This window comes from Erithacus rubecula (genome assembly GCF_903797595.1).
Source record: "Erithacus rubecula genome assembly, chromosome: 1".
Lineage (NCBI taxonomy): Eukaryota > Metazoa > Chordata > Aves > Passeriformes > Muscicapidae > Erithacus > Erithacus rubecula.
The window spans coordinates 95624688-95685635 of NC_136658.1; the positions used below are offsets into that span (position 1 = coordinate 95624688).

The 60948-nt window shown below is 45.9% G+C and overlaps 2 protein-coding genes across 6 annotated transcripts; both read right to left on the reverse strand.

The window, feature by feature from the left end:
* Positions 1 to 34849: 34849 nt before the first annotated feature.
* ASB11 (ankyrin repeat and SOCS box containing 11) lies at positions 34850 to 47611 on the reverse strand. 4 transcript variants are annotated; one of them, XM_079307562.1, is made up of 8 exons: positions 46316 to 46426; positions 46102 to 46239; positions 44395 to 44474; positions 41408 to 41515; positions 39135 to 39285; positions 38795 to 38929; positions 37695 to 37886; positions 34850 to 34988 (listed from the first exon to the last, which is right to left on the reverse strand). In XM_079307562.1, exons 2-8 carry the CDS (start codon positions 46169 to 46171, stop codon positions 34864 to 34866), a joined length of 861 nt encoding a protein of 286 aa, XP_079163688.1. In that variant the 5' UTR covers positions 46172 to 46239; positions 46316 to 46426; the 3' UTR covers positions 34850 to 34863. The 4 variants fall into 4 exon arrangements, with proteins under 4 accessions (XP_079163688.1, XP_079163687.1, XP_079163686.1 ...); XM_079307561.1 differs by having other exon boundaries at positions 46102 to 46231; positions 46306 to 46426; XM_079307560.1 differs by lacking the exons at positions 46102 to 46239; positions 46316 to 46426 and adding an exon at positions 47401 to 47611.
* Positions 47612 to 52744: 5133 nt separating this feature from the next.
* PIGA (phosphatidylinositol glycan anchor biosynthesis class A) lies at positions 52745 to 60444 on the reverse strand. 2 transcript variants are annotated; one of them, XM_079311610.1, is made up of 6 exons: positions 60304 to 60444; positions 59424 to 60082; positions 58747 to 58879; positions 57542 to 57674; positions 56146 to 56352; positions 52745 to 54546 (listed from the first exon to the last, which is right to left on the reverse strand). In XM_079311610.1, the coding sequence occupies exons 1-6, from the start codon at positions 60342 to 60344 to the stop codon at positions 54244 to 54246; spliced, it is 1476 nt and encodes a 491-aa protein (XP_079167736.1). In that variant the 5' UTR covers positions 60345 to 60444; the 3' UTR covers positions 52745 to 54243. The 2 variants fall into 2 exon arrangements, with proteins under 2 accessions (XP_079167736.1, XP_079167735.1); XM_079311609.1 differs by lacking the exon at positions 60304 to 60444 and having other exon boundaries at positions 54102 to 54546; positions 59424 to 60289.
* Positions 60445 to 60948: the final 504 nt, after the last annotated feature.

The window sequence follows — 60948 nt, forward strand, 5'->3', positions numbered from 1 at the left end:
GCAGAATTTTGGGGGTTATTTGATTTTAAATTGTAGCTGTTGTGCTCTAGGTGTAGAAACACAGAGCACGTGCTTAATGCTCTCTCAGGGATGGCCAGATTTCCTTACAAAACTTACTTTTCCTACCTTTCTATTGGGTAACAATCCAGAGGGCAGCCTTTGTCCTTCCTTTTGTCACTCCCGGAGAAATAATCGCTGGAAGTGGCTGCGAATGTGAAGATGAGTTACAGCTGCTCTGTCTCTAACAAAGGCACCAACATTCCCTGCCAAGCTCCACTATGCTACAACAGTTAGCAATTAAAAAAAAGTGGTTTTAAAAGCAATTCCACACCTGCCTCCCCCACCAATAATCTCACAATTCCATCACATTTTCTACAGCAGAATGAGTTAAAGTTCCGAACTGGGAAGAGAGTGAAAGCAAGCAGTGCCTCCAGCCCTTGGGGAAAAATTCACTTTTCCATTTCACCGCCCAGTGAGGACACTAAAGGTGATTTTTGCAAAGCCAAGCTAAAGCGTGCTGGAAGAGAGGAAATTTGGTGAGTTTGTCGAGGAGGGAAGGCTGGAGAGAGAGAGACAGAGCATACGAGAAAAAGAGAGCTGCAAGGACTCTTGGTGCTGGAAGAAAGGCTGTGGAGAGGAACTGGAGTTCTGCTCCCTTACCGTGTCAGACCTGCTGTTTGCCCGCACAGAAGGCTGAGGAGTCCTCCAGAAAGATCTTCCTCCAATTCTGCTTCAGATCCAAATGATTTCTGGTCTCCTAAAGCCAAGGATAAAGGAGTGAAAGCAGCAGCCAGACCTGCAGCTGCCCTGTGCTCCTTAATCCTCCAGCCTCACCAGAGGATCCCCAGGAGCATCTCCTCAGCTCACCCCACCCTCCAATTTGTCCCCACACCCTCAGCACCCTGAACCCTCCTCCTCTCTCTGCATCTTCCCTCCTTAAAGACACAAACAGCTCCTCCCAACAGCCCGACTGACAATGGGAATAGGATTGAGCCCTAGAGAAAAAACCAGCCGGCTACAGCATGTCCCAAAGCTGAGCTTGTCACCCAGATCCCACGCGAGAGCAAATTGACAACCCCAGCCAGGGGAAGGATCTCAGAGACGGAAATAAAAAACTGCCATAAAATCCTTCCACAGTTTTGTCACTTGCTGTTCTTGTCCTTCTGAACTTTTAAATGTCTTTCCTGTGCTCTGCTTGAAAATTGAAGCGAAACGGAGCAGCATGAGGGGAGCAATCCCCGCTGGGTCCGGCTCCAGAGCGGGCGCGGAGCTCCCGGAGCTTCCCCGCGCACAAAGCTCCGCTCCGGGCCGAGCTCGCGGAGCGCTCGGAGTCAGCCGGAGTCACTCCGGATTGCACAGGCTCGCTGAGCAGCGTTTATCCAGAGCCCCCTCGGGGCTGCTGGGTGACGGGAGACAGATCCAGTGCGGCTCTGGATCCTCTGTTCTCTCTCAAGTTTCCTCACTCCTGGCGCTGCTGAGAAGTGCCAAGCTGCAGGTGGGAGCACACCTGACATCCCGCAGGGCTCTGGGCTGGAGCCGGGCAGGGCAGCTCCACCGAGAACGATTCCTTTTCCCACTGCAGGAATCTCCTTTTATTGTGGAGAAAAGAGGAAGAGAGAGACAGGAAGGGAGGAAGGAAGGATAGATTAATTCCTGCCTTCCCCTCTGTCAGGGCTGCAGAACTCCTCCAACTCCCCTCCTGCTGCTCCCACAGACAGGAACGCTGCCTGGGGACTCTCTGCTCTGGGACATTGGGCAAGGGAGGGGGAGACACTTGGTTGTCCCTGTGGGCAGAAGAAATGGGTGAACATCCCGTGCCAAACACTCAGGTGGGATTTGTCATCCTTCCGTGATTGTTACTGGGTTTTGGAAAGCAGAGAGGAGGAGGAGGAGAGGGCCTGAGAAAGGAACAATCCTTCTGTAGCCCTGCCAGGAGGTGCAGCCGGGTGGGGTCAGGCTCTGCTCAAAGGGAACAGGGACAGGACACGGGGAAACGGCCTCTGAGGGTGAAAACACATCAGCACCTCGGAGAGGCAGGGCATGAAATACAGAGACTCTGTTATTGTGCTTTACAAACTTTATTAGAAAATACACTAATTCTTCAGTAATTGGAACAGTGTTGTGACATTGTAATGTATTGTAATTAGAAAATATTATATATTCATTGTTTTATATCATCGATAGTAATGCAAATAATCAAGACATATTATTTGCTAATTTTATTTATTCCTTAAATTTTATTTTCATTTGTGTATTCTTAAATTCTTCTTCTTACGCTTCTTATGCTTCTTCTTTCTACTCTTCTATTTACTACTCTTCTTCTTTGCTTCTTCTATATATTTTTAAATACTTATTCCTATTCTTACTCCTATTCCTATTCTTCTTCTTCTTCTTCTTCTTCTTCTATATATACTTAAATCCTTAAACTTATTACTCTTCTTCTTAAACATATTTTTAAATTCTTATTCCTATTCCTATTACTCTTCTTCTAAGTATTTCTAAATTCTTATTACTATTCTTCTATGGATTCTTCAATAAGTCTCGTCCGTCTTCTTGGTCTTCTTAGTTTTAGTCTTTGTCTTCTCCCTGTTCTTGGTCATTTCCTTCGTCTTTGTCTTGTCTCCATTGTCTGAGATTTCTCCCCCATGCTCCGGGTGTGTGTCACTCCTCGGGCGGTGGCCGCAGGCAGGGCCAGCGGAGCAGCCCCCGCAGCGCCCGCAGCGCCCGCCTGAAGCGGGAGGGGCGTTTCCTGGGGGGGCTGTGCGGGGCAGGCACGGAGCTGCCTTCCCTTTCTGGGGGAGCTGCTGCTGCCCTTCCTGCAGCACTGCAGAGCTCCAGGGCACCCTGCAGCTGCTGCTGCTGCTGCTGCTGCTGCTGCTGCTGCTGCTGCTGCTGCTCCTGCTGCTGCTGCTGCTGCTGCTGCTGCTCCTGTTCCTGCTCCTGCAGCTGCTCCTGCAGCTGCTGCTGCTGCTGCTGCTGCTGCTCCTGCTGCTGCTCTTGTTCCTGTTGCTGCAGCTGCAGCTGCTGCTGCTCCTGCTTCTGCTGCTGCTGCTCCTGCTGCTGCTGCTGCTGCTGTTGCTCCTGCTCCTGTTCCTGCTTCTGCTGCTGCCCCAGCGCCTGCAGCTCCGGCACAGTCTGGCTCAGGGGCTCCCCGGGGCTGTTCTGGATCTTGGGGAGCTGAGCCTGGCTGCTGCCTGGAGTATTCAACAGGACAGTTGGAGGGCTCCGTGTCCCCAGTGGTTTCAGTTCAGGTGGCAAGCCTGAATCTGTGTCAATACCACCAAGCAGTGTCTTCCTTGTCTCCTCTTCCTCCTGCTCATGTTCTTCCCACAGGGAGAGATGTTCATTGACATTTGCTTCCTGTGGGAACATGTCTTGGATGTCACAGTCTTCCCCGAAGCACAGCTCTGTTTCATATTTGTCATCTTCTGGGGAAAACTGCTCAATCTCGTCGCAATTCTCTTGGGACAGCTCTTTGTCACAGTCATTCTCTCGTTGGTATGGCTCTTCTTCACGGTTTTCTTCCACTGGGGACAGCTCCTTATCAGTCATGTTGACCCCTGAAATGGCACTGATAGCCTCTTCCATTGGGGACAGCTCCTCATCACTTGTGCTGCCCCCTGAAGTGCCTTTGATGTCCTCTTCAACATCTGGCAGCTGCTCCTCAGTTGTGTTGTCCGCTGGAAAGAGCTCCCTGTCACCTTCCACAGGGGTCAGCTCCTGGTCGCTGGTGGTGTCCTCTGGACTGACTTGACCGGCCTCTTCCACCTGGGACAGCTCCTCTTCATTTGTGCTGTCCTCTGGACTGACTTCAATGGCCTCTTGCTCTTCGGACAGCTCTGGCTCACTGTCGCTGTCCCCTGGTGAGAGCTCAATGCCCTCTTCTATTGGGGACAGTGGCTCCTCAGTTGTGCTGTCCTCTGGAGAGAGCTCACAGTCGTCTTCCACAAGGGACAGTTCCTCATCACTCTCGCTGTCCTCTTGAAAGAGCTCAAAGCCTTCTTGGAATAGATCCTGGTCACTGCCAGTTTCCCACAGCTCGCTGTCATTACTCTCTTTCCCTGTGCCCCGGAGGCTGCGCCCCATGGCTGCAGCCCCCGCGGGGATGGGTGGCACAGGCAGCAGCTGCCAGCTCGGGGACACACGGGCTGTGCCCTCCTGGGCCACCCTGAGCGGGGGCAGGAGCACCCTGGGCACGGGGCTGTGTGGCTGCGGCCCCTTCTCCCCTGCCCTGCCCAGCTCTGTGCCCCGGCTCTCAGTGTCCCTGGGGCTCAGCAGGCGGGGCAGGGCTGGCGGCCGTGGCACAAGTGGCAGCGGTGGCAGCGTGTCCCCACAGAGGGACAGGGCCTGGCTGCGGCTGCCCTGCGGCGCTGTCTGCGGCCGCCGGGGCTGCACCTCTGGGACCATGATGGGATGATAATTTCTGGGTCCCACCTTTGTCTGCCCAGGGTGAACTGCTGGCAGCTTTATGGGCACCAGGGAGGAGGAGGATGAGGAGGATGTGTGCGATGGAGACGGCTCCCTTGGCAGGGCAAAGATCCTGGCCCTCTCCATCCGCTGGTCTCCCCTGCCTTCCTCTTCCATTGTTGTTTGCCTCCTCCGCAGGCTCAGCAGTGGGCCTTGGGTCGCCTGGGCTTTGGGCTTTTTGCGCTTCTTCTCCTTCTTCTCCTTCTCTCTCTCCTCTGCAAATTTTACCATCATCAAGCGCAGAGCGATCCAGGCATCTGCTTCCTCCTCAGAAACTGGCGCTGCCTGTGGCCGCCAGGGCTGCACCTCTGGGTCTGTGAGGGGATGAAGATTTTTGGGACCCACCTTTGGCTGCCCAGGGTACACTGGTGGCAGCTTGATGGGCACCAGCGAGGAGAAAGATAAGGATGAGGTGTGGGATGGAGACGGCTCCCTGGGCAGGGCAAAGATCCTGGCCCTCTTCATCCGCTGGCCACCCCTACCTTTCTCTCCTGTTGTTCTCAGCCTCCTCCACAGGTTCAGCATTGGGCCTTCGGTCACCTGGGAGTCGAGCTTCTTTTCCATCTCCTCTACAAATTTTGCTGTCTTCAAGCGCACAGCGATCCAGGCATCTGCTTCCTTCTTAGAGACTGGCGCTGTCTGTGGCCGCCAGGACGGCACCTCTGGGTCTGTGAGGGGATGAAGATATTTGGGTCCCACCTTTGGCTGCCCAGGGTGCACTGGTGGCAGCTTGATGGGCACCAGCGAGGAGAAGGGTGAGGAGGATGTGTGGGATGGAGATGGCTCCCTTGGCAGGGCAAAGATCCTGGCCCTCTCCATCCGCTGGCCTCCCCTACCTTCCTCTTCCATTGTTGTTGGCCTCCTCCGCAGGCTCAGCTGTGGGCCTTGGTTGGCCTGGCAGTTGAGCCTCTTCTCCATCTTCTCAATATTTGCAATTGCCCTGAATCGCTGATGGGTCCTGGGAGCTGCTTTCTCCTCGCAGAGTGGCGCTCCTGGGACTGAGCACTCCAGGCCTCTGCGCCCCTTAAATACCCCCAGGCCAGGGTGGGGCTCCCTGATGTCACAATGGTCTGTGGCCACCACCATGTCCCACATCACCAAGGGCCATGACACGAAGCGCCCGTGTCACCAAGGGCCACCCGCGGCACCCCAGGAGCAATGGAGCAGCAGGAACTGGCTGGGAGCAGCCCCGGACTCGTGGCCTCGTGGCCCCTGCTGTGCCCAGAGCCCTGAGAGGCTTTGGCCCCGCTGGCACACGGCAGCCCCAGCCCCAGGCTGCAGAGCCCTGGCTGTGCAGCTGCGCTGGCCAGGCACGAGCAATTGGCCCCGGGGCCGTGCCAGGGCCTTGTGGGCAGCGGCTCCGCGTGCGGCGGGAGGCCGGGGAGCAGGGCTGTCCCTCAGGGCTCTGCCCGGGCCCGGGGCTCGTCCCTGCCTTCAGCAGCGCCAGCCGGGGGCAGCGAGCGCAGCCCGGGCGCCTTTGCCGGGCACGGGGAGCCGAGCGGGGCAGGGGCAGCAGGCGAGGCCGGGGCCGTGCACGGGCACCCGGCCCAGCTGCACAAGGGGCGCGGCGAGAGCCTCCTGCGCTTCCCCGAGCCCAGGGGCGGCTGCTGCGCCCGGCCCGGGCCAATGGCCGAGCATGGCAGCCGCTCTCGCAGGTGTCCCCTGGGCTCTGCGGCGCCGCGGGGACAGAGCCCGGGGCCGGGGCTCGCTGCCTGCTGCCGGCAGGGCGCTGCCCAGGGCTCCCCGCCCGCCGGGGCCGGGCCCGGGCGCTGAGGGAGCGGCGCCGCCATCGCTGCCTCCCATCCCTGGCAGCGCAGGCCTCAGGCGAGGGGCGTTGGGCACAAACAGACGAGAGGCTCGGACGGACTCTCACACAGGGTCGGTGCTGGCAGGACAGGAGAGCAAGGAGGGGGACTTGGGTGAGGAGAGGAAATGGTGGCAGTTCCTGCATGGCCTAGAGCTTTTCCTGAGGAGAAAGCTTTCTTACAGTTTTGTCGCTTCTGTCCATCCAGTTTCCTAGGAATTTACCAAATAAAGATAGAAGTGTTCCAATTACTGAAGAATTAGTGTATTTTCTAACAAAGTCTGTAAAGCACAATAACAGAGTCTGTGTGTTCCATGCCCTGCCTGTCCGAGGTGCTGCTGTGTCCCCTCAGTGCCGCTGGTCCCTGTGGGCAGCGGCTGCTCAGCCCCAGCGGCAGCGGGAGAGTTCCCGGCGGGGCCGGCAGGGCAGGGCTGTCCCTGCTCTCTGCAGCAAACGAAAGGCGCCGCTGAGCCCGGCGGAGAGAGAGCTGTGCTGGAAGCGCTGTGCAGCAGGGCTGGGCAGGGGCACAGCGCAGCCACCCCAGCCCCGCTCGCTGCTGCCCGTGCCCTGGAGCCCGGCCGGGTGTGTTCTCAGCAGCCCTGCCTGCCCTGAGCACCCTGTGCAGGCCGGGAGGGGTTTCCCCGCTGCAGCCCCAGCTGAGGCAGCAGCAGCTCTGTGCTGTTCCTGACACATCCCTGTGGCAGCAGCTGCAGGGGCTGTGCAGCCAAAGAGCCAGAGCAGCGCACACAGCACTGCAGCAGCAGCGCAGCTCTGGGGCTGGGCTCAGCCTGCTGGGCAGCCCCACAGGGCAGCCGTGCCTGGAGCCCGGGGTTGGTGCCTGGAGCCTCGGGGCTGTTCCTGGGATGCTCCAGGGCACGGACTTTCTCTGGGATTATGTTTTCTCTCTACTGGGGAAGTTTTCACAGCACCCCTGAATCTCTAAGGCTGGAAAGGCCCTCCCAGCTCATGCTGTGCCTGATGCCCTCCTTGTCACCAGCCCAGAGCACTGGGGACAGGCCTTCCTTGGACACCTCCAATCTTCCCTGAGCAGCCCCAGTGTCTTGGTCTCAATGCAGGCTGTGCCCAGCAATGTGTGTTCTGTCCCCATGTGGGGCAGTGCTTCTGATCTCCTGGCACATATTCTCTGCTCATGGGCCATCTTTAAACCAGCTGGGCAATCATCTTTATCTTCCCACAGCCCATCCTCCCTCCAGGAGATATCTCCTGTTCATGGCCACTGAGTCCCAGGGCATGGCTGAGAAAATTCCATCATCCCACTGGGAGATGCTCCAGCCAGGGCAGGAGCCAAGCCTTTCCTACCCAGAGAAAAACTGACATTTGGACACCAAGGAACCTTCTTCCCACTGCATTCCAGAGGAAAACCAGAGCCTTGCACATCATCCCTGGAGCTTCAGAGGAAACTGCCCCTTCTCCAGGAGCACTGCTCCAGCTGAGCCACATCTGCCCCTGCAGGAGGATGCAGCACCATGGAATGGGACTGTGCCACCACCCTGACTGACTGACTGTGCCAGCTTGGATTCTGACTCTGGCAGGGTTGGGATTGTTCTGTGTAATGCTGCATTGCTATTTGAATTGTCCTAGGAAAGAACTGTTATTCCTAATTCCCATCTCTTTGCCTGAGAGCCCCTTAATTTCAAAATGATAATAATAATTTGGAGGGAGGAGTTTACGTTCTCCATTTCAAAGAGAATCTTCCTTTCTTGGCAGACACCTGTCTTTCAAACCAGGACACCCTGCCAAGGCCTGACCACCCTTTCCATGAGGAAATTCCTTGTGGTATCCAACCCAAGCCTCCCCTGTCCCAGCTCGTGGCCGTTTCCCCGTGTCCTGTCCCTGTTCCCTTTGAGCAGAGCCTGACCCCACCCGGCTGCACCTCCTGGCAGGGCTACAGAAGGATTGTTCCTTTCTCAGGCCCTCTCCTCCTCTCTGCTTTCCAAAACCCAGTAACAATCACGGAAGGATGACAAATCCCACCTGAGTGTTTGGGACGGGATGTTCACCCATTTCTTCTGCCCACAGGGACAACCAAGTGTCTCCCCCTCCCTTGCCCAATGTCCCAGAGCAGAGAGTCCCCAGGCAGCGTTCCTGTCTGTGGGAGCAGCAGGAGGGGAGTTGGAGGAGTTCTGCAGCCCTAAGAGAGGGGAAGGCAGGAAATTTCCTTCCTTCCTTCCTTTCCTTCTTTCTTTCCCACACCAAAGGAGATTCCTGCAATGGGATTTGTTCTTGTGGAGCTGCCCTGCAGGGCTCCAGCCCAGAGGAGAGGCCTGGGTGATGTCAGGTGTGCTCCCACCTGCAGCTTGGGTCAATCAGGGGGTGCTGGGCAGGGCAGTGAAGCAAAGAGAAACCATCCAGTCAAAGGTGATGTTTGGAAACAACTGTGACACAGAGACCAGAGGCAGCACTAACAGGTTCAAGGGATTCAGACAGGCCTATGCTCAAAATGCAGTGATTTAGTCTGTGGTATTGCTGGAAGTGTGTGACCTACACTGCCTCCCTACATCCTACAAATCCTTACTATCAATGGGTGCCTTTTCCTTGGAACGGACAACTGACTTTCCAGCGAGCAAGACACACAAACACACACAAACACATAATTTAAGAAGGAGTATATAATGCAATACAATCATTATAAAAGGATTGGCCAATAGCAGAACTTGAAATCACACGGCAGATTCTCTGCTGGTTCTTGCTTTTCCAGCTTGGCTGCTGCCCATCACAGAAGCAACAAACAGAGGCATATTCTGGTTACTTCATTCTCTTTGCCACATCCAAATATGCATATTCAATCTCCTGGTCAGCAGGGCACGTGTTTGTAAATTCATCTCTTGCATATGCGTTTTTCAAGTATCTCGAAATCCCTGTCATTTCAGGTGGGAAATGAAAATTTCGGTATTTTTTTGCAACAACCTTTCATTAAGAGAAAAAAAAAAAAAAAGGAAAACATCATTATAAATACAATCTTCAAAATCCCCCAACATCCCAAATCTACTTTTTATGCTCTTTTTTCATTTCCTGTGAGTCAGGTGGTGTTAATGATCAAGGGGAAAGAAGAGGGAAAGACATAAAAAGAAGACATAGGATGAAGAAAGCTGTGGAAATCCCTGCAAAGGATTTGTTTGGTGTCTATATCTGTATCTCTACTTATATCTTGCTAAAAATATGCAAAGCCATGTGGACCAGTAGAGCAATCTGGAAGAGGTACAGGTTAACCCAGCAAACTTAAGCCAGAATTAATAGAATAATCCTACAGGAAAAAAATGGCCCACACTTGGAAACTTTCACTGAAACAGGAAAAATCTAAATTAAAACCCTTAATTTTCAAATTGGCTGAGCCCTAATCCCTGCCTACAGGCAGCAAGGGTGATGTGACAGTGTGACATTCCTCCTCTGTCCTTCTCCAGACATTCACCTGACCCAGGGGATTCTGCTGGCCCTGGTTTGCTGTGCCTGAGCGTGGGACAGGCTCAGCTCTGGCTGCTGCCTGCAATAGGATCAGCCAGGAGATGGCTGGGCTAAGTTTCACTTGTGGAAAATGATTGGATCCCCTCTTCCTCTGACAGAGCTGGAGTCTAACAGGAAACTCCCTGAAGTGACCTTGAAAAGCAGTGAAATTCCAGTGTGGTCATTGCTCTTGCAGAGCCTTGCAGAGTAGAATCACAGAATAATTTAGGTTGGAAGGGACCTTAAATCCCACCCAGAGCCACCCCAGCCATGGCAGGGACACCTCCCACTGTCCCATTGCTCCAGCCCCAGTGTCCAGCCTGGAACTGAACATTCCAGGGATCCAGGGGCAGCCACAGCTGCTCTGGCAATTCCATCCCAGCCCCTCCCAGGGAACAATTCCTGATTCCCAATGTCCCATCAAACCCTTCTTAGGAGCCATTCCCTGTGTCCTGTCCCTCCCTGCCTTGTCCCCAGTCCCTCTCCAGCTCTCCTGGATCCCTCCAGGGGCTCTGAGCTCTCCCTGCAGCTCCTCCTGCCCAGGTGAGCACCCCCAGCTCTGGCAGCTTGGCTGCAGCAGCTCCCCCCTGCACCTTCACCACCTGTCTGTACCTGCAGAGCTGATCAATGCAGCAGCTGCAGTAGGACAGGAGGGCACAGGTGCAGGCAGAGCAGCCCCTTTACCTGCTGATGAACCTGCAGGCTTCCTGGGGGCTGCTGAAGGCTCTCCAGCACGCCGTGGGCATCCCGTGCCTCTCCAGGAAGGCTCTGCTGGAGCTGCTGTTGGATGCCAGCTGGGCTGCCCTGGCACAGGGCCCAAAGCAGCGAACCCCTGCTGCCCTCAGGCCATCCACAATCCCTGGGCACAGAACACAGACAGCTCCAGCACCAAGGGGGCTCCTTGGGGACACCGAGCCCCTTGGGGACACCGAGCCGCGTGACAACAGGACATTGCCATCATCCCTTTTTAACATTTCCCTTTGTCTCAGAGGGTTCATTCACCCTCAAAATGAGGATCTGAATATCCACTGACCCTTCCCAACCTGTTGTTTTAAGGCTCTTCAGCTCTGTAGGTTACCACTCTGTACTCTGTAGGTTAAGCACTCTCTGTTACCCCCCACTAAAAGCAGGACTCAAGGTATTGATTTTTTCTGTCAGCCTAATTATATTATTTGATATGGTTCTACTATGTTCATTTATTATAATGTTATACTATCATTCCTGGTTTTTTTTCAAGTCAGAAGAAAATAGCTTCTAACTAAGCAGAATTCAAGGTGCTTATTTTTTATGTCAACCTAATTATATTATTTGATATGATTCTACTATGTTCATTTATTATAATATAATTTTTATATTTTTCTGTCAAGTCAGAAGAAAATAACATCTAACTTACTTATTATCTTACTTACTTAAAAACTAACTTACCTGCTTCCAAAAGAGCTTCTGGGCCAACTAACACAAGGCCAATGTTATGATCTTTGCAGAACTGGGTAACAATAGTGTGATTGCTCACTAATACAGCTGAAAAGGAAAAAAATAATTAACTGATGAATGGAGAGCTTAAATAAGAGACAGGAGATGAGAATGTCTCTGTCTCTTTTCCATCCCCCTAAAAGTGTGATTAAAATAACAAAATCATCAGCTCCCAAAGGGCAAAGTGAGATATCAATGTAATAATAGCAGAGTCCAAAAGGAACTGGGAACAACTCCAATTTGCACTACTGTTTTTAATACACATCTGCTAACTGATTAAATCTATTTTATTTGCCATGTGTAATCAGGATGTATTTTTAAAAGCTGCTCATCACCACAATAGCAACTTTGAAAAATAAAACTGAAGGCTTGGAAAGAAGCTCCATTTCAACAGCTGAGTAAAGATTTACACAAAGCATTGGATGATGCAGCTAAATTTCACTGAGCAGCCTGGGCAGACACAGAGATATTTCTGCTGAGAGTTAAGAACTTTGAGCCCTCTGTTCCTGGGTTAAATTTCACCAGAATTGGTCACTGAATTCAAGCACAAAAGTGGAAGAGATGAGGAGTAGGAACAGAGTCTCTTATAAGCCTCACTAGCTTAAGCAGCAAGGCAAAAAAGAAATACAGCAGGGTGTTTAAGAGGCAGCTCTGACATTCAGAAACAAAACACAGAATAAAAGAGAAATCTGTGCCTTCAACCATTTGTGGCAGCAGCCAAAGAAGAGCAACTGCTGTTACTGGTTGTTGTAACCTCCCCACTTGCTTTGCCTCATTTCCCGCAGTGCTGATTGCTCGGGTTGAGATTTTATTCCCAAATTTTTACCTGAATTGGAGATTTTCCCACTGTCAGCTGTGCCTGCATTTCCTGGAGCCACAAACTCGTGTTTGACACGAGGGGACTGGGCCAATTTCCAGGCCAGGGCGTGTTCCCTGCCGCCGCTGCCGATCACCAGCACCCGCTCTGCCATGGCCCTGGGGAAAGCAGCACACTCACTGCTGCCTGACACCTGCTTTTCCCATTAAAAATGATTACAACCTTGAGAGCTTGTATTTCTTGTTTGCACTCAGGTGTTTATTAATACTTATTTATCTTACAATAAGTTCTACGGTACTGCAAGCTAACAAACTAAAAATGGAGATGGATCTCTCCCCCCCCACCAAGGATTTTTAAGGACCAACTGTCCAATTAGGAAATGCCACCCAAATTGTTTTCACTTTTAAAACCCCATAACCAACCACCCCTGAGCCACAATGTGGGATTTTTTCCTTCTTTTTCCCATTAAAAATGATTAAAAGATTGAGAGCTTGTATTTCTTATTTGGACTCAGGTGTTTATTAATTCTTATTTAGGTTACAGTGAGTTCTACGGAGCTGCAAGCTAGCAAACTAAAAATGGAGATGGATCTCTCCCCCCCCACCAAGGATTTTTAAGGACCAACTGTCCTATTAGGAAATGCCACCCAAATTATTTTCACTTTTAAAACACCGTAACCAACCAGCCCTGAGCCACAATGTGGGATTTGCTATCCAACTACAAAATATCACCCAAACCCATGAAGAAGAAAGATAAAAGTTCCACCCTAAAACCTCCACCTTGTTTTCTATATATTACTGTAGTAATGCATCTGAATATTCTAGGCCATAAGCTGTATCAAGTGCAACCAGACAAACTATATTTAACTGTTTTTCTACATATTTTGCTGTTTTTCTACATGCCCAGCTCTTTTTCTATGTATTTCTTAGTTTAGAAAGTTTATAACAAGTGCACTGGACAAGCCATTTTTAATTATTTTCCTGCAGCCTATCTAACATGTTAGAACTCTTCAAAAGTACTGAAAAATAAATTGTACTAAATCAGAAGAAAAAAATACTATAAAACGAAATATGGAAATTAGAAGACCCAAAATAAAGGTGGGCAGTGAAGTTCTGAACAACAACCAATCACGGCACCTAAAGAGATTGTAAAAGATGAGTAAACAACATAAAAACACCAATCAAAAAGTGCATAATCATGCAAACAGTAGTGTTAAAATGTATAATTAAAGCTAAAAGTAAACATCAAATCAGCTTCTACATAATCATATGAATTTGTCATCCAGAGGTCCTATGTCTCATATATTATTATATTCTAAAACCTTACATTCTAAATTTTCTAAACCATGTGATATCACACACTTCTATTCAAGCTGCACACCATGATCCCAGTTCTATCATTCCATTGTGGAAGCTTCTCCAAGCCTCTGTCAAATGCAGAGTTCTGCTGGGGGTCAGTGCCTGGCAGCACAGAAAATCTGAAATTCTCACTGACCAGGGCCCCAAGTGACCTCACAAAATAAGCAAGAACAGAGGAATTCCATCTCACTGCTCCAGGTCTTAGGTAATATTAACCCAGCTGGGCTATGGGACATGGTGGCAGTGCCAGCAGTGCCACTGGATGGGCACATCAGTCACATCTGGTTTAAATATGGACAACACATCTCCTGGGAATTGTCCCCACTTGTTCCAGCAGAGTCAAGATTTCATTTCTAGAGCACCCACAGATATGAAATAATCGTGCCTTGAGTTGGTCCTGTCAGGTCCTTTGCACAACTACACAGGACAGGACTAAAAGTGCCATACAAATGCTCTAAAATCTATTTTAATATATTTTATATGTATTTATCTCTAAACAAATATAAAGAAATATATATATAATAAGCAAATTATAATCAAATATATAAAAGAGAACTAAGCAATTAATAACTATATAACGAATAAATATATAATAAATAAATATGCAAAAATAAATTGTTCTGCTCCTGTTAATATTTAATAAATATATTTCATTCTGAATGCTGTGGTCAGTCTAGAAGCTTTTAAGAGTGCAATCATTCTTGGCAATAAATGGCAAAGGCAGATTTCAGCACAGCCTTTATCCTCTGACAACTGCTAGGACACATTCAATAAAAACAACTGCTCATCTCACTGGCACACTGACATTTCAAGTTATTCCTCAGCAATATTTCGTGGCAAATTGGCTTGGATTTATTTCAGAAATGTTATCATAGGTCACATCTGCAAACTTAATTTGTCCCAATGTGCAGGACAAATGTCAGAGAGAAAAATGCCCCCCGGGAATGTGACCTTTAAGGGAGGTGCTAATGGAGAAACCAGTCCTTACCCAGGAGAGAAATCATCAATTAAAGGTACCATGGAGACCAGCAAGTCCTGCTGCCTTCTCCTGAGGAATCACAGCCCCTGGGTTTAATTCATTGTGCAGCTTCCAAAGGCAAACGGGAGCTAAACGGTGACACTGAGGGAGAAAATCCCAGGCAAGATGTTCCCTGTGATACACCAAGAATGGTGCTTGGAGCTCCTGAGGCAGCATTGCACGGCCTTAACTCACTGCAAAATCCCACTGAACTCTGTATTTCATCGTTCTTGAATTGCCCAAGTTCAACGTCAGGCATTCTCACAGCCTGGCCCTGGGAACTGCAGAATTTTGGGGGTTATTTGATTTTAAATTGTAGCTGTTGTGCTCTAGGTGTAGAAACACAGAGCACGTGCTTAATGCTCTCTCAGGGATGGCCAGATTTCCTTACAAAACTTACTTTTCCTACCTTTCTATTGGGTAACAATCCAGAGGGCAGCCTTTGTCCTTCCTTTTGTCACCCCCGGAGAAATAATCGCTGGAAGTGGCTGCGAATGTGAAGATGAGTTACAGCTGCTCTGTCTCTAACAAAGGCACCAACATTCCCTGCCAAGCTCCACTATGCTACAACAGTTAGCAATTAAAAAAAAGTGGTTTTAAAAGCAATTCCACACCTGCCTCCCCCACCAATAATCTCACAATTCCATCACATTTTCTACAGCAGAATGAGTTAAAGTTCCGAACTGGGAAGAGAGTGAAAGCAAGCAGTGCCTCCAGCCCTTGGGGAAAAATTCACTTTTCCATTTCACCGCCCAGTGAGGACACTAAAGGTGTTTTTTTGCAAAGCCAAGCTAAAGCGTGCTGGAAGAGAGGAAATTTGGTGAGTTTGTCGAGGAGGGAAGGCTGGAGAGAGAGAGACAGAGCATACGAGAAAAAGAGAGCTGCAAGGACTCTTGGTGCTGGAAGAAAGGCTGTGGAGAGGAACTGGAGTTCTGCTCCCTTACCGTGTCAGACCTGCTGTTTGCCCGCACAGAAGGCTGAGGAGTCCTCCAGAAAGATCTTCCTCCAATTCTGCTTCAGATCCAAATGATTTCTGGTCTCCTAAAGCCAAGGATAAAGGAGTGAAAGCAGCAGCCAGACCTGCAGCTGCCCTGTGCTCCTTAATCCTCCAGCCTCACCAGAGGATCCCCAGGAGCATCTCCTCAGCTCATCCCACCCTCCAATTTGTCCCCACACCCTCAGCACCCTGAACCCTCCTCCTCTCTCTGCATCTTCCCTCCTTAAAGACACAAACAGCTCCTCCCAACAGCCCGACTGACAATGGGAATAGGATTGAGCCCTAGAGAAAAAACCAGCCGGCTACAGCATGTCCCAAAGCTGAGCTTGTCACCCAGATCCCACGCGAGAGCAAATTGACAACCCCAGCCAGGGGAAGGATCTCAGAGACGGAAATAAAAAACTGCCATAAAATCCTTCCACAGTTTTGTCACTTGCTGTTCTTGTCTTTCTGAACTTTATATGTATTTCCTGTGCTCTGCTTGAAAATTGAAGCGAAACGGAGCAGCATGAGGGGAGCAATCCCCGCTGGGTCCGGCTCCAGAGCGGGCGCGGAGCTCCCGGAGCTTCCCCGCGCACAAAGCTCCGCTCCGGGCCGAGCTCGCGGAGCGCTCGGAGTCAGCCGGAGTCACTCCGGATTGCACAGGCTCGCTGAGCAGCGTTTATCCAGAGCCCCCTCGGGGCTGCTGGGTGACGGGAGACAGATCCAGTGTGGCTCTGGATCCTCTGTTCTCTCTCAAGTTTCCTCACTCCTGGCGCTGCTGAGAAGTGCCAAGCTGCAGGTGGGAGCACACCTGACATCCCGCAGGGCTCTGGGCTGGAGCCGGGCAGGGCAGCTCCACCGAGAACGATTCCTTTTCCCACTGCAGGAATCTCCTTTTATTGTGGAGAAAAGAGGAAGAGAGAGACAGGAAGGGAGGAAGGAAGGATAGATTAATTCCTGCCTTCCCCTCTGTCAGGGCTGCAGAACTCCTCCAACTCCCCTCCTGCTGCTCCCACAGACAGGAACGCTGCCTGGGGACTCTCTGCTCTGGGACATTGGGCAAGGGAGGGGGAGACACTTGGTTGTCCCTGTGGGCAGAAGAAATGGGTGAACATCCCGTGCCAAACACTCAGGTGGGATTTGTCATCCTTCCGTGATTGTTACTGGGTTTTGGAAAGCAGAGAGGAGGAGGAGGAGAGGGCCTGAGAAAGGAACAATCCTTCTGTAGCCCTGCCAGGAGGTGCAGCCGGGTGGGGTCAGGCTCTGCTCAAAGGGAACAGGGACAGGACACGGGGAAACGGCCTCTGAGGGTGAAAACACATCAGCACCTCGGAGAGGCAGGGCATGAAATACAGAGACTCTGTTATTGTGCTTTACAAACTTTATTAGAAAATACACTAATTCTTCAGTAATTGGAACAGTGTTGTGACATTGTAATGTATTGTAATTAGAAAATATTATATATTCATTGTTTTATATCATCGATAGTAATGCAAATAATCAAGACATATTATTTGCTAATTTTATTTATTCCTTAAATTTTATTTTCATTTGTGTATTCTTAAATTCTTCTTCTTACGCTTCTTATGCTTCTTCTTTCTACTCTTCTATTTACTACTCTTCTTCTTTGCTTCTTCTATATATTTTTAAATACTTATTCCTATTCTTACTCCTATTCCTATTCTTCTTCTTCTTATTCTTCTATATATACTTAAATCCTTAAACTTATTACTCTTCTTCTTAAACATATTTTTAAATTCTTATTCCTATTCCTATTACTCTTCTTCTAAGTATTTCTAAATTCTTATTACTATTCTTCTATGGATTCTTCAATAAGTCTCGTCCGTCTTCTTGGTCTTCTTAGTTTTAGTCTTTGTCTTCTCCCTGTTCTTGGTCATTTCCTTCGTCTTTGTCTTGTCTCCATTGTCTGAGATTTCTCCCCCATGCTCCGGGTGTGTGTCACTCCTCGGGCGGTGGCCGCAGGCAGGGCCAGCGGAGCAGCCCCCGCAGCGCCCGCAGCGCCCGCCTGAAGCGGGAGGGGCGTTTCCTGGGGGGGGCTGTGCGGGGCAGGCACGGAGCTGCCTTCCCTTTCTGGGGGAGCTGCTGCTGCCCTTCCTGCAGCACTGCAGAGCTCCAGGGCACCCTGCAGCTGCTGCTGCTGCTGCTGCTGCTGCTGCTGCTGCTGCTGCTGCTGCTGCTGCTGCTGCTGCTGCTGCTGCTGCTGCTGTTGCTGCTGCTGCTCCTGTTCCTGCTGCTGCTGCTGCTGCTGTTGCTGCTGCTCCTGTTCCTGCTGCTGCTGCTGCTGCTGTTGCTGCTGCTCCTGCTGCTGCTGCTGCTGCTGCTGCTCCTGCTGCTGCTGCTGCCCCAGCGCCTGCAGCTCCGGCACAGCCTGGCTCAGGGGCTCCAGGGATGTCCCATCCTCACTGAGGACAGCAGGAGCTGCTGCCTTTGTGTCCTGCAGCGCCAGAGCCTGGGGAGGCCCCTCCTCCTCCTCAGCAGATCTGCTCGGGCTTGCAGCTGCCACCTCGGTGTCTGTGGGGCTCCATGGGGCACAAGAGGCGCTGGGCAGGGCAGGGGCTGCCTCTGCTGCCACCCCTGTGCCCAACAGCTCGTGCCGCTCGGCCTCCAGCTCCTCCTGGAGCCTTTTCAGCTTGGACAGCTTCTGAAGTATCCAAGCTTCAGTCTCTTCCTCCTCCTCCTCAGCATCGTAATCATTGAGGGAATTGCCTTCCAGCCATTCCAGCACCTTCTGGTGCGCTGACATTTCCTCCAGGTCTGGACGTTCAGTTGATGAGATTGAATCTCTGTCCATGTCACTGAGCAGGGCCCTCCTTGTCACCTCCTCCTGCTCACATTCTTCCCACAGGGAGAGCTGTTTGTAGTCATTTTCTTCCCTTGGGCACATGTCTTGGATGTCACAGTCTTCCCTGAAGCACAGCTCAGCTTCATATTTGACACCTTCCTGGGAAATTTTCTCATCCTCGTTGTAATCCCCTTGGGACAGCTCTTTGTCACAGTCATTCACCTGTTGGGATGGCTCTTCTTCATGTTTTTCTTCACATGGGGAAAGCTCCTTGTCATTCTTGTTGTCCCCTGGGATGAGCTCGATGGCAAATTTGGACAGCTCCTGGTCACTTGTGCTGTCCTCTGGACAAACCTCGATGGCCTCTTCCACAGAGGACAGCTCCTCATCAGCTGGGCTGTCCTTTGGAACAACCACGATGGTCTGTTCTAGTTTGAACAGCTCCTGGTCACTTGTGCTGTCCACTGAAATTACCTCAAGGTTCTCTTCCACAGAGGACAGCTCCTCATCAGCTGGGCTGTCCTTTGGAGGGGCCACGATAGTCTCTTCTATTTGGAACAGCTCCTGGTCACTTGTGCCGTCCACCGAAATTGCCTCAAGGTTCTCTTCCACAGAGGACAGCTCCTCATCAGTTGGGCTGTCCTTTGGAAGGGCCACGATGGTCTGTTCTACTTGGAACAGCTCCTGGTCACTTGTGCTGTCCACCGAAATTGCCTCAATGTTCTCTTCCACAGAGGACAGCTCCTCATCAGCTGGGCTGTCCTTTGGAGGGGCCACGATAGTCTCTTCTATTTGGAACAGCTCCTGGTCACTTGTGCCATCCACCGAAATTGCCTCAATGTTCTCTTCCACTGAGGACAGCTCCTCTTCCCATGTGCCGTCCCCTGAAACCACCACGATATCTTCTTCCCCTGGGGACAGCTCCTTGTCACTCCTGCTGTCCTCTGGAATGATCTCAATGTTCTCTTCCACTGAGGACAGCTCCTCATCAGTTGTGCTGTCGACTGGAGAGAAGTCACTGTCATATTCCACAGGGGTCAGCTCCTGGTCACTTGTGGTGTCCTCTGGACCGACTTCAATGGCCTCTTCCACAGGCGACAGCTCCTCTTCATTTGTGCTGTCCCCTGAAGTGACCTCTCTGGCCACTTCCTCTTGAGACAGCTCTGGCTCAATGTCCTCTTTCACTGGGGACAGCTGCTGGTCACTTTTCCTGTCCTCTGGACTGACCTCAATGGCCTCTTCCACTTGGGACAGCTCTTCGTCACTTGTGCTGCCTCCTGAAGTGACATTGATGTCTTCTTCAACATCGGACAGCTCCTTCTCACTTGTGCTGTCCTCTGGAGAGAGCTTGCTGTAGTCTTCCACAGGGGACAGCTCCTGCTCGCTTGTGGTGTCGTCTGGACTGACTTCAAGGGCCTCTTCCACCTGGGACAGCTCCTCTTCATTTGTGCTGTCCCCTGAAGTGACCTCTCTGGCCACTTCCTCTTTGGACAGCTCTGGCTCACTGTCACTGTCCCCTGGTGAGAGCTCAATGCCCTCTTCTATTGGGGACAGCGGCTCCTCAGTTGTGCTGTCCTCTGGAGAGAGCTTGCAGTCGTCTTCCACAAGGGACAGCTCCTCATCACTCTCGCTGTCCTCTTGAAGGAGCTCAAAGCCTTCTTGGAATAGATCCTGGTCACTGCCAGTTTCCCACAGCTCGCTGTCATTACTCTCTTTCCCTGTGCCCCGGAGGCTGCGCCCCATGGCTGCAGCCCCCGTGGGGATGGGTGGCACAGGCAGCAGCTGCCAGCTCGGGGACACACGGGCTGTGCCCTCCTGGGCCACCCTGAGCGGGGGCAGGAGCACCCTGGGCACGGGGCTGTGTGGCTGCGGCCCCTTCTCCCCTGCCCTGCCCAGCTCTGTGCCCCGGCTCTCAGTGTCCCTGGGGCTCAGCAGGCGGGGCAGGGCTGGCGGCCGTGGCACAAGTGGCAGCGGTGGCAGCGTGTCCCCACAGAGGGACAGGGCCTGGCTGCGGCTGCCCTGCGGCGCTGTCTGCGGCCGCCGGGGCTGCACCTCTGGGACCATGATGGGATGAAAATTTCTGGGTCCCACCTTTGTCTGCCCAGGGTGAACTGGTGGCAGTTTTATGGGCACCAGCGAGGAGGAGGATGAGGAGGATGTGTGGGATGGAGACGGCTCCCTTGGCAGGGCAAAGATCCTGGCCCTCTCCATCCGCTGGTCTCCCCTGCCTTCCTCTTCCGTTGTTGTTTGCCTCCTCCGCAGGCTCAGCAGTGGGCCTTGGGTCGCCTGGGCTTTTGGCTTTTTGCGCTTCTTCTCCTTCTTCTCCTTCTCTCTCTCCTCTGCAAATTTTACCATCATCAAGCGCAGAGCGATCCAGGCATCTGCTTCCTCCTCAGAAACTGGCGCTGCCTGTGGCCGCCAGGGCTGCACCTCTGGGTCTGTGAGGGGATGAAGATTTTTGGGACCCACCTTTGGCTGCCCAGGGTACACTGGTGGCAGCTTGATGGGCACCAGCGAGGAGAAAGATAAGGATGAGGTGTGGGATGGAGACGGCTCCCTGGGCAGGGCAAAGATCCTGGCCCTCTTCATCCGCTGGCCACCCCTACCTTCCTCTCCTGTTGTTCTCAGCCTCCTCCACAGGTTCAGCATTGGGCCTTCGGTCACCTGGGAGTCGAGCTTCTTCTCCATCTCCTCTACAAATTTTGCCGTCTTCAAGCGCACAGCAATCCAGGCATCTGCTTCCTTCTTAGAGACTGGCGCTGTCTGTGGCCGCCAGGACGGCACCTCTGGGTCTGTGAGGGGATGAAGATATTTGGGTCCCACCTTTGGCTGCCCAGGGTGCACTGGTGGCAGCTTGATGGGCACCAGCGAGGAGAAGGGTGAGGAGGATGTGTGGGATGGACATGGCTCCCTTGGCAGGGCAAAGATCCTGGCCCTCTCCATCCGCTGGCCTCCCCTACCTTCCTCTTCCATTGTTGTTGGCCTCCTCCGCAGGCTCAGCAGTGGGCCTTGGTTGGCCTGGCAGTTGAGCCTCTTCTCCATCTTCTCAATATTTGCAATTGCCCTGAATCGCTGATGGGTCCTGGGAGCTGCTTTCTCCTCGCAGAGTGGCGCTCCTGGGACTGAGCACTCCAGGCCTCTGCGCCCCTTAAATACCCCCAGGCCAGGGTGGGGCTCCCTGATGTCACAATGGTCTGTGGCCACCACCATGTCCCACATCACCAAGGGCCATGACACGAAGCGCCCGTGTCACCAAGGGCCACCCGCGGCACCCCAGGAGCAATGGAGCAGCAGGAACTGGCTGGGAGCAGCCCCGGACTCGTGGCCTCGTGGCCCCTGCTGTGCCCAGAGCCCTGAGAGGCTTTGGCCCCGCTGGCACACGGCAGCCCCAGCCCCAGGCTGCAGAGCCCTGGCTGTGCAGCTGCGCTGGCCAGGGCACGAGCAATTGGCCCCGGGGCCGTGCCAGGGCCTTGTGGGCAGCGGCTCCGCGTGCGGCGGGAGGCCGGGGAGCAGGGCTGTCCCTCAGGGCTCTGCCCGGGCCCGGGGCTCGTCCCTGCCTTCAGCAGCGCCAGCCGGGGGCAGCGAGCGCAGCCCGGGCGCCTTTGCCGGGCACGGGGAGCCGAGCGGGGCAGGGGCAGCAGGCGAGGCCGGGGCCGTGCACGGGCACCCGGCCCAGCTGCACAAGGGGCGCGGCGAGAGCCTCCTGCGCTTCCCCGAGCCCAGGGGCGGCTGCTGCGCCCGGCCCGGGCCAATGGCCGAGCATGGCAGCCGCTCTCGCAGGTGTCCAGCAGGTGACCAGCAAGACTGAGTGCCTCGGGAAACTTGCAGATGACTGAATCTGAATGGTGCAGTTGACACTCCTTAAGGACAGGATACAATCACTGGGGACCTGGACAAGCTTGAGGAGTGAGCCTGCAGGAACTTCATGAGATTCAGTAAGTGCAAGGTGCTGCACCTGGGTCAGGGTGATCCCAGACGTGAGCACAGACTGGAAGAAGTCACAGAGAGCAGCCCTGCAGAGAAGGGCTTGGGGGTTCCTGTGGATGAAAAGCTGGATATGAAGCCAAAAGTGTGTGCTTACAGCCCATAATACGCTGGGCTGCATCAAAAGCAGTGTAGCCAGCAAGTTGAGGGAAGGGAATTCTTCCTCTCTACTTTGCCCTCATGAGACCCCACCAGGAGTGCTGCATCCAGCTCTGGGGCCCTCAGCACCAGAAAACCATGGACTTGTTAGAGCAGGTCCAAAGGAGGGCCACAAAGATGGTCAGAGGGCTGGAGCTCCTGTCCTGTGAAGGCAGAGAGAGCTGGAGTTGATCAGCCTGGAGAAGAGGAGGCTCTGGGAGGGCTTCCAGTACCTTAAAGTGCTTATAAAAAGGAGAGAGAGGGACACTTTATATGGGCAAATAGTGACAGGACAAGGGTTTTAAATTGAAAGAGGACAGGTTTAGATTAGATGTTAGGAAGAAATTCTTTGCTCAGAGGCTGCTGAGGCACTGGAAATGTTTCTCTGGGAGGCTGTGAATGCCCCATCCCTGGAAGTGTTCATGGCCAGAGCAAAACAACTCTACTTAGAACCCTAAGGTTCCCCAAACAAACTTACAATATACAAAAGCTCTTAGCACCTAACCCAGATGCTAAACAGAATACCCTTTTATTTGGTCACTCATGTGCCTTCATTCCCAGGATTCTTGGCTCTGGACCTTTCCAGGACTGCTGGCAAGGCTTCAGTCCAGGGGTTTTCCAGATGTCTGGCTTGTCAGAAACTGACACCTCGAGGAGCTGGAACAGAGGCTAGACAGAGTTCAGAGCAATAAAGTGGATATTTATTGAGGGGTCTCCAATGGCCACACTCTGGCAGTACCAGTGCCACAGTTGTGGCCCAGCCCAGATGGCTCCAAGATGGAAGCAAAAGAGGGCTTGGTCATGAGATCTCCCACTTTTATAGGTTTTAGTCCATTTGCATACAGATGGCAACTGTCCAATTAATAGCCTCAAATCATGAAGTTTTATCCTCCTTGCTTGCTGCTTGCCCACCCTCCTCTTTTCATGTTGTTTATGCTTAAGGCCTGAAGTTTTAAGAGATTGTCCTTGAGTCTACAGCTGGAACAGGACTGTTTTATCTTCACCTTGTGAAAAGATCCTAGAAACTCTTCATGTAAAACTAGAAGCTGCACACCAAAGCAAAACAGGAAAACTTGAAATTTAAGGCATCAATTTCCCCCTTTTAGAGGCTTGTCAAGGCCTCTACCTTGTTGAGTCTATAGTAAATATTTACTGGTAATAAGTATTTAATGACAGATAAGTGTCTAACAATAATGAATATCTAACACTCGATAAATATCTAATAGTAAATGCATACTTCATGATAAACAAACCTAATAACAAACATCTGACAAGAATATCTTACACAATCAAGTATCATATGAAAAAGAATAATTGGACACAGAAGAGGAATAATTTAAAATATATTATCATTTGCATCAGTCTGTGTTGTTACAATTGTTCAGGAGCAGAAGATCTCTTAATTCTGGAGTAGTGAATCCAGGGTAACTCTGCCAGCAACTTTGACCACAGTGAAGGTTGTCAGCAGGACTTTAAATGGTCCTTTCCACTTGGCTTGCAGAGGATCATTGTCCCACCATGTTGCATAGACCCAGTCTCCAGGCTGGAATGGATGTGCGGGTGTGCCCAGGCCTATGGATCTGGATAGCATAATGTAACTGTGGAGCTTCTGCAAAGTGGAACTTAAAGTCATTAAATAACTCTGCAGATCCTGCTTCCCCCTTGTGTGAATTTCACCTGGAATATGTGGGATTTGATGTGGTCTGTCATTCAGTATTTCATAGGGGCTGATGTTATCCCTCTGGGTTGCATGCCAATTCTCAGTAAAGCTATAGGTAAGGCCTGAACCTGTGTCATGGATGTTTCCTTGTAGCTGTTTTTAGAGTTGGGTGCTTTCCAACTCTGGGTTCTGCAGCCCTGAGTCCAGATACTTCTAAACCCCGGATACAGAACCCTCAGCTACCCACTAGCAAAGTGTAAAGGCTTGAGACTGTGCAGCAAAAGTTCCAAAGATAACTTTATTGTCCTTGAAGGGAGATGCTAACAACAGTCTAATTATATCAGATAACAAAAGACTTTATATAGGTTTTTAAAGGATTGAGTTTCTAACCAATAAAATCTTCAACTTACAAACTAACCAATTATCTTAAAACTCTAAGTAAGAAAAGAACTAGTTAACTTGTGACTTTAAGAGCCAATAGAAATCCTAAGAGATAATGGGGTTTTTGATAAGGGAGGGGGGGTTTCGTTAGAAGGAATTTCTTTGTTTCATAGGATGGCATCCCAGGGGTATGCTTTAGGGAGTGTAACATCTTCTACATTTCCTGACAAATTTTACTAATTTGTGTTTTGAGAATCCCATTCATACATTCAACTTTACCACTCTCCTGGGGTCTTTAAGGTCTGTGCAGATCCCAAGTAATTCCCAAAATCACTGTAGCAACAAAGAGCGGTCCCCTATCTGATGGCATCCCCAAGGGAACCCCAAACCTCAGAGTTGTGTGATTAAGCAAAACTTTCACCCCTTCCTTGGCTGTGTTGTGGGACAGGGATAAGCCTCTGGCCATCCAGTGAAGGTGCCAACTAATACCAGTATGTACCAGTATCCCTCTTGGCATGGTAACTCTGCAAAATCTATTTGCCAGTAATCGCCAGGAAGATTCCCCCACTTTTGTTAACTCCTAACTCTTTCTCATGTCAGAGCTGTTTTTACAGCAGATTTCACATTTACTCGCTACTGATTATATAATATCAGTCATTCCCTTTCAGTACTATTCCAGTTGGGGACTCAAGGACAATCTCTTCAAACTCCAGGCCCTAAGCTAAACAATGTGAAAAGAGGAGGGTGGGCAAGCAAGGAGGATGAAACAATAAATATCCACTTTACTGCTCTGAACTCTGTCTAGCCTCTGTTCCAGCTCCTCTAGGAGCCTCAGCTTTGGGGTGTCTGTATCTCAGAGCAGGTTTTTGACAGACAGTTCAGCTGGATTTATCTGCATTGGTCTAAGCTGTTGTTCCCTGCCTGGCTCCCAACTCCCAGCAGACATCACCCAACCCAAGGGATGGCAGCACTGGCCACAAACTGATGCCACAAGTGTCTCACTCAATATGTGGTCCATTGTGTCAGCTCAAAACCTATAAAAGCAGTTTTCTTCTCCAGCCCGTAAACTTGAGCCCTGAGACCCTAGTACATGCCCTATCCTCCTTTAAGGCAGTAATTTCCAGTCAGCAAGCAAGGCAAACATCTGGGATAGCTGTGTTTTAAATCACAGCAGTAAAATCTGCCAGAGCTTGCCTGCAGGAGTGCTAAAGCACTGGCATCGTTTCCAGAGATACCTGGGTTTTCTTTGGAAAGTTGCTGTGAAATCCTAGAGCTGACACAAAGTGGAGAAGTTCTCCCTTGCAGAAATTAATAATACTCTCTGGTTCTTGTATCCTTAATTTCCTGTCCTCAAATCAAGTCTCTCCTCCAGAGGCTTTCCTTCTTTTACAGTTTTTCTGACATGAAATGTTTTCATTTTCCTTCCTCTCATCCTCACTGAAACTTCCCTTTGCAAACATCCCATCAGCCTGGCTGGGGACCAGAGAAACTTCTGCAAGTAACTGTTCCCTTCTGCAGGATGGCCAATTTATATAGCAAGAGAGACTCTAAATCAAAACAAACAAAAAATCCCTGAAGAAAGCATCAAACACATCTTGGTTACATCAGCAGCACCTGGATCTGTGTTTTAATTCAGTGCAGATGTGCAGAGGCACCAAGATTTCCCAAGGAGCAGGACAAACTTTGCATGAGAGCTTGCAAACAAGGTTATTGTATTTTTATTGTGGCAAAAAGAGGATTAAGGGCATTCTCCCCACAGAGAGAAAATCCATTTTTCATCACCTGGTGCCAGTTGTCTCTCAGTGAACATCTGTGTAAGCATCTTCATATGGTACAAAATGTATCTTGACATTGCTTTCTGAACTGGATTTAAAATATATGTTTGTACTCCTGCTCAGGAAAAAGAATCCAAACCCTGAAAGATGGTGGGTTTAAGTTTGATTTGGGTTTTGGTGGCTTTTTGTGGTTTTTTTCTTTCCCAAATCGTTGTGATTTCTGTCATTCCTGGGATGGTTTTTGTCCTCTCTCATGGGCTGCAATCATGGTTTGCCCACTGTGCCAGGTGAATGGTGTGGTGAAACGTCTCATGGGACAAGGACACATCAGGAAGCAGACAGTAGGTGAAACAACAGCTGAAGTGTTAACCCAGTCCTTGAGAGCTGTGAGGGTTTTTCAGCAGTCTGCCAGCATCTGGCAAACTGTAAGCCAGTCTTTCTTGTCCAATACCAACTTTTAAGTGAAAACCAAATCCATGCATAGAGAAGATTTCAATTTCTTTCTTCCCCTTTTTAAACTGTTCATTATTAGTTTTGAAAAACAGCAGGAATTCTTTGGTTTGCTGGCAAATCTTTTTGGTTCCCAAATCTTCCAGTGTAAAATAGCCATTTCTGAAGAGAGATAAATTGCTTCCTCAAATATATTAATTTTGTCAGAAACTTAACATTAAAAAAAAAAATAGAGTTTTCCACTAATTCAGTGGTTAGACCAGTGTGGAGAAAACCCAAATGTGGCACAAATAAGCTCAGAGCCACAGAGGCCAACTGGGCTGGCCCTGCTAAGCAGCACTCACAGGGCAGGTCCCACACACAGCATGTTCCCTGCAGGGTGGGTCTTCCCAAACAAAGCAACTTTCCATGCTTTTCCCTAGTCTCTGTCTCTTCCCACTGCTTATCAGAGCCAGGAGGCAGCAGCAGTGACTGCTGAGGAGTGGAAAGGCAGATGGAATGGTGAAGAGAGGGTCATGGGATGGTGAAGTGAGAGCCTCCCCTGCCCTGGTGCTTCCCTTCCGCAGTTTCCCTGGGGTTAGGTGCTCACTGCTTATCGAGCACGTTACATTTCAATAAGCTCTTCCACCCACCCCCACAAGCTGCTTTCTAGGCCTTGGAGCTGCCTCTAGGAACTTCCCTCATCTGGCACATCTTTTCACACCTCTGCCTGTGATGGGAATAGCCAGCAGATCTCACAAAGTGACCTCCCAGGAGCAGGAGCTCTCCTTGGGGAACCTGACAACACATCATCACTTCTACAAAATGCAGTTTGTGGACTTACACAAAAGTTATCCATGATCTCCTAAACCCTTGTCCATTATCTCCTTGTCCCTTGGCTTCTAAAGATAGGCTTCAGAAAGCAACATTGCCAGCTCAACTGCTTGAGCAATAATAGCAGCCAAAGAAAATGTCCCCAGACCCTACATCTGTGTCTGTTCCCCCCAGCATCCCAGACACTGCAGGTGTTCCCATTCTATTTTGGTAAGGATTGTTAGCATATTAACAAGGTGGGTGAAATTACTCAGCTCCCCTGAACAACCCACTTGTCGCCCTGCCCTGCTTTTGGAAGATGGCATTTGGTGCAGTGGAGAAGAGGGTGTGTGGAATATTCAAGCTCATAGGATCTGAACTGTTCCCAACATTCTTTGATTCTAAGAAATCCACTCACCTGGTGCTGGACAGATTAGCTGCTTGAACAAGGAGCTATCCATATTTTCCTTGTTGAAAATTCAAGGTTGGCACTGCAGTAAGCATCCAGCTGCAGCAGTAGTGTGTCTTGGTAGAAGTTTCCTTTGCTTCCCTGAGCACAGCCTGGCTTTTGATTTGCATGAGGCTGGAAATCCTCTGAAACAGCCAATGGGTGCTGATTTACAATGCTGATGCTGTAAAAATAAGAGTTTCCCTCCCTAAAGGATTATGGGCTGAGCACAGTGACAAGTATACAAGATTTGTCTTAGTCCTGTATCCAGCTTGGCCACTCATTTGAATATCTGATGTTGCTGCAGAAGGAAAAGCTCCTCTGGAAGCTGCTGTACAGGGCTGAGGGTGGAGGGCAAGGTCTGCAGCCAGCTCTTGCCCTGGCTGGGCTGCAGGGAGGCAGTGAGGGTCAGAGCCATAGGCTTCTGCATCCTCAGAGCCCACATGTCCCCCCTGACTGCTTGGGGGCACACCTGCCCTCTTCAGAGCAGACCTGGGAGCTGTCTGCACATGCAGACCACAAAACAAGAGCTCTCTAATTCATTTTCAACCTGAAAAGGTGGTTATTATTTTCTCATCACCTGTTCTTGTGACAGCATTGAGGCAGGCAGCTGAAGATCTGGAACAAGCCCCTCACTCACTAAATTTGCTAGAGATTTGTACCAGCAAAGAGAATTATCTGTTGAAATGTATCAAGGATGAGCCTTTTTAGTCACATGCTTAAGACATATAAAAAAAACAGAAAGAAAAAAAAACCCTAATGAGTAATTTCATGGTCAGTGGCAAATCCATATTTTTTCCCAAGCTGCTGCAAGCAGGAAAAGCCCAGGTATTTCTCAGCCATTGACAATGGATAAATAGCAGACAGGGACATTTTCTGCACAGTAAATCATTTCAGCTCAAAGACTTTCATAAATATCAAATGAGGTGTCATCCTGCCAGACACCCAGCAGGGCAGCTGTGGTGCCCTGAAATAGTGGATGCTCACAGTGAGTGGGTTTTGGGGGTAAAACTTAGAGAGAAAAAAAGCAGTGTCAGCTCAGGGGGAAATGTCTGGCCCTCTCTATACCAACAGCCTGTAGGAACCTGCCTGTGGAAACAAGCTGGAATTACTTTTCCTTGTTGGCATTGATTTAGAGGAAAGTTTTCATTGAAGTCTTGGAAATTCCCAACCCAAAAAATCTGTTCAATTACAGTCACTGTAATTATTCAGGATGCCATATTTAATATATATGTATTGATGTAAATCTGTAGTGACCCTGAAAGTAAAAGTAGCGAAGAAAAATTACCACATTCATTCATTAGTAGCTACTCTGGGATATTTGAGGATAAGTGGTCTTCAACAGGTACTCAGTGATGAAAGGCACAAAGCTGCTGGGACAAAGTCAAAGTATTTTTATACACATCAGGCTCCAGGCAGCAGGAACTCACCCTCTGAAACAGTTAAGAGCAAGCATCTCCCTCTAGGATAATGAGATATAAATAATATGCAAAGAATGACCCTCTGGGCCAATGTCCTTAAAAATATTTTAATTTACTTACTTGTGATAGAGTCAGAATGAAGTTTCTAGTTTCTACATAGCTTGATGAGTACACTTTTTTTTTCTTTTTGATGCAGAACACATTAAAAAAAAAAAAAAGCCTTGTTTTCACTGTTAATAAACCCTATCACCCCCATGGGGATTAGTAAATCAACCTTCCAAGAAATTCAGGGCTACTGCCACTGCCCATAACAATTTGTTCATTGTGACCAGAGTAAAATAGGTATTTAGTCAGCATCTAATGCAAGAAAAGTGCAGAGAACAATAACTTGCCCTCCCCCACTAAAAATAATTAAAATAAAATAATTAAAAAATATATTAGCATGTTTGTGAAACTGCTGGAGAATTATATGAATAACATAAAATGAGTAAGTCTGTGGAGTCTGTAATTCTTCTCTCCCTAAGACAAAATCTCCCACATTTCACTCGCATTCCTAGGACAAAAAAATCAAAGTTAGAACAAGTTTTCTCCAGAAACCTCTACATCTCCTTCTCTTCTCATTCTAATTCCTACTCTGTTAGGGCATGTTAACCTCTATAGTCAGCAGGTAGACCTGGCAAAAAAGGAACCATTCACCAAAAACTTGTACTGCTAGCAAGTCCCTGGTAACAAACAGATAAAAATATGGCAGGATGCTGCAAAATTCACAGAATCATAGAATGGTTTGGATTGTAAGAGACCTTATGTATCATCTCATTCCAAACTCCCTGCCATGGGCAGGGACATCTTCCATTAGGCTGCTCAAAGCTCCATCCAGCCTGGCCTTCAACATTTCCAGGTACCCTAAGGAACTCCAGCATCCCATGGTTACTGCAGCCAAGGCTTCCCTTGGGCTTCACCTTCCCCACAGCATCTTCTTGTTGGGAAGAACAGAGTTCAGCACAGCCCCTCTCCTCATTGGAGAAGGAAGTTTCTATTAATGCATTCCAGGAAATTCCTGGTTTGCCTACACCCCACTGTCTTGGCCTTCCAGCAAATACTGGGGTAGCAGAAGTTCCCCATGAGGACAGGGCTTGTGCATGTGAGGTCTGTAGCAGACCCCACCATAATGTCCCTACCCTCCCTTTAACCCTGACCCCAAAGACCTCATCCACACCCCTGATGGGATGAGATCCATGCACCCCAGCTGGTCCCTGACAGAGAGGGAGGCAGCTCCTCCACAGCATGCCTGCCCTTCCCAAGATCCTGTATCCCCCATTCTAACATTCCAGTCACAGAAGCCATCCCACATCTCCATGATGACAGTGAGGTCACAGCCCTGCAGATAGGACATGCTCTGCTGGTTCATCTGTCTCCCCCCTTCCAGATGTTGTTCTCAACTGAATATGCAGATTATGCTTTATTCTGCAAGTCCTGATACCCTTTATTAAAGATTTTTCAATTTTAAACATGACATGGTTTTTCATTTGCTGCAATATACATAGTTTCTACAAATAGTATAAAATTTAAGAATAAGGAACTTTCAAGAAATAAAAATCAAATTAGATAGAATTTCTGTGTGGAATAATCTGTATTTGACAATAATATACATCTCACTCAGAACATTAAAAGAAAACAGTGAGGAGCAGTTGGCATGTGAGAAATGGTGATTTCTGGAAAAAAAAATTGCACAAAGGCATCAAGAACTATCACCCCAGGTCAGATAGACTTTTCAGCAAAGAGTCAGTGAATATATTTCATTTTCATTCTTATCAGACTTGCCCTAAAGCCATGCTGGGACACACCACCAATATTTTGAAACCAATAAAGGCTGGAGGGGTGTTAAATGTCAACAGCAGGAGGGGGTCAGGCTTGGGACAGAAAGGTGCTGGGCAGCCCTTGTGCCCTGCCCTGCAGAGCAGAGCAGGCAGGGTCACCAAGGGGACACTGACCTTGTTTGCAGGGGTTTGCACAGGGGAAACACAACATTTATTTCTGGCATGTGTGGAGAGAAGAAATCTCAGTGCCTTGAGGAGGATGTTGGCCAGGCTCAAGTTTGCTGGGGGAAGACAGAGTCAGGAGGAGAAAATCCTCCTGTCCCACTGCCCAAAGTGGCACAGGCAATTCACAAAAAGAGAGAGCACACAGGTGGACAGACAGACAGACAGACAGACAGACATCTCCCCCACAGCCTGCATCTGCCTGGGAAGGTGGGGTGTTGGCACCTCAAGGCAGATGAGGGGAATTTCAGCTCCTACAGTACACCAACACGTTTCAACAGTCCAGCATTTCCCTACAGTTTTAAATTTCACTCTCTGAATGGCAGATTTAACTGGACAGACAGAATTCAGGGACTGGCAGATCTGCTGTGAGAAGCTGAGTCCTGGAGAGGATGGAGGATTGTTTAATGCCAGTAACAGAGATGCACTGTAGGAACAGAGGTTCACCTTGAAGCCAGCAGGCTCATCAGGAGATCAAAACAGAGATCCTTTTGGAGCCAAATCAGAATGAAACTTCTTTTCCTAGCTACCTTAAGAAGTATTGTTTATTAAGCCCTCCCAAAACGTGTCAGCCAATTTACACCCACTGTTGTATGTCGCTGAGGATGTGGACCATTGACCAGAATGCTTGCAGAGAAAACTTGGAAAAAATAATCTCAAGCTACAGGGAAACCTGTGGAGCCAGGTTTTGGGCAAGAGACTGAGAGAGCACTGTATAGCAGTGGAATTGCAGCAGATAAAAATGTCAGTATCCCCAGGAAAACCATACCTTACCCAAATAACTCATTTCAGTCAACATGGAACATGGAATGACAGAGAAGACACCACTTGTTTTAAAGGAAAGAGACCTTGTGAGATGAGTTTCTCTTCTCTCACCTTCAGAAAAGCAGCTGACAGATGTTTTCCAAACTCATTTTGAAAAATCGCTGAGAGTCAATAACCTCTTAGAAAATTGTCCAGTCTTTCCTTATCCTCACATGAGATGGCATTTTTGAAAAAAAAAAAAATTAATACTTCCTCCAGCTATTTCCTCAGTATTTCCATGCATTGTTATGACACAAAGCATAGTCCATGAGAATTAAATGGGTGGCTTCTCATTTGGAAGTAAGAGCAAGGAAGTCTAGGTAAAGTTTCTAATTAAATTTCTTGATCTCAGGAGTTCTGAACTTCTCCTCTGATTTATTAAGGCTGTCAGGCTCTCTGATTTACAGAATTTCAGAGAGAATGATGTCTCCAGGAAGGAAAGGTAATGTGATTTTTTTTCATAGGAAGCTAATATCAGAAATAAATATAGGGCACTTTCCCCTGCTTCTTGAGATAAAACTTTCTGAGAGGTTGAAAAGACTTTGCATTTTCTTAATGGAGATGTATTTTTTCAATTTAAAATCCTATGCAAGTGAAATACTGCTTTCATTGATGATTGCAGAAGAAAATCAATTCAGCATTATACATTCTGAAATAGATCCCATAAATTGCCTCAGTCCCTTGATTGCAGTGCAAGTCTGACAGCTCACACATCTGAGGCTCTGTCTCTCCATTTAGAGAGCAGGTGGTATTCTCACTGCCATTCTCTTAGCAGAGCAGGTGAGTTTGCAGTAAACACAGAACTGAGAGAGATCTGCTGACATCAGATTAATATAGACATTTCTTTCTTGATAGTATTTGATTTTCAAAGGCTCTTGAGAATTTAGTGTTCAAATATCTGAGATTCATGAAGTTTTATACCGTACAAGGTCATTGATGTCACTGACAACTTTATGGGCAATAGCTCTTGCCATCAGATAACATTCAATATGTGCAAACACAGGCTGAAAACTGCATCCAGTTTTGGCTGTAATGTTGAAGGTCCAGTCTCATGGGCTGCTGAAAGCTCAATTTGTCTTACTCATGCTGAATTAATCATAAAGAAGTATGGGAAACATTAGACCTTTGTCTCAGAGAAACTGTCATGGTGACATTAAGGGATTAGCACTGAACCAGAGACTGCTGCTGCTGGAGCAGGGGCAGGAGCTCGAATTCTGCTGGGAGCCAGTCCTGTGTCCGGGCTCCAGGAGGCCAATTCCCTCTGAATTAAGATGTATGGGCAGTGAAAATTGGTGCCAGTATGCCTAACTCATAAAGAAACCATTATATTTCACAGCCTGAAAATGTGTCAGCAGCCTCTTGAACCTGTGAAGTTGAGCAAAATGGAGACAGACTGCTTTTAATTCTGCTTCTCAGTTTGCTACAGCTGGTGAAACACTATTGCCTGTCTCATGGCAGAAGTTTACCAAAACTTGGCTCTGAAGAAATGTTTCATCCCCTGGAAGAACCTCCCCAGATAAAACAAAATAAACTTTAATGAAGTCAAACAGGAATAGCAACTATCACTGGATCCCACATTTCTTAAGTCAAAAAGGTGTATGCTTTCAGCCCTGCTGTTTCCAAGCTACTAATCCCCACATTATTTAAACAAATACACAATGGACAAGGTTATAACAATCAAAAAAATCCTTTCTCCTAGGGAGGTAATTCAAACCTCTAGAATAGGGAGTGAGGGAGCAGACAAGCCTGCAAACCACTCCTGGTGAGGAAAATCCAACATTTATCCAATAACAATCCAATCCAAAAGGACAACATTTGGGTGATGCACAATTGTCTTTAGTGGCCTTGCTTCTCTCCAGCTCCACAATTCAAGGACTTACCTTGAGAAATGTCAAGCATGCAAAGCCAAAAGAAGGAGAACTCCTTTGCTTTTCTTTAAACCTTGCAAAGGATGGACGTTGAAATATCACCTTTTATGCCTATAAAAATATTTGCAGTTCTGCTATGAAATTAAGCTAAGAAAAAATGTTCATGTAATAAATGCAGCCAGATCTCAGGTGATATAACTTTGGAGGAATTTTTTTTCTAGAAGAGACAAAAAGGTTTTTTTAGACTTTGACACATTTTTGTGGGTTTGCTTGAAAACCCTGCTCTTGCTTTCATAACATCACTTGTACCTCCAAGGACAAGATGTGTTAGCACTGGGGATAGCTGTGCTCGGGGATGTACAGTGGCTGGGCAGCCAGAGACTGCTGGAAATTGATAGGGCTCCAGTAAACAATAGGAAAGAGATTAAAGGATGCAAAATCAAAGCTGATAAAAGACAGACAGTATATTGTGTACATCTGATGTTTCTCACTGAAAGCTTTCATTTTCACATACTAATGGAAGAAAAACATCCACTGCCTTGATTTTGGCATTGAGATTGGATAGACAAAGGGAAGAAAGATGCTGCACAGATAAATATAGCCCTAAACGCAGGGTAAATCTCTCTGTGTGTGAATGGACATGTGCATATGCATTTACAAACGTGTCAAGTGAGCTGTTTAGGGAACTTCCCAGGCCGGTGTAAGTCGATGCGGCAATAGATTGTGAGGGCACTGTATCCACAGTACCATCCACTGCCTGTGAAAAGGAGTTTTCAATTTTCACTGTCACATAGCAGCCAATGTTTGGTAGCCACAGAAGACAGTAAATGATGCCTTTGAATTTTTTTTCTTTGCTACAACAATCTCGGAGCAGAGAGCCATCTGTTCCTCTGTGTTTCCCAGTGTGAAGGCAGGCGCAGCCCTACCGGTGCAGCAGGAAGTTCTGCAGTGGCTCGGGCAGCTGCAGCCTGTGCACCGTGGAAAGGCAGGAGCGACCCAGGCGCCGCCGGATGCACAGCCGGCACAGCTGGGCGAGGCTGGCAGGACCTGCAGGGACAGGAGGCAGCAATGAGCACCCCCAGACCCACCACCAGCGTGAGCCGCACAGCCAGCACCAGCAGGGTCTGCCGCTCAGAGCAGCGCAGCCACGCAGCGCTACACTGCACTTGCTGGAGTCAGAGAGAGTTAGACACATCATTGTTCATATTTAACTTGTGTTCTCAGAGCTGGATCAGCAATTTGAAAACTGTGAGCACTAATCACCCTTTTCTGTATGCACAACTAGGCTGTTTGGTATCTTTTCTTGAGCAAACACCTAAAATACCATAAAGTGTCTGCACTGGAGAGAGAGCTTTGGAATGTGTAGCCCTTGCTCAGGATATAAGACAGCCCCCAGCAGTTTTGTGAGGATAAAGGATAAGTACAGTTAATTGTTCATACACACAGAACACACTTTTTTCAACTACTGGCATCTCAGCAGGTACCTGCAGAAGTAGTAACTGCAACTTAGGCTTTTTGCATGACCAGAATTTATATTTATATTTATATTTATATTTATATTTATATTTATATTTATATTTATATTTATATTTATATTTATATTTATATTTATATTTATATTTATATTTATATTTATATTTATATTTATATTTATGTCTCAGAATATATATTATTATTCTGACCAGGAGCTGTCCCCACTACACCCCACCACGGATCAGGTGAGGTGCATGCCAGGCACAAACCCCCTGGATATGAGGCTCCCTTGCTTCTGCCACTACAAGCTTGCATGTGCAAATGCACCCTGCTAGTGAGTGTGTCCCTGCTAGTGAGTGTGTCCCTGCCTCCCCTTCATTTTCCTGTCATCAGAGCTGCTCCAGGTGCAACCTTTTCACCTGCCCAGAGGTGCTCAGTTTTTGAACCCCCTCTTGCCCTTCCCTTCCAGTTTCTGTCCTAACAGTAGCAATCACAGCAGAGTTTGACAAGTAATAGGTAGAGTTGTGGGCTTAATGGTCTGTACTTGTATCTTACAGGTAAACTACATAATCTGTGCTTTTACTATGGGAAAATTTAGGAGCTTAAGCAGGCTGATAATATGCCCTCTGAGAAGAAATTAATAGAAAAATATGGGATCTATAAAAAAGAACATTTGTAGTACTGTCACTGGAAGTGAAGAAAGGAACTACCATCTCCTAAAGTACTTTGGAAAACAGACACATTTTATATTTCACATGACTTAATAGCTAGGGAGAGGAGCAATTAAAGGAATCCATCTAACCTCAGCAGAGAAGTTAGGGGTAGAGAAACTCTTTAGTCTAGGGTTCTTATTTCATACATAAGGACCTCAGAAAACACAGAAGTAGGGGAAAAGAGTAGTTGCATGTTAAGCATAGCAAAATATCTGAAAGTGGAACCAAATGTGAGGAAACTGAGAAAACTTCATGCCTAAAAAACAAAGAGTCAGCAAGAACTGAAATGCTTTTAGAACCTTTCTGACTTTATGGGAGAAGAGGGTGACAAGCTGAGAGTGGAAGTCAGAAGGAAAGTTTGAGAAGAGAAAATTATTTATCTTAAGGATATTTCTTTATCTACACAAACTCTGATTCACTCAGGGCAATGGTAGCAGGACACTTGGCAGCACTCCTTTACTCCCACAGTCTGCCACTGAGACCTGGGCAACTCAGGTGTGGGGACAGAAGTCACACAAGGTGAGAAGCATTCAAACAAAATTCCTCCCAGAAGGTTTTAGACATGACAAATTAAAGCTTTGCATGAAAAGTCATGGAGAAAGGGAGCAGGACAGAAGGGTATTAAGCCAATGTTTCATTTCCTCCATAAAGCCCACCTGTGTTCAGAGGGTCTGCACACAGCCTATGTGCACCACTGACATTTATTAATTTACCATGCAAGAGCTGCTAGAAGTATTTTTTGGGGTTTTTTTTGTGCACAGCACACTTTGGTCCTTGGTGGTTGTGAGCAGGCTCAGGAAGGTGAGAGGCTGCCTTGCATGGGGGGAGCACAAATCACTCTCTGAGTCAGAGGAGCCTCAGGGGGACACAGACCAACTGAGAGGATACCAGTGAGCTGGGAAACACAGAGATTAGAGGAGGGGGGAACTGATTCAGCAAGCCCATGGTACAGGGATATTGCTCTTGGATGCATGAAGTTCTGGCCAAATGTTGTGCAGGTGAAAATGGCACAAGAGGATCCTGATTAATTTCTGCTCAGAGTTTTCTTCCAGTAAACTGAAAAGATAATTAATTGCAGGAAGGCTGAACAGCAAAGTTCTGATCTGTGCTGGGATTGCAGCCCCAGGAGTCACATGGAAGAGCTGTGAAGCTGAAGAGTTGTCTGGCAAAGAGCTTTGCTTTCTCCTGGCAACAGGGGACACACTCATTGAGCTGTGGTGCAAGGCTGAACACTGGATGGTGGTATTAAATATTGTCTATTAATAAACTTTCATGGTATTTTCTAACCCGAAGAGTCCCACTAGGTAAATATATATGATTTTCCTTTAATAGACAGGAAAAGAAAGCAGAGAATAATTGACTGATTTACCCGCTAAAACCATAGCACCATGTGGCTGCTCTAACAACAAAAACAGATTTCTGTGTGATGTGTTGGAGGTTTGAAGGCAGCAGAAAAAGTAAGAGAATTTATATAGTGCATTACTTATAAAAACAGTTAAAAAAACCTACTTAGGTAAAGGATATAAATATTGCCTTACTTAAAAAAGTGAAGAAAGGAAACCATTACCTTCCCGGAGCAGAAGCGCCTGCTCCACTTTGCTGTGGGGCGTGGCAAGATCCAGGGCACATTTGAAGTCAGCATTTCTGCATTTTGGGTTAGCACCATAGTCTGCCAGCAGGACAACTATCTCCACACTGGATTTCCTGGCTGCTGCGTGCAGGGGGGTGTCCAGTCTCCTCCCCACGTTCACACTGGCTCCTTGGGGAACAAGAGCTCGTGGTTAGATCTGGTGGGCAGCAGGGGCTGTCTGAGCCTGCACCACACTGGCTGGTTTCCACCAGGAGCCTCCATAAATAAAGGGGTGGATGGCACACAGGACATCCCCATCTCTCAGCAGCAGCTGTGCAGAGCTCACCAGCTCACACACTGCTCTGTAAGAGTGCCCTGGGCCACCAAACCCTGTCAGCAGTGCTCAGCATTGAGCAGCCTGACCTTCAATCCATTACATGTTCAAAGCCTACCATGCACTCTTGCAAATTGTTAATGGTATAAAATCTAACATTTCAATACCCAGGGGGAGAAAAACCCAACAAAATCTTTCAGTATTTCATTGTAATAACTCTAGGAGCACAGCAAACAAAATGCTTGCCCCAGGCTGGCTGGGCACAGCAGGGCCACACTTTGAGCAGGTGTAAGTCAGCTAATGCACACTAACAGCAAAAATTAATGCTAGTTCATAGGCTGTGCCTGGACCTGCAGTGATTATTCTTCCAAGCAGCTTTACTGCTGCCCTCATCATCCACTGAGGAGGGGGTGAAGCTAATGGTTCTGATAAACTGCTATGTTAGGAGTTTATTTTGGTGAGTAATATTAGCCAGTATTTTCTGTGCTTCCTGTTATCATTCTGGAAAACTAAAAGAATTCTGTTTTCACATTCAAATAGCCTCAGGGAGGTGTCTGAAATTAAGAAGGCTTTTCACTTAGGAAATCATAATTTCTTTATCAATACAGGAGAAGTTTCTAATGGCCTCGAATGAGTCTGAGAGAGTCAGGCTCCAGAACTGTGGAAATAACCCATGGTGTTTTAAGTAGAGAGGCAACTCAGAGAGACCAGCAGCATGGCTCACACCACCATAGCTCTCCCCCAGCCCCCCTTCCAGGTGCACCTAGCTCCAAAAGCTTCTTGACACATTCTGTTCTCTGGTACGTGCAGGCCATGTAGAGAGGGGTGCCGTGCTGGGGGTCTTCTTGGTCAATGTCAACCTCATGGGCCAGGAGGGTCTCCATGCACTCCCTGTGACCTGTGGAGGGAAGAGCTCTCACTGCACTGGTGCAGAGCAGAACACACCCAGATACAGCTCTGAGCCACAAGAGCTGTGAAAAAGCCAAACCTGTTCATCTTCACTGATATGGAAATAATATTTTAAATGCTTTGACAAGACAAAAGACAGGTTTGTCATGCAGTTATTGTTGGCTGGGCTCACACCCCTCACACCCAAACATTACCTCTCTTGACAGCTTCGTGGATGGGCGAGGGCAGGTGGCTCCCCAGCTGTGCCTTGGCCCCGAATTCCAGCAGCATGCTGACACAGGCTGCACTGCCACTGCAGCAGGCATTGAACAGAGGGGTCACCCCGTCGATGGTGGCAGCGTTCACCTGCCAGGAAACACACTCAGGATAGCCCTGCTCCAGAGGAGCGCCCTTGCTGCACGCCTGGGTACACCAGGAGCACGCCAGAGTGAGACTCCTGTCTAGTGTAACCTCAGGAATTACTTATTTACAGCTTTCTGGGCTGTATATTGTGATATAACATATATAACATTCTCCTTTGATATCTGCTCTTTTTCCCAGTTAGTGAGTGCCATAAGGCAAAAACCCCACCTGCTATGAATGCTCCTGCTGAACCTGCTAAAAATTGCAATTTTTTATTCTTTCTTAGTTTTAATGTGAAGAAGTTGAGTAGTTTCAAGATTCTTTAGTTTGCACCAGCCTCAAGGTGGAACACCCTCAAAAGAAAATGGCTTTGCTTTCTAAATGAAAACACTTACTTTCTGTTTAATACTTTCACCTGAAAACACATTCCCAGCAAAAGAATTTTTCACAGAAACATAATCCCAAACAGAAAATGAGCTTGAAGGACTTGATATACATCTGTGTCTATGCAAGACAGAAATTTTCTTCCCCAGCTTCTGATGTAAAGACCTGGCAAGAACCTCTATTGCCATTCTCCATTGGGACAGCAGAGCTGTGGATCCCAGAATCCCAGGATCACAGAATCCCAGAATATGCTGAGTTGGAAGGGGTCCATTGGGATCATGGAGTCCAACTCCTGCCTTGCACAGGACACCCAAGAATTACACCACACCCCTGTCTATGCTATGTTTAAACACATAGCGAGCCCTCAGGGACAATTTAAGAAGCAAATCTGCATTTCTTTAACTCTGTGGCACACTGGAGAAGAGCAATGGATTATGCAATCACACGCCAATTTGTAAAATTTCCACTGCCCTCACCCCCTCCCAGTGCCATCAGGCAGGTGTGGCTGGGGCTGCTGGAGGCACTGGAGGTCTCTTGACTCTTTTGGTGCTGCTTGTTTTCTTGCCATATAAATTTTACTTGAAAACCCAGCTGACATTAAAATATTCTTATATATTTCATCCATTCCTTAATCTCTTTTGTGAACATGTATTCTGCTTTAGGTACAACTGTGGGAATTGTTATTTTATTAGCAGCTAAAGTGTTCCATTGCTTCAAGCACATTCATTTTTATTTATAAGAGATTCCCAAACCTTCCCATAGAAAACTAGATGTAATTCCAGTGATCATTGCTGAGGGGGTGTTGGAGTCAATGAGTCAGGGGTCTCTCTGAATTCTTCAGATAGAGATCAGAGTGCAGAAATTGAGTCAAAGCATTTGGATGGGTCGAAGTACATTAAGCCACTCACACATAAAGTAGACATTTAAATAGAAGTAATTAAGTTTTAGGGTGAGCTCTAATGCTTTTGGTAAGTGAAAGGTTTGAAATGCCAAAGTTGCAGTGAGAGTTCTAGTGAAGGTTGCAAACATACTGCTGTTTTCAGTAGGGACTCCAGGACCATAGTTGCAGACAGTACTTAGACATAATAGAGCTATAGTAAGAATATTGTTTACATTTTGCAGATAGAACAAGATAGGTTGTATGTGTAGTTCTATATGTAACCTGGCTAGTTAAAAATCTAGAATTCTAATAGGTTAAGGAGTGGTGGTCTGAGTTTGTGTCTTAGTTTGTTGGGAAAATCATATATAAAATATGTATTGGGGAGAGTTGGGGCTTTTTAGCCATCTGCTTTTTAGCCATTTGTTTCTTGCCTTTAGCTTTTGAGCTTTTGCCATTGCTTTTCTGCATGCCTGTGAGACTGATGTGCTTTGAAATAAATAACCTTTATAGCAACTATTAGCTGCTTTGCTTATTTAAGGTAACTTGAAAAAGTTGCTGCTGAGAACACTGGAGGTCAATAACCTCACAAGGGGGAGGGTAAAAATGTGAGTTACTTTCTTCAAGGTTATTTCACTCTTTCATTTGTTTTTCATCAATGGTGAGTGTGTTTCACACACAAAAGGAAAACAAAAGATAAAGGGGTGATACAAGGGGAAGACAAATCTACCAGCCAGGAAAACACCGTAATGTTTTTCCACATTTCTGTCTGAGATGCCCACATGGACAGCAGGTCCAACATCCCCTTTGACATGGGATATCCATCCCAGGTGCCCGTGTCCCAGTGGCATTCCCAGCTCTTACCTGGGCCCCGTTTTCCAGCAGCACCTTGGCACAGGCCACGTGGCCCCCCAGGCAGGCCTCGTGCAGAGCTGACACCCGGTCAGTGGTCACCATGTTCACGTTGAAGCCCTGCAAGGCAGGACAGCGTGAGGGGACAGCCCTGCCTCCAGCACAGCCACTGCTGTGTGCCCAGGCAAAGGCTGGCTGGGTTGGAGCTGCTCAGTGATGCAGTTCTTGTCCCCACAAAGCTGGTGATGGGGTTCAACTGGGAGCTATTGCAAGCCCTGCCTTCTATTTCCAGCTCTTTAGGATGTGCTGTCAATTGCTGGAAGGACATCACATTTCTTTAACTTGTAAGAGTGGCACTCCCTTTCCCAATAAGTCCTGCACCAGGAGCTACAGCCGGAGGGATTCACCTCCCTGAATGAGGATGCTTGTGGCACAGGTATCTGCAGCTCAGCTGGAGCTGGCAGCTCCCTCAGTGGGGAAAAACAGGACTCCCTAGGATATGATTCATCCTGTGCTGAAGAGCTGTTTCCAGTAGGGCAGACAAATTGTATCCTAAAAGTCTTTTATTCACTACATGGGGTGCCCAAGTGTGTTTCACTCAGAGGTAATAAGCACCTGGTAAACCTATAAGAGAGATGAGTCAAATCCCACCCACAAATCAGTTCCTCTTATCTGACCATCCAGGAAATGTTTTACACTGGAAGAAAGAACAGTGATTTACAAATGCCTTATTTCAGGTATTTCCCTAATTGACAGTTGCTACATCATTGCACAAAGACAAACCAGAAATATTCACAAAGGGGAAAACAGTTGTCATATGTGTTTTCCTCTGAATACAGCTAAATATCCTGGTGATTAGAATCTTACAAGCATATGTGAGAACAGGCCTGGAAGCAGCTCCATTTTCCACTTGCTGTCATATTTTGAAGCACATTTGTGTCTCCCTGATGTGCTATAGACAGGGTAGCTCACGAGATGGCAGCAATGCACTTTTTGGCACACAGTACCCCATGCAATGGGCAGAAAGGACCACCTGAGAGCAACCTCTCATGGCAAGAAAAGTCAGCAGTCCTGATGCTGTGAGGATTAAAAGCACTGTAAACACTTCAGGCTAAGCATTATAGAAAAACAATGTTTTTCAGTCATGTGAAAATATTATTAATGTAAAAGTTGTTGGTAAAATTTCTCATGCATTACAATGGTGTTAGGGGAATAGATAAAACCTTGAAAAAATAGAGAGTATTTGATTTTCCAATTGTATGGTTGTTTCATACTTTGTGATCAGCATATTCCTTCCACATGAATTTCTTCTAGAGACTCCTAATAAGGAGACCTATTCTCAATCATTATTCATATATATATATATATATATATATATATATATATATATATATATATATATAACAAATAAAACTCAGTCATAGCAAGTGAAAGAATAAGCACTGATATCTTGGGAAAAACAGCAATTCCTGCCAATACAAAACAGAGAATAAGTTGTACATCTTAAAATAGCTGTTTGCCAAACATCACTCATGAGAAACCCTGTTTTCAATGTACATGAAAAATCAAACTCTTCTTTCAGGCATTGGAGCAGGTGTTGGTGAGTTCTTGAGCACTATATCACCTCCCTGTGCCCAGGCACTCCCTGTGCAGCCACAGCCTCAGCAGCTTTCTTGAAAGCCACAGTGCTGCAGTAGAGACTTCTGAGTGTCCCACAGATACTCAGGTACAGTCCCACACTTCATTTCAGGCTAGTAGTGAAACTATTTTTGAAGCAATGATTTTGCTGCTCCATGAACAACTTCATCCCTACATTTATCAGTCTGTGGTGACTCAGCTCCAATTCAGGCTCTGCAGGCACTGATGTCTTGATCTCTTTTCATCAGCAAGGACCTTCACTTTTACCCCCAAAATTAAATGTCTTAGGGAAAGTAGAAAGGGTGGGTTAACTAAATGATACAACCACACCATTGGGTGCTTCCTCAGTGTACAACCATGAATAGTGAATAACCAGGGCATCTACTGAATAACCACAACATGGCATAAGGTCAGCATAAATGGAGATAGAGGGGTCAGGAAACCATCAAATCCCTAACTGAATAAAGCCTCTTTCTTTTTGTCTCTAACCTCCATCACTTCCTTTTCCATAAAAATCACTTTATGTCAGCAAGTGAAGGAAAGAGGGATCAGAAAATGGGAGTGTCTACAAGCAGCATCTTTTTTTTAGCTGCAGCTCTGCCTCAAGAGATGTCTGGAGAAGAGACTTTCACACTGACAGCTCTACTCCTCGAGGATGCTCTCCATTAGAGCTGGGGCCTCTGGTAAAAATTATTTACCTTGGCTATAAAAAGTCTGACAGCCAAGTCAAAAGCTTTACATTCAGGGAATTAATTTCCCTGCAGTTGACTTGGGGGCAAGAGGGAGAGGGGGACAGTTACCTATTTGTGCTAGATGAGGACACAGTTTAGGCAAAAGTGGTAAGAAAGATGATTGGCAGAGCACAAAGAACCATAACCTATCTCTTTTAACATCCAGCTTCTTTTCCATCTCATGTATTCTCTCCTCCTCTTTTCCTTTTGCCAGAGCTCTTGGTTCCTTTTGGAGCAGGGAGTTGTAGGCTGACTTTATAAAAAGCAAGATGCACTTTTGCAGCTTTTTACTGTTTGGTTTTGGTTTGTTTTTTTTTTTTTTTTTAAATAGCCTACATATATATATTTATTGCCCCTATTCTCAAGCCTAGTTACATGGTTCATCATTGAGAAAGAGCACAAGGATCATTGTTTATTGTACAGCAAGCTGCAAGCTGTGATAGTCTGTGTCCCCAGCTTCTTAGCTGAGCAAACTAATACATGCCCAGAGGTGTTTGTGCTGATATATTTATTCATACAGTCATATTTCTTATGCCCTGTTGCAGTCTATTACCAGCTCACCAGCCCACAAATGCAATTCATGTGAAACCACCTTGCTTCCCAGCCTTTTCTTTACCTGTGGGCTTTTACCTGTGCAATCAAGGTTTTCAGAGAGAGAAGGCGTCCCTGGAAGGCAGCATCATGGAGAGGGGACCGGTCTGCCCAGCTGCCTGGAACAGCAAATGCATGGAAGCTCTTTCAGCTATGCAGCAAAAGCAGGTCAGGGAGGACAGGGGAAGCACAGCCATGTGTAAGGGCAGATCAGGACTCAAATCAGTGTGGGCTCAGGGGTGAAACTGTTTGATGAATTAATTTCAGCAGAGCAGCTGAGGGGTCAGCAATCCTGAGAAAGCTGGCTGCTCACTAAGGGACCTGAACGAAGGCTTTATGGCAGCACTTCTAAATGAACAGCTAAAAACATGTTTCAGCAAAGATCGCGAGTTTAATGCTACTGGGTCTCACAGGGAGACTTCAGAACCCTGCAATTCTCCCACTCAAAACCATAACAGCCTCCACCTTTCCTCGGGAGCTCTTGTCACAAATTGCATCCCAGCTTCTCTGACACTTTGTTAAGAGCCTCACAGCAGGGTTGACTTGTCCATCAAATGAATTCTGTCATGTCCTTGGCAGTTTTATTTCCTGAAGTGACAATTTCATAAATAACATCCTCCCTCTCAGACTACCATGTAACAGGTTTAATCATTCTCTTCACTGAAAAATGTTAGAAAGTACATGGAAAAACAAATTCTGCCTGAAGGCTTTACTTTTCTTCTTTAATAATTTTGAGATGCTGAACTGTTCAGGCTCCTTCACACAGGCTTGCTTGCCTTTTTTCTTACCCTAATCTATTTCTGTGCCAAGAAAAATAATTCTTTAGCCTAGCTAATACCTACAGGCATAGACATTCAGCTTAGGTTAAACCCCTGCCACTCAAGTAGAGAGCAAATTTACAAGTCCTATGCTAAAATTTATAACCATACTGTGACACAGTGTGTCATAAGTATTTCTCCAAAGGCCAGCTGCCTTTCCAGTGCCACAGGACAGGAGCAATACCAGTGTTTGCATTCATGCTCTGTTGTACAGCAAACCCATGGGCACTGTATTTGAAACCCCTGTCCTGTTTAATTTTTTCAGCTATGCTGCACACCAGAGAGAATGGAAAGGGTGATTTATCTCCATTTCAAATACTACCCAAGGCAGGGAGGAACGAGAGAGAGGCACAGACACATCCATGGGGACTTGAGGCCAAGGATACAGCAGAGGTTTTACCCTTGGCCAAAGCAGTCTCCTTTTGTTACCCAAGGACCAGGATGCACTTCAGCTATTGGAGTCACAATTTTAACTACAGTTATTACTTTTGTTTCCATTTAATTAGTAGCACTTCCTGGGCTCCTAAGGCAGGGAACTGGCAAGGAAAGACCAGCTGGCACAATATATGGCAAGGCTCTGAATGACAGATCAGTCAAAATTATGGAAACAGGAATCGAGTGGGGACCAAGGAACATCTTCCTGCAAACATCCCAAATACCCCACCCATCATGCTGGTGACTGAAACAGGCAAGCTGGGTTCAGAAAGTCAGAAGACATTGCAAGTGACAAAGCCCAGAGCTGTTATACACCAAGGAGATTCAGGAGTTATTCAGACAGAGCTACAGAGCCTCATTTAACCTTTTATGCAGAGTAAAACACGTGTGAGTGGGTGTTCTCACAGGCATTTGCAGAGCATTCCCAATGCATGTGGATGCACACACAGCCTCAGGACAACACACACTGTGCACACCAGCCACCACCACCTACCTCCCTGAAAAGTGTGGCAGATATAGTTCCCATATGGGGCACATCTGCCCCTCTCAGCTGGGAGTGACATGACTGAAAATGCTCTGTGGTAATGCCTGCAGAGGAATTACACAGCCCTGCTGCTGCTGTGCTGCTTCACTGCCAAGAGAAAAGGTTGTGGAGCTCTGACTGCAATATGATATAGTGCCCCAACAACAACACCACGTGATCTTACATTTTGTAAGATTATCCTTAATGGCTTTCTGCAAATGGAAACTTGCAGATAAAAATATGTTACAGCCTGTTGAATATCCAGGCACCTCAATAAGAACCTGCTTGATGCAAAAATGATGGGAAAAAATTACAGTAATAAATGATTAGAATTATATTCTAGAGAATAAAAAATAGATGAATAACCAAGACATGCCTGCATATATACAGGCTTTGTCAAAAATGCTTGGCTGCAGTATTTCTCTTGGCCAGATCTTAATCTCCCTGCTTTGGGTGGCCACCCCACACCATCTGTGTTGTGATGCTTTCCTATGCCTGTTGGTGATGGCACAATCAGGAAGTGCCCCAGGAATGAGTCACATAGAAGTGTGTGATGTCACAATGCTGATAAGAATCTTCAGCTAGGAAAATAAGCCCTCGTTAGCAGTAAATTGAAAATAGTGTGTCATTTTAATTAGTGGAATTAACAGGAATGCAAACACATGCCTACTCATTATTACAGCAGTGATGTGAATTATTAAAATCACTAGGAAAAAAACTAAACCATGAACTACCAAGCAACCAAGGAAATACAATGTATTCTTGTGCTGTGTATTTTTCAGAACTATTTTAGCTGCATTCATTTTCATCATCTGATTTAACAGAACAAGGATTCTTGGCTTGGATTCATAAAGTCATTAGTTATATACTCCTAGCATCTCCTTTCTGAAAATCAATGTGCTAAAACTTTTCCCTAAATATTCTCTGGCAATAAAACTGGATGTTTAGTAAAACCATCTGTAACCACTGATGAAGAATACCTTGCATCTGAGAAAAATAATTTTATTTACCATAGTGCCTTGAGCAAATGTTGTCCTCATTCTAGCTGGGTAACTGTTGGAGTCTCATATTTTGCACACCTAAATCATGCCAACACATACTAACACTGCAAAGACCCCAGAAATGGGAAGCACTTCAGGTTAAACATTTACCCATGCATTTAGCAAAAAATCCCTCATTCCATGGCAACTCACTGATTTAAATCCCCACATTACAAAAATGTGGCAAATAAAACTTTTAAATGTTAGAAAGTCCATGTTTTTACTTTACCTGGGACTATTCCATAGATCTCTTCTGCTATCCTGGCAGCTTCTTTTCTGTTGCCTTTAACAATATAGAAATGGGTCAGCAAAGCCAAGGAAATTTTAATTAAAAGCTTGAAGCAAAACAAAGCAAAAATGGCAAAATAAATGTTAGTGAAAGAATGGAGTATAGAAGTGCCCTCCATTTTGGTTTGCTCTTTGAATAGTTTCTCAGGTTGGCCAAGTTGCACTGGGCTATTCTTGGTATCATATGTCATCTATTTTAAACCCTTCAGGACCTGCTGTTCTCCAGTTACCAAAAATACAGCCTGGTTTTATTTGGCATGAGGTATTTGATACTAAATAACAATATCAAAGATAAGATATTTTGAACATCTCTGCAGACAGAAAACAAATGAGAAAATGGTTTCCAAACCTACATAAATGAGAATAAATTTTCAGACAGGTGCTCTCCATACCATCTGAAAGCCTATACATCCACATTAGATCTATGCTTTGAGGTAGCAGTTCCATTTACAAAGACTGCATAAATAAAGTTGGAGAAATTGTTCTGCAGAGGTGCTGCAAAAAGAGCACCTTTCTGTCTTTTCCATCTTGAGAACAGGCCTTGCTGGTACTCAGACACAGAACAAAGGCAAATGTCAAAGAAAAGCATTATCATGAAAGAATTTGAAATGAACCCTCATGGCCAAAGCCAGGGCTAAGAAGTCAAAGTTATTCTAGTAGGAGGAAAATACATAGAAGTTGCACAAAAAGAAACACATGATAAGATGTCAGTTTTTTTCCATTACTCAGGGATAGAGTGGTGTCCACTGATATCTTTTCCAAACAGCATTCTCTGTTTCAGAAATATTTTTACATTATTGTCCATTGATTTAAAGGTGTAATAGTTGAAAGGGAACATGATGCATCCTTTCTTTAACTGTCCTTTTCACTTTCTGAAGGCAAATGGCTTCCATAGAGAACAAAAGGTTTTTTTCTGCATGTATTTATTTGAATCTATGTAGAACACACCATCTCTTTTTTTTTTTTTTTAAGCTTTTATTTATTCCTATTTTCATATATGTACCACAGGAAGAGGTTTTATTTCTTACTTGATTCCCCTCTTTGCCCAAGTTCTCTTAGCTTTCAACTCCAATATCTGTCGAGGAAAAGAGCAGGATGATTCCTCTCTTAGAGATCCCAAAGAGATGGTGGATATGCACACAGAAATTATGCAGCAAATTATTTCTCTGGGCATTTTAGATGTAATTTCTTTTGGTTTATCAAAATACAGTTGGTTTAGTACCTTTCTGTCTCCAGTGCTCAGCTCTCCCAGGAGCACTAAAATGCTATATAAAATATGTTCAGAGATAAAACACCCCAAGCAATTTTCTCAAGTGAACCAATTTTTCTAAAATTCTGAATCATTACATTCTTACATAACTTAACTTCTTACATCTACATCTACTTTTGCTTACACAGTAATATCATATACCAGTAGAAACTATAATACTTAGTAATCCAAAAGAGGAAGATTTCTTCTTTTCAATCGCTTTAATACAGTTTGTCACAGGACAAGACAGCTGAACATGCAGATTACAGGACAAGAGAAGTTCAGTTAAGGAATCACAGAAAAACATATTGGTTTATTGGCAATTAATTCTGCCCATCTGAGGAACAAAGAGGAGAAATTAGCAAACAAAGGTGGACCAAACAAAGGAATGGTCAGCCCAGAAAAATCTGATAATGAAAACATTCCTCCTGAAGCCAGAGGAATAGTAAAAGCGGTAAAGAACAAAATATAGGATTCAAAGAAAAAGAACACATAAAAAATATTAAAACCATTACAAAGTAAAGTCAGCCTAAATGATGGAGAAATCTTTCTCATGTAGGATTTACAAAACTGGCTCTCAACAGGACATAAGCAAGAAGGAAGAGCACTTTTTAAGAGAAAAAACAAAAAACTGGCTTTTGGTTGCAAAGGAGATTCATTGATTTCTTTCATAATCACCCTGCTAGATGGTATGTAGAATTGTACATGCCCATAAACCCCAGAAAAATAAAAGAAACTGAAAATCTCTTATCCCTAGTGAGATGATACCAAAGAGCTCTCCAACTGCTGTAGAAAACCTTGAGAAAGTTTGACTGCTTGGAAGGAGTCACTGGAACATGACTCTCTCAGAAGGACTAACTCTATCTATGTAGCAGCAAAATCACCCTCCTGGCTTCAGAATAAGACAAATAAAGATTTTTCAGTTAAATTATTGAGTGAGTCATTTGAGAAAAATTTGTGTAATCTCTTAATCTGCTTTTAGTGTACAAGAGCACTGAGAAAATTACTGCAGTGGATGTAAAAGAAAATCATCATGAGGAAGAGAGCTGAACAGCATGGTGGAAAGTATGAATACTGGTGAAGGGGATAGTCAGGCAAACCACAAGTAGATTGGGTGTGATCACTCAGAAATCCCTGGTATTTTTGAAACTAGAGAAATGAGCAACACAGTGTAGGTGTGAGAACAGGCAGAGCACAGGAGCAGTGACAGGGCAGACACAGGATTGTCATTGTTCCTCCCTTGCTCTTTTGAGCTGAGTGAGGTGGGTTATGCAACTCCAGTGGCAGACATGAGTGAACATGCCAGCCCCTTGTAGAAAAAACACACCTCACTGAGAGCTACCAAATGCCCAAACATCTCCATGAACCACTCTTAAGTGGAAGATAATTACTAAATTGTTAAATCCAAATATCCCAAAAATACATTAGTCCTTCAAAAAAATTGTTATGAGATGATAAATGGAAGTATTTTAGCTAGAATCTCCAAAAGAATAGAAAGGCAGTGTTTATATATGCTCAGTTTACAGACATACAAGGAATAAGCAGAAAAAAGAGGCAATCCATCTTAGAAAAAAAACTCATTTTCAGTTAAGTTCACCTTAACTTTATCCAGCTTTTAGGGGAGAAATATCAGATGTGACCTGAAGAATTTGGCAAGGACAGAAAAGTTTGAGGGATCCTTATCTCAAAGAACTTCAAGGAGATATTGGTCTATTCTTATTCTTGCAGTAATTTGAATTACAGCAGTGTATTTCTAATGTATGCAGTTGGGATTAGAATATCAAATGTATTCAATCAAAGTAAGATAACTGGGGAAAAAAAAGGAGTGAGGGACACTCAAACAAGAGATGAGAACAAAGACAGAGCCTGACTACTTTTTTTCTATCAGTTTGATCTAATAAACGGCACTACTTCCCATACAAGCCTTGCCTTATTTGCATCCTGAGGTCAGCACTCTTACAACACTCCTGCTTTTAAAGAGATGTGGAGAGTGACTCACTGGTTTCCCTCAAGCCAAGGTGGGTTCATCTCATTATCTGCCACCATCACCATGGGTAGGGCCTGGTTAGTCAAACTCCTGCTGCTGCCTGGGCAGGAGGAGAGCAAATTCCAGCAGCTGCCAGTGCCTGTGCTCCCAGGGAATGCACCAGTGCCTGCTCTTAAACAAGCAGCTTGAAGAACCAGCATGTACAAGACAGCCAGCCATGCACAGTTGAGCTTTGATGAATCCTGCACAAGTAGCATCTCTAGTTATGTCAGTGTGGAAGCCTGTCAGGATCTGAAAACAACCTAATCTACCTGCTAGGTTTACAAGAAAAATGTGTAATTTTGGTAAAATTATAAATTCAGATGCCTGACCACATCCTGCCTTTAGATTGGTTCCCTTAAAAAATATCCACCTGTTATCTATGTCAATGCTCAAGTCATTAGGGAAAACTGTGCAAGTCAACATACTACCAAGTGTCATGATGCACAGCAAATATAACGAGAGAAGCTTTTTTAATGATAGCAAATAAACACTAAAATATTGAAATAATTTAAACTTTAAAAAAACAAAATATTAAACCATTTTGAGATTATTCTTTTATCTATTTACAAAATATCTGTATTTTACTGAATCAGAAAGTACTGGAAAGACTTTTACAATTAATTTGAAAAAGTCTAAGCATATATGAAAAAAAAGGGACTAGTGAAGAGAAATAAATATATCAAAAAGGGAAAAAGATAAAACAGATGCAGAAAAACTTGACTACAAAAAAAGTAAATTACAGTATTTACCTTCTTACAGATCTAACCACACCCAGTAAAACACAGTGTGAAAGACTAATCTTACATCCATCTTTTACTTGATGCTTGTATGGTGCATTGCAAGGTTTAACCTACAATTTTCAATTAACAACACCTTAATTCATTGTCTGCACATGATGTATGGGAAACAACATTGCTCCTTGTGCCTGGGGATGAAATTTCATTGCAGTTTGGGGGGTTCCTTCTATACAGGTCTTCCTGCTTCTCCTACACACTGGAGGCTCTGTTCTGTGCAAGACATTGCTTAGTGTTACTCTCTCTTTGCTAACATTTCCCCAGTATTTCACAACAAACAAATGTTACCTACAAGCACAATTGAAGCATTTAAATTTTTTAACAAGTTATTTTATTAATTTCTAACCACACTCATTATCTCAGTAATTTTTTCAGCAGTCTGCTTATTTTATTTAACCTTTTTCATTTTACCCAACTGTTTTGTAAAACTGGAAATGTTTCTATGGCATCACCCTTTACTCGACTGCACAAGGTCAATGAGCAAATCATTCTCAGAGAGTTCTGCATAATAAAAGTGTGTTATTGGAGAAACCAGCTATGGGTTAAGTTTGTATGGCAACTTGTACAGAAAGATGATTATTAAAAAACATTCTCATAAGAACTCAAACAACCAGTGGTGGAAAGCAGCATTATGTTTTGTAGTTCTGTTTTATAATTTTCTAATTATATGTTCCCACATATTAATGAAATGTATCCATTCTTTATGGAAACGTAAACAAACCTCTATGTAAACTTTACATTGGTCTCGTAAACAAGACCATAACAAGGTTTTATTATGTTATTCATAAGTACACAATGTTCCACAAAAGGAAAAAGTATTTTGAACAGATACACACAATCCTTAGTGTTTGTAGATGTTGCAGGAAACCAAACAGAAATAAAAGAGAATAAACAAAATATTACTAAAAATACATACATATATATACACACATATATATATATATACATGTATGTATATGTATATGTATAACATTTCCCTGGAGTGACAATCAGTATTTTCAAAAGGTTAGAAATCTGAGTGCTTGAATTAAAAAAAAAAAAAAACAAAAAAAAAAAAAACAAACTTAGAAAAGTAACATATTAGCCTAATTCTACCCATTTACCCTTAAACCTTGTGGTACCACCATTTTGGATGACTTTATATTCAATGTAGAGTTTGAAAAACTCAAATTGTAATATTAGATGTTGTATGTTACATATCAAAGGCTAAAAATTCTAGTAAAAGAAAATAGACTTTATATATGGTAATTATTTACATTATCTTTGTGTTTCATGAAAATATGTTCAATGAAATTATAAAATGCTTGTGTAATTACATTTCTACCCAAACAACATGAATTTGGCAGAATTAATGTGTTAAATAGTAACCCTTCAAGGGTTTGGAAACAGTATTTTCATATTGCACAGTTTTAATATCAATACAATGTCCAACAGCACACAATACTCCAGTCATAAAACAGTAAGCTTGTCATCATTAGTGATGCTTGAAAAAGAAATTAACCCAGTGCATCAGACAAGGGGCAATTTTAGAGGGGTCTGAACGAAATAAATGCCTCTCCTCACACACATTGGCACAATGCTGTGCTGCCTCTTGCCCCAGGTACTCACCACTCAGGGCTCCTCACAGATGCCCCTTCCCTCTGTCTCTCCATGAAAAGCACAGCCATTGGATATTTCCACTTAAGGGAAACCTTCCCAAGATTTCACATGCAGACCCTGCCAGCCAGTGTCTCTGATGTGGGTGAGGTGACACCATTCACCCTGAACGCTGTCCCTCCCAGAGATGGAATGAAATTCCACTTTGGTCATAAGTAAGGGCAAGGAGGAGTGGGAGGAAAAAAGACATGGGTGGGTGGGAGGTGGGAGAGAGCAAGTAAGCACAAGTGTGCTTGTTAAGCCCTTCACAGTATTTGCTCTCTCACACATGTTACTTCACACTTTGGCACATTCTGCTGGAAGTTTTCAGGCCTGAGATGTTTCTGAAGGCTGTATTATCTCTAAAGAATACTATTTCTTCCCCTATGTAACAAAACCCAGAACCACTACAAGCTCTATATCACTTTCACACATGTAAGAGAACAGGACAAATTTAGCACCTCTGAAAATAACAGAAAAACATTATGGAATTGTGTTTTAGCAACAGGATGAGCACCTCTGACTAGGGAAAAGCTTCAAAATAACAATGCTAAGCAGGCAAAACGCTGTCACTGGGACACAATGCTAGAACTAAGACTCCGAAATTTACATGGTAATGGACTTCAAGACTCATTTCAAGTGCTATTTTCATCTTAGGAGAAGTAAGGTGTATTTTGTTGAGTTTTTAATTATTTTGAAAGAGGTCTTAAAATAAAAATCACTGTAAATATCAGGGATTAGCAGGAACTAAAGTAAGCTAATAATTTTTGTGTTTTACTTTCCCAAACACTTTAAGTGGTGTTAAAAGGACACTTAAGTCCCTTTCTGCAATGTGCAAGTTATCAAGAAAAATCTTGTATTTTTGTTTCCAAGGCTTCTGACATATATAAAAACCCATGTTCTTCTCCCAGCTTTGAGTGCAAAAGAGATGCCTATAAATTTGCATGAATCCAAAACTGAACTAAGAACATCATCCTAAATTGAGGTAGCACATTGAACTAAGTTTCTTTCCAAGAACTTCAGAAAGAAACTAAAGAGTTTACAGAGCAATGTCTCTGTCAGCAACCATTAAAACCATCAGTGCCCGACACATTCTTCCCTCTCCATTTGAGCAGTGTAAGAGTTTGGAAGTCCTTCTTTAACTCTTCTTTTTTTCCCAAAAAACTTCTGTTTAGTCCATGCACCCTTAGGTCCTGTAGCATCTATTGCAACATCAATCATGGAATCTGGAGTCATCCACCTCAGAAACGCCAAGAGAAGGAAGTTCAGCACAGCAAAAAAAGCAAAAATACAGCCAGTCACTGGGCCACAGTGAGTCATTAGTCTATCAAGTCGCTCCTTCATTGGTAAAACCACCTCATCTGCAACTCTGTCATACACCTAAAGAGAGAGGAGACAGAAAGTAACATCTTAAAAACATGTTCCTTCTACCTCAAAAAATCAGGCAGAGCTTTGCCATCACTGCACAAAATAAATCATTTGTTCTCAGCTACCAGACGGGACAAATATTACTCCCCAAAAAGCTTTGCAGATCCCAAGTGCTGATTTAGGAGTCTTGTTCTAGATATTTCATTCATTTATTTAAGGAGAAATACAAAACATTCTCTTCTTTTATACACTTCAAAAGTATTTCATTAACTAGGAAGGCTGCATGATTTGTCTCTCATGTAATATTATACAGAAAGGTTGGGGGTTTAATTAATGGAATGGTTTCTAATCTCATATTCACATTAGCCCTAGGAAGGGCCTGAACATGCAATTACTAGATTTTAAACACAAAGATGGATGGACTCATAGGTGACTCTGGCACTATTCCAAACTCTGTATTTAAACAATGAAGCACATCATAAGGCTCCTGCTTTTTGTTTAAAGAAATACTAGTTCAATTACTGCACAAAGCAAATACATGCTACTAGTAACTTAATGTAGCAAACTATAAACCCACTACAAACCACCCCAAAAAGGCTTGAAGGACACATTTTTTTCCTTAAGAATGTTTCAGACTCCATTCCACAGACAACTTAATAATTTGCTAAAAAGTGTCTTCTGTACAATTTAAGATCTATGCATACATCTACCAATTCTATAACCATTTTCCTTCATGAAGTACTGGTGGATTTTTTTAAGAGAAGACTATATAAAGCAAACTCAAATCTAGGTTAACGTCTGTAAAAACTTTGCAATTCAAATGCTGCTTGCAGTTACAAAATCATAAAATTAATGATACTGATGGCACTCAAAAATAATAAAATAAACTGGTTGTACATGGCACTTTGAGGAGGCTTGTGAGAGATATACAGTTGAGTGCAGTATAATCTAAGAGGCATGGGGTTCAGCTGCTTTCTCCTCCCTAAAACACAGGGGGTGGAGTCAGAAGAGACACCTCTCCATACTTGTATAACATGTAACATTGCAGCCAACATTCTTCATGAAAATGCAGTTTTTATACTGAAGTGCAGTTCTAGTTCTGAAATATGATTACACAAGTATGAAAATAAATTTTCATTACAACCACAGCTTATGTAAACCCAGCTGCATTCAGCTTTCCAGCATTGAACTACCTCTCAAAATTTTAAACTACTTGCCAGCACATGGCAAATTGTCATGAACTGTTCTTACCTTGTCATACATCTTATGTAGCATGTTTTCCAGTTATGCCAGAAAACCTGCCTCATGCGAAGACTTGAATAAATAAATGAGTAGGAATCTAACTAAAGATCTATGTTTTTCTTCACAATATTTACCAGCAATTATGGCATGTTGGAAAATTCAAATAGAAAAAAAATTACATATCCAGGAGTGTATTTGGGGGAAAAAAAAGCTTTTTCAGAACCTTTTAAAGCCATGTATGTTTGACAAGAAATATGCTGAAAAATTACACTGGAATATTACATGGTGAATGTGCAAAGTAATATTTCAAAGCAAGAATTGTTTCAGAAATGTACTTTCACAGAATTTGAAAGGAGTGATTATACATACTTTCTCAGTTCTCTCTGCTACATTCCTCCACGTATAAAACGTCTTTACTTCATTATGAACAGTTTCTGGAGATGGCAGAGTTCCTGATCTGAGCTGGGCAATAGCTTTTTCTAGTCCATCACACAGAGATTTCACAGAGGGCTCACACAAAATGATGAGATTTTCTGGAAGTACCTCTGGAATCCCACCAACTCTTGTACTCACCACCTTCAAAACAAACAAAAGAAACAGCACATATGCAACATAAAAATGAAACAGTGTAAAGACAATGTTATTACATTGTTTAGATGCAGCTATTTAAAAGAGCAGGAAAATACCATGGTTTGAGAACTTGACCTGTATGTGAAATAAAGGTGCAAACCCCAGAGAAGACAGAGCTCAGCAGATTACTTCAGCATTGTCCAGAATGATGCTTTGGTGCCATGATAAAACAGAAAACATGATCTAATGAGTGGTTATGAGACACCTCTCCTGAAGGTGCTTGCCACAGTACACAACTAAATCTGTGTAACCAGATGCTGGACATTTACCTCATAGTATATCTCAAAAAACTGTTAACTCTATTTGCACAGAATAATTTTACCACATACTTAAAATTTCAGTTTCCTAGGTTACTGAATACTTGCAAAAACTTATTTATATCAATCTGAATTGTTATTTTAAAGGGAAATCAGAAGTTACTAAGACTCACATTGTGCAATCATCTCTAAACACTGGGCAGTAAGAAACTGCAGAACTCCTCACCTCTAGAGAAGAAAAGAGATGGCAAGAGAATAACTGCAACTAGGTAGTTTGCTGTCAAAGGATACTGAAGTAAAGATAAAACTGAAGTCACTCACATTTTCTATACTTCCTGTAAATTAGGTACTCTTATCAGTCTGTCTTTTTAATAAAATATTTCTTTACATTTTAATGTGAAACTGTAATTCTTTATGACTATTGACTTCACTTCTTTTTGAGCTGTCAATCTGAGTTGTAAATTAGTTAGAAAGGGCTTTTACTGCTTTCTCTCTTCCCAACTTATTTTGAATTCCTACATAATAAGGCAATTTTTCTGCAGCTCCTTTCAAAGTACTGTCAAAGTAAACCTTTGTGAACATCAACTACCCCAAAACTCTGTAAAGGAGTAAATACAAAACAGTATTTTGGAGAGGCAGTCTGGCTCATTCAAAGAACTGAGAGCAGATCTACATGTTATTCCCAATTCTGTACAAAATTTTTCTCAGAGCTTAAGCAGTTTCAGTTAACCCTTCTGTCCCAGTTTCCAGGTGATCTGTAAATGGAGATAATGTTTGTTTACCTCTGTCAAGACAGAGCCTCAGATGGAATCAAATGTTATAAGCACATATTATTTAAATTTGTTTAAAATGGATACATGCTTTCTAAATATTTTTACCTGTAAACCACAGCTTGCTGCCTCCACAATAGCCATACAAAAGGCCTCAGTGAGGGAAGTGTTGAGAAAAATGTGCCCCTGGACCAGGACATTTCTAACATCCTGGTGTTCCAAGCCTCCTAGAAGACGCACCCTGCATACAAGAGGAAAAAAACAAAACAAAAACAACAAAAAAAACCCAAACAAAAACAAAAAAACAGAGATAAACACTAAATTTGGACCATAATAATGCTGTACAGTGTTATGCACATTCTGAAAAAGGTACCTATGGTTCACAGTTATATAGTGAGAAAACAAAGACAGGCACCTCCATTTAGTTTTCTCTATTTTCCAGCAATGGAGAAATAAGAGATTCTGATTTTTTATTGTCACACTGAAAGAAACTTCTGAAAATAAAGTTGGTGGGAGAAGTTGCTGTTTTAATGACATTTGCCACCAGAACATTGCTACTGAGCCTTCTAGTTCTGCAAGAAAAATTTGCTTAATTCAGTTACAATTAAGTTGTAATTAAGATTTGTCAAATGCATTATCTGAATTTTCAATGTGAAGTCTGACCAATCTGAGTTTGACAAGGGAAAAAGTTTTTAAGATACAATGGTCAGGACCTATCATCTTGAAGAGATATTGGAAAACAATAAAGGTTAAAATGAGAATGATACTGACAATTTTAATTGGGGGAATCACTGACTAAAGTACAAAACAGGTAATAATAAACCTAGAAAAGAAAATGAACAAACTGTTCTTGATCAAGAAAACCCCAGAGAAATACCTAAATGGGTATGTATCATGGAAACATTCTGGTAACATGGTAGCACCAGGGAACATGGTTGCAGTCCTACAAGAACACATGAAACAAGCACTATGCTTAAGAGTTTCATACTGAAATAATAAATTACTAGCAGCCATCATCCCATGCAATGGCATAAATGAGCTGTTAACACCTGATGCCATATGAGATCCAAGCATCATGGTTGCAGAGAGGGGTATGATAAATTTATATCTAAGTCAGCTTTCTGTGGCTTGAGTGAAGGCTCATTCAGGGCCTATTCAGAGAAACATGAATTAACTTCCTGGATAACAGTCCAGCTCTCAAAATGTTCAGTGTCTGATTTATCTGCCTTGCCTTGAGATCTCCAGCTTCAGATGTTGGGGTTTATCAGGGGGAGGGAGACAGGCAGTTCCCCAGTGCTGAAGTCAGAACAAACCTGTCATGTAGCTGGTATCTCTCCCGGACTTCTTCCAGCACGATTCGTTTTGGTCCCTCTCCTCCAACTAGGAAATGTAACTCTGGATATTTCTGACAGAGCTCAGGAATGATACCACTAAGCAAATCAATACCTAAGAACAGAAAATTTAGGGCAAACCATTACTGTATTCGATTTCAGAACTTCTCACAATGCAGCCCACATCTACAACTACATTGAAGAGCAGAAGTGGAAAAAGAAGTCTCTTAAAGACAATTAAACTGCTGTACACAAAAATATGAAAAAAAACGACAACTTGTGACCTCTTAGGAAACAAATATGGAAAAAAATTACTGAAGTTGCTGTCGTTTGATTAAATAAAAAACAATTAAAATGTTTCTAACAGAATATATAGATTAGGCCCTAAATATGTCCAACATGACCCAAACCTTCCCTTTTATAAACTGCAGTTTTCGGTATTTTCAGTATTACAATGGAAACACACCTCTGAACTCAAATGTACAAAAACAAATGCACATTTCTTCTTCTTGAGTTGACAAACACAAAGGCTTGGAGCAGCCACCTCACCACTCCCAGTGAAAATTCCATCCATACCACAGACACAGCCTAAGTGATACTTGACCAAGACCTTTCCAAAGAAAGAATCCAAAACAAGCTTATGTTTGATCCCCCATTACCTTTTCTGTAAACAAGTCTGCTGACAACAACAATTGTTATTGTACTGTCGTCCCTCCTCGAGGGGTCTGGAGTGAAGTCCGTGGGATCGACAGCGTTGGGGATGACGGAGACTATGCGAGGGTCCAAGGCTGCCCGCAGCACCGTGTTCTCCTTGCTGGTGTAGGAGACGCAGACGATGTGGTTGGTGTCGCACAGGGACACCGTCAGCAGCTTGTTGGTCAGCACCGAGCTGACATCGGCGAAGCCGAAGAGCGAGTGGTCGGTGAAGACGGTGCGCAGCCCCATGGTCTTGGCGTGGAACAGGGCGTCGTGCGCCATGGCCGAGAAGGAGCTGTGGGCGTGCACGATGGTCACCCGCTCCCTCACGAAGATGTACCTGAGCAAGGGCAGGCTGTGGAACAGCGTCGTGGCCGTGGACTGGTTGTACATCACCTTCAGCGGCAGGTAGTAGACCTTCAGCCCGCTCGTGAGGTAGCGGACGCCCTTGCGGTGCCCGTAGGCGTGGGTGACCACCAGCACCTTGTGGCCGCGCTCGATGAGGCACTGTGACAGCTGGTACACGTGGCTCTCCACGCCCCCCATGTTGGGGTAGAAGAAGTCCGACACCATGCACACGCTGTGCGCCGCCGCGCCTCCGCCCTCCGCGCCGGGCCCGCTCCTGTCGGGGGAAGGACCACAACAAGGCGCCATCACTCGCCGGCTACGGCCCGCGACGACCCCCGGCCCCCTCAGCGTCGGCGGCGCCGCCGGGCCCCCCATGCGTCCCGCGCAGGCCGCACGCGGAGAGGAGCGGCACCGCGGCTCCGTGAGGAGTCCAGTCGCCGCGGCGGCCCCGGGGGAGCGCGGGCGGCGGTGAGGGCGGGGGGACCGTGCACGTACCTGCCGGCGGCCGGCGCTCCCTGCGCGCTGCCCGGCGCCATGTCCCCATTTCCCGGTCACCGCGCCGCCGCAGCCAATCACCGCCCGCCGCTGCGTCACGCGGGAAAACAGCGCCAATCGCTGCGCCGGACGGGGATTGGCTGCGGCACCGCCCCTGCCCCGCCCCCGGGATGCGCCCCCGCTCCCGGGATCCCGCCCCGGCCTCAGGGATCCGCCCCGCTCCCGGGATACGCCTCAGCCTCAGGGATCCGCCTCAGCCTCAGGGATCCGCCTCAGCCTCAGGGATCCGCCCCAGCCTCAGGGATCCGCCCCGGCTCCCGGGATCCGCCTCAGCCTCAGGGATCCGCCTCAGCCTCAGGGATCCGCCCCGGCTTCAGGGATCCGCCCCAGTCTCAGGGATCCGCCCCGGCTTCAGGGATCCGCCCCAGTCTCAGGGATCCGCCCCGGCTCCAGGGATCCGCCCCGGCCTCAGGGATCCGCCCCGGCTCCAGGGAACCGCCCCGCTCCCGGGATGCGCCCCGGCCTCAGGGATCCGCCCCGGCTCCAGTGATCCGCCCCAGCCTCAGGGATCCGCCCCGGCTCCAGGGAACCGCCCCGCCCCCGGGATGCGCCCCGGCCTCAGGGATCCGCCCCGGCCTCAGGGAT

Coding starts and splice junctions, on each gene's coding strand:
- ASB11 (XM_079307560.1), bottom strand. CDS start 47,578: ATGGAGGGCACTTCTATACTCCATTCTTTCACTAACATTTATTTTGCC. Junction 44,475..47,400: donor GATCTATGGAATAGTCCCAG/GTAAAGTAAAAA, acceptor TTGCTGTTCCAG/GCAGCTGGGCAGACCGGTCC. Junction 39,286..41,407: donor TGCTGGAAAACGGGGCCCAG/GTAAGAGCTGGG, acceptor GTTTCCTGGCAG/GTGAACGCTGCCACCATCGA.
- PIGA (XM_079311609.1), bottom strand. CDS start 60,183: ATGGGGGGCCCGGCGGCGCCGCCGACGCTGAGGGGGCCGGGGGTCGTC. Junction 57,675..58,746: donor AGATACCAGCTACATGACAG/GTTTGTTCTGAC, acceptor TCTTGTATGCAG/GGTGCGTCTTCTAGGAGGCT. Junction 56,353..57,541: donor CAGCAAGCTGTGGTTTACAG/GTAAAAATATTT, acceptor TTTGTTTTGAAG/GTGGTGAGTACAAGAGTTGG.